Source organism: Macaca nemestrina, chromosome 9, assembly GCF_043159975.1.
Source record: "Macaca nemestrina isolate mMacNem1 chromosome 9, mMacNem.hap1, whole genome shotgun sequence".
NCBI lineage: Eukaryota > Metazoa > Chordata > Mammalia > Primates > Cercopithecidae > Macaca > Macaca nemestrina.
Window position 1 is genome coordinate 138519942 of NC_092133.1, and position 72089 is coordinate 138592030.

Sequence of the window (72089 nt, forward strand, 5' to 3'; positions counted from 1 at the left end):
TTCTTTTCCTCTATTTTTCTTAGGGAGGTGAGTAGAAACTGGGAATGGAAATCGGAACAAGTTTTAATCTGTGTCCCATCATGAGTCATCTGTGCGACCCTGGGCACAGAATTGCTCTTCTCTGGGTTTTTTTTTCCTTTTCTCTAAAATGAAGGAGTGGTCCAGGTGAATCTGAGATGAGTTCTAACATTTGCTCTTCTTCCTTTACACAACAGCTTTCAGCCTTTATTCTCTATTCTTCCATTGCATTTAGCTCTGCTCGTCAATGTCCATGTCAGAGTAAGAGCAGTCCTTTCTCTCCACCTTTCTGACCTTACCTTCGCCTCCCCCCACCCAACCACACACCCCGGACCCTGCTGTCCAGGCGCTGCAGATGTGTGGCCGGGAACCAACATGCCCGGACTCTGTGTTTTCAGCCTGCTCCTCAGCAAAACAAAGAAACAGCCTTTGGTGGCCGCCTTGGTTTAGTTTCCCATCTCCCTTTCACGGAGTCCTGCTTTAAGACACAGAGGGCCTATTAGCCATGCTCACCTGGGCAGGATTAGCGACAACTTGCTGCCCAGGTAACTACCACCTGGGCAATCTTCAACCTTAGCAATGGCCAGCGTGTATTTGCTTTGTTCAGCTGCTGTGTTTGCTTTTCTAACTGCTAATGGCCCACAGTTAGAGGGTTAATGAGGCAATAGGTGCTCTTCTGGCTAATTAAACTCTCAGCAAATGTGAAGCATTAGGTCAGATGATCTGAGTTCTCATTTGTCCGGAGGGATATGTTAATAGGAAAACTCTTTCCCTTTACTCATTTGAATATTCTAAGGGCATGGGGAGAAGGTGTAGCTCGTGGGAGAGGGAGTTTGTCCCCACATCATTTAAGGGGAAAGGATGTGGCCATCAATGTGGCTTGATGAGTTTTGTTATAGTTCTAGAGATTCTCAGGATGGCAGGATGGTTCACAGCTGGGCCCCTCATTGGGCAGGAAACAGCCTCACCCAAGGTCACTATCCACGTCTGACTGGGGTGGTTCACTGCCAATGACTGCTGAAGCAGGCATCTGAAGTGCCAGCCCCTTGCCTCAATTTGAGACAACATAGAAGGATTATCCACAATCTAGAGCTCTCTGCAGGTACAGCCAAGGCCTCCGTTGCAGCTGCTTCCTGGGCTCAATCTTATCTTCTCATTTCCTCATAGGAGAATCTCCTGGGAACACTCCCTCAAGACCTTCTGCATGTAGCAGTCTGTGTCAGTCTTTCTAGGGATCCTAACTTGGGATACACACATATTGCATCATCTCTTCAGCAGGAGCTCCCATCTGCACCTCCCCAATGTAGTGTCTGATGCAGAATGCTCATTTGACATTTATTGAATGAGCGGATGAACGAGTGAAGACAAATCTTGGTTGATGGGGTGGGAGAAGTTGTGAATTGTGCTTTGGCCTTGAGTTGAGCTCTGCATTCTAACAGATGGGGTTTCATTGTGTTAACCAGGATGGTCTTGATCTCCTGACCTCATGATCCACCCGCCTCGGCCTCCCAAAGTGCTGGAACTACAGGTGTGAGCCACTGCACCTGGCCTCTAACATGCTCTTTTGAACTCACTCCCATGTTGCTTTTTCTTTCAAGGACACCAGTAACATTCTCAAGGACACCAGCAACCTTGATTCTTCTCAAGGACACCAGTGACATTCACGTTGTCAAACCAAACAATCCACTTTCCCTTCTTGTGTTACTTGACCTGTCAGCACCACTGACCTGCTGGGCACCTGCACAGATTCCTACATGCAGTGGGTTGGGAACAATGAGCCTGGAGGGTTCATGGCTTTAGAGCAAGTGGAGGGAAGTCTGCCCTTTGCCTAGGGAGAGTTATTACTTCCTCCCTGAAGGCTGCTTGCTATAAGCACAACCCTGAGACACAGCCCAGGCAAGGAGCAATCAGGACCATGCAGTCGGGGCATAGCTGGCAAGAAAATGCAGTGACATGCAGGTTCAGGTGGAAGGCCTCTTCAAAAAGTGTGTGTCCCAAAGGCAATCATTCTCAAATTCCTCAACCCTCGTTCTCCAGCGTCAGTCAAGGTTAGTCTTACTATTAACTAATTATCAGAAAATATCCCCATATTAACACACACCTAATAATGATTATAAGGATAACTCACATGTATTGAGCGTCTACCATGCGGTGACCCTGACTATGGCCTCATTTAATCTCCACAACCTCTCGGTAAGGAAAATATTGTTTGGCTCATATAGATTAAGTAATTCAATAGAGAACAGTAAGCAGTGGAACTGATATTCAAACCCACATATGCTTGGCTGGGCATGGTTGCTCATGCTTGTAATCCCAGAACTTTGGGATGCCAAGGTGGGAGGATCCCTTGACAACAGGAGTTTGAGATTAGCTTGGGCAACACAGTGAGACCCAGTCTCTACAAAAAAATTAAAAAATTAGACAGGCGTGATAGCACACACCCATAGTCTCAGCTACTCGGGAGGCTGAGGTGGATCACTTGAGCCCAGGAAGTTAAGGGGGCAGTGAGCAATGATTGCACCACCGCATTGTAGCCTGGGTGACACAGTGAGACCCTGTCTCTAAAAAAACACACAAACCGAACCAACACACACAGAGAACCTGTTTGCTTGATTCCAAATCTGTCCTCTTTATGCCTCATCACCCTTCCTGATAGGATTAAATGTGCAGCATTGCATGACTTACACATATAAGAGAGTAAAGAAGGAAGGAAGAGGACCAAGAATCACGTTTTAAGAAATACTTGAAGAAGCCAAATGGTGAATTTTTAGAAAGAGGGGTGGTGAACAATAGTGTATGGAAGCTCAGGCAGATGAGGTCTGAGGACAGAGCAGTGCTTGGCCGCTTGTGTAGAAAAAGGGCTTTGGGTGGGAGCATGCTTATCTTCTTCTGTCTGTTGGTCATGAGTTAGAGTTGGGTTTTCAGGTTAGCTGATTGACAGCTTATACATTTTGTAAGATACAAGAACTCAAGACAATGTAAATCCAAGGGTGGAGTGGAGGTAAGGGCCGATGGAGCAACTCACAGCACCAGCCAGCTGCAGATGCAGATGTGAGAGGCAGCAGGCAGGATGACTGATGGTGGAGCCCATGGGCTTTGGTGTAAGACTTGGCTTCAAACCCCTGGACATCATTTTTAGCTCTTTGGAGAGTTAGGTCTTAGGAGAATCTTTTTATATCAGATTCTGAATTAATTGAATGTAATCAATAGCTATTGAGAAAGGAAGATGAAAAATACACAGTCTTCATTGTGACATAGATAAATCCCATGCATAGGAAAAGCTTTTAATTTGAAATTTTACATAGAGTTTTTGTTTAGCTTTTTTTTTTTTTTTTTAAACTTGTAAACGGCACACATCATCATTTTCCTCAGCTGAGTAATATCCAACCCTGGTGAATAGTAGAGAAGTAATTATTTCATTTACTTTATCTCTGTCATTTTTTCCAAGGGGGAGTGGGTCTGTGAAATTTTCAGAAGCTCAATGTATCTGACTTGCAAATTAGCAGAGCTGAAAGGTGGACAGGCTACCTTACTGTGTCATCTTGGAGAGACACCTGATTGCAGAAGAAAATAAAGGTATTTAAATGGCACTTAGAGAATGTTTTCTACCCTGGACTTTGTTTCCTCGTTCATTCATCCCACAAATGTTTGTCAAACACTCTCTATGCCAACCATTGTTTTGAGGGTTTAATCAGAATTAAAGCTAGAAGAAAACACATGAGCCCTTTGTTGATCAAAACTATCCAATAGCTTTCTTCTTCCATTCTATCAATCTTATATTCATCTGATTACTCTTAAATCCCAATATTCCAATACACAAAGTCTCCTTTCTCTCCAGCCAACTGGTCAACTCTTTGCACCTAACTCACCACCCCATCTTGTTCGTGTTGTCGCCATTCTACATGCCGGGAACGTTCACTCCTCTTCAGTGTATAATTTTTTTTCCCGTCGGATCGTAATTCAAGTCCCACTACTTTCATGAAGCCCTCCTCACCTGCTTTAGCCTGTGAGACTCCTGGAATCCTTCTAACAGCTCTCATGCCCGGATGAGTTTTTCTGATTATAAAAATGTTGCTGGATGAGTAAGGAAAACTTGAAAGAGAAGGAAATATATCATCTTAGTTCTTCTTTGCAGAGAATATTATACTTAGCATCTTGTGAATTTTTTATATGGACTTAAAAAAGAACTGATGTAATAATGCATATAAAATTTTATATCATTTCTTCTACTTAATGTTATATAATTACTATTTCTCCAAGTTATTAAAAACTTTCAGTTATTATTTGTAACATTTGCCTGATTTTCCATTTGAGGTGTGTACCATAATTTACTCAATAATTCCCCTGTCATGAAAAATGTAGTTTGAATTTAGTTTTTTCCTATTATAAATAACCCTGAGATAAACATAAAGCTTTCTCCATGTTATAAATTATTTACTTAATTAAAAATCTTAGAATCGGAATTACTATATCAAATGATGTAAACATGTTGATATATATTGCAAAATTGTTGTACAAAAGGTTAATATTAATTTTCATTCTTGAGTAGAGAGTTATTTCACCATATCCTCATTAGCACTAAGTCTTCTTTAATAAAAACAAAACAAAAAACTTTGCTAACTTGTGTCATCTGTTTGTTATTTGGCATATGCAGCACTGATCTTCTTCCCCAAATACATTAGTCACCGCACTCCCAAATCAGAGTCAGGTTATAATTTAGATTGTACTATTGATTTGAATACCCACTTAGAGCTCTCGAACCTCCCACCTCACGTGTTGAAAAGTGACTGTGCCCTCTACAAAGTAGGCTGCGGTGACAATGAGAATCGACAGCTCCTTCTCCTCTAGAATGGTCCTCTTCTGTTGGGATGCAGTCTCAGGGGTCCCTGTGTTCCTCTCCCTTTCTTCGTACTGGCCCCTTCTTTGGGCAATGTGTAATGTTCCAGGAGCCTTGGTGGCTTTAACCAACAGCTTCTTGCTGTTTCCTCAGTTGGCAGTGTGGAGTTACACGTTTTCCCCCCAGCATTTGTCAGTGTTGAACATATTTTTCTCATAACTGCTCCCCTCTACTGCGATGTGAGATCCTATCAATATCGTTCTAATGGATCTGTCTTTCCTTCATTTCCTGTGTGGATTCTGCCGACGCCAACATGTGGGTTCTCCAATTGTCTTCCTGGCCTCTCATTCTACGGTCTTCCTGGGCAACTCCCCCTGCCTCCAAGGCAGACTTATCTCGGTGTAACAACTAGGATTTTAAAATTGTATTTTATATTACATTACATAATTATATTGGATACTTTTATTACATATTTTTATTTAATTAATTTATTCAGTTATTTAACTTATTTAATTTTATTACATAATTCATTACATAATGACTATGACAATTTTCAAAATTACATTAAATGTATCTTGGTGCAAAATCTGTAACTGAAATCTTCCCCCTGCTCCTGAGCTTCAGCCTAATATTCCAACACCTACTAAGTATTTCCATCCGGCTGTCTTCTGAGGTTGTAAGGAAAAGTTCTCTGGGAAGGAAACTGGAGGAAAGAGACTTTATTCCAGCAAACAGCTGACAAACGAGGGAGATGCAGCCTCTGGTGTAAACAAAGATGCGTTCCAGAGAACAAAGGGAGGGTTTGGTGTTTTTTAAAATTTTATTTTATTTTTATTTTTTATTTGAGGGAGGGAGTCTTGCTGTCACCCAAGCTAGAGTGCAGTGGCATGATCTCGTCTCACCACAACCTCCACCTCCTGGGTTCAAGTGATTCTCCTGCCTCAGTTTCCCAAGTAGCTGAGGCTAGGTTTTATAGCAAACGTTTCTGCCCAATCAGGTTTAATTATGCAAATGAAAATTCAAACTGATTGGTCAACACACCTGAGCCCTGATTGGTTGATACAGCTGAACTCTGATTGGTTGGTTCAGATGAAAGCTCGCCCCTGTTGGTTTAGGTGAGCTCTAATTGGTTGATTCAGGTAAGCTCTGATTGGTTGGTTCAAGCGAGCTCTGAAAGTTCCAAAGTTAAATAGAGGTGTGTGTTTTGGGTAACTCAGGTGCTTGTGTGACCTCCAGTCAACAAATGCCTACTTGGCTGTATTTAAAATTTGTGCCTGGTTAGCTGCATGGGGTCCATCTTGAAGGATTGGCTTTCAGGTTCACATCTGTGTATACGACCTTCAAGGTCAGCATGTCCATACAGTGATTGTTCCTCTGGCCTCACAACCCTTTCTCCTTCTCCTGTGTCCTCTAGACAGCCGGATAATACCATCTTCCCATTAGTTCTGTGATATGGTTTGGCTGTGTCCCCACCCAAATCTCATCTTGAATTCCCACGTCTGTGGGAGGGACCTGCTGGGAGGTAATTGAATCATGGGGGTGGGTCTTTCCTGTGCTGTTCTCCTGATAGTGAATAAGTCTCATGAGATCTGATGGTTTTATAAGTGGGAGTTTCCCTGCACAAGCTCTTTCTCTTTGCTTGCCTCCATTCACAGATGTGACGTGCTCCTCTTTGCCTTCCACCATGATTGTGAGGCCTCCCCAGCCAGGTGAAACTGTAAGTCCAATTAAACCTCCTTCTTTTGTAAATTGCCCAGTCTCCAGTATGTTTGTTTTATCAGCAGCATGAAAACGGACTAATACACTCTGTAAACTAGAAAAGTAGGGGTCCTGCAGTCCTCATTGTTGGTACCCTGGACTGCCAAGGTAAAGCTTTGCTGGTCTTCCTGTCTCCAGACCCGCCCTATACCCTTGAGTCGGAGTGACCTTCTTCAATTTGCTTAGAGGCCTTTAATAGCTGGTCATCATCAGGATTAAGTTAGAAATCCTGAGTTTAGTACACAAAACCGCACAGCACCTGGTCTCTGCTACCTCTCCAGCTTTTCTGGTATAATATTCTAATTGTCTCTTACAAGGACCCGGGCTGCATGAATTCCGGTTGCTTCTTAATTGAGCGATGTCAGAATCCTTTCTCGTTTTCTGTAACAGATTCCTATGGGCAGTGTCATGCTTTGCAGTTTGTGAATTTTCAGAAAGCCTAACGGGTGAGGCACCAACCCTAGAGCCCTGTGGTCACACCTCACATGCCCTGTCTGGGGAAAGACAGCAATTTTGTGTTCTAACTCCTTCTGACGGTCATTCGCTGTGTGATCTTGCGAGAAACACCTGAGTTTTTGGGCTTCAGTTTGCTCATCTGTGGAATGAGCTAGTCAAAGGGAACCTGGAAATGATTGCTAACGTCTCCTTAGGTGACCTCATTTGTGTCTGTTTTTGGTTAAAACCCTGAGCTGATGTAATATCAGAGCCAGGCATTAGAGGGCAGCATTAACTAAAATTTGCTGGGAAGTCCATCTATGCTGGACCTTATCTTGGAAGTTGGTTTTGTTTTGTTGCAGCAAATATTGATGATAAAATACAAAGCGAGCATACAGAGATATATACATTATGCGATCTTATGTGGATCATGTTAAGCATTTGGTTCTTTTCCTAAAAGTAATGGGAATACTTCAGATTTTGATGAAGATTCACAAAATAAGAGGTACTGAAGATTCACATGAAGATTCGCAAAGTGAGAGATACTGCTAAGACAAATCTAATCACTTCTGTTCACCTTTCCAATTATTATAGGAGAATTTTTTTAAATACTGAGGCAGAATATTCATAGAATCAGTGAGTCACTCTATATACGAAAGTAAGAGAAACTGATTAGTCTTAGGCAATTGGCATGAACATAGTAAAAAAAAATAATAGTTTCTCCTGAAATTGATCAAATAATTGTGAGTCTTTGAAAAATTACAGTGAATTAATATTAATCTTTATAAATTGGTATATTTTTGTAATCTGAATATTTCTGTGCATGTGAGTGTGAGATGCTAATATTTAATGCTGCACAGTTCTCTTTTACAATATGCCAGGCTATATAGTTTAAACGTTTGAGTTGAAAAAAGACATTAATAACCAGTGGGGCCCTTTGTGGCCATCACTGAAGTGGGAGTGGCCAAAATGAAGTTCAATCTCTTTGTGACTTCTGACTGAAGCAGTAACTGCAAAAGGCATTTTGATGCGCCTTCCTACGTTCACAGAACTGTTATGTCCTCCCCTCTTTCCAAAGAGCTGAGACAGAAAGAAGTACAGCGTTTGATCCATGCCCATCTGAAAGGATGATGAAGTTCTGGTTGTGTGAGGGCACCATAAAGGTCAGCAAATTGGCAAAGTAGTCCAGATTTACAGAGAGAAATATGTCATCTACATTGAATGCAGCAGGAAAAGGCTAACGACACAACTGTCTGTGTAGACTTTCCCCCCAGCAAGGGGGTTGTCAGTAGACTAAAACTGGACAAAGACCGCAAAAAGATCCTTGCACGGAAAGCCAAATCTCACCAAGTAGGAAAGGAAAAGGGCAAATACAAGGAGAAAACAATTGAGAAGATGCAGGGATAAAGTAATCTTATATACAAGCTTTCATTAAAAGTTGAAAAAAAAAACTGGCGGGGATAATGTAACACAGATGTAGTATAGGAAGAGGTTAAAAGTGTCTGCATGCATACGTGTGTGTGTGTGTGCTTGTACGTGTTCATGTGTGTATGCATGGGTGCATGAATGTGTTCTTGTGGTATGTGTGCTTGCCTGTGTGTGCATGTATGTAGGCTTGTACTGGTTCTTCTTTACTTTTTTGTTTTAATCAGAGGAAAGTGAGCAATAGGTGAAAAGAGAGAGGGTCTATTTTGATTTAAAAGTAATGTGGTGGCTGGCAGGGGGTGGGGGTGGGGGGGGTTAGAATTGCCCCTGGGGAAGGTAATGTTCTTGATTGCAAATCCTACAGCAGGTAAATAAGCCCTTCCATAATCAGAAAAAGCAGCTCGCCGTTCTCTAAGGAAGGGAAGGGTCTCCCAGGCAGCACCTGCTCTTGAATTGTGCAAATGTGAAGGAAAAGATTAAAAAAAAATTAGAGTGATCATGGCTGTCTCAGTCTGTTTATGCTTCTTTAACAAAAATGCCATGCACTGGGTGACTTATAAACAGCAGAAATTTATTTCTCAATATTCTGGAGGCTGGGAAGTCCAAGATCAAGGCTAAGGCAGGTTTGGTGTCAGGTTAGGGTCTGTTTCCTGGTTCTCGCTCTGTCCTCACATGGCAGAAGGGGCAAACAAGCTCCTTTGGGCCTCTTTTCTAAGGGCACTAATCCCATTCATGAGGGCCCCATCCTCATGACCTCATCAACTCCAAAGCCCCACTTCTTAATACCATCACCTTGAGGGTAGGATTCAACATATGAATTTTGGAGGGACACAAACATTCAAAACATAGCAATGGCCAAACACACATTGCTAGGGAAGCTAAACAAGCTCATGCTTTCATACTTGAAGCTAAAAATGGCTTTAACATATTTTATAAAAACCAGCACAGTTGAGAGAAAATGGAGATTTAAAATTTCACATAAAGTAAATGGTGATATATCAAAGCCTAATCTGCCATCCGTTTTCCTTTCATCTTCAATATTTTCATCAATATTTGGTTTTAAGACAATATTCATCAATATTATTTTATTTGATTCAATAATATAATTTATTTGGTTCAAAACCAATATTATTTTACAATATTGTCACAATATGACCACAAATTCAATTCTATACAGGAGGCCCTGAATATATGTCAAAGAAAATAATTGGTTTTAAAACAGTAATTTGGTTTTAAAAAGGGAAGGGGAAAGGAAATTAGAAGATAAACTAGATGACATGATTGTAAAGCAGACTTCGAGTTCAAAAAATGTGCTTATCCTTTGGTTCAGGTTAGAAATCCAGTCAGTGTTGACTGAAATGAATAGAAGTTGTTCCAGGTCCTAAGCTGGGGAGAAGTTGCTGAACCATGGTCACTGATCCTTAAAGAATCATGAGTAGAATAAGACTGGTGGACAAATGTACATTCATTGTTTGTTGAAATATCAATTTAATAAAGTGAATTCTGCACACTACAGTTCTAGAAAATTGGCTTCAACTTTGGACAATACTTTTAATTTGTGTGTGTGTGTTTGTGTGTGTGTGTGAGACAGGGTCTTGCTCTGTTTTTCAGGCTGGAGTGCAGTAGCACGATCTCAGCTCACTGCAGTCTCGACCTCAAGGGCTCAGGGCTCCTAGCTGCTCAGAAGGCTGAGGCAGGAGAATTGCTTGAACCTAGGAGGCAGAGGTTTCAGTAAGCCGAGATTGCACCACTGCATTCCAGCCTAGGCAACAGAGTGAGACTCCATCTCAAAGAAAAAAAAAAAAGAAAATACGGCAGCTAGGCATGGTGGTATACCCCTATAGTCCCAGCCATGTGGGAGGCTGAGGTGGAAGGACGATTTAAGCCCAAGAGTTTGAGTCTAGCGTGGGTAACACAGTGAGACCCCATCTCTAAAAACTAAATGAATAAATAAAAACTGGGCAGCTCCTTGATTAATATGTGACATATTTATTACAGGAACAGTTTGGCTTTTAAACTCACAGACAATATTGCTTTGTCTCTGAAGGGACGGCAGACATTTCCAGACCAACTCCTGAAAATGACTAATGGGAGCAAGAGTACCCAAAAGACTACAAATGCTTTCACCAAATCAGGGGTCAGTAAACTGTCCTACGTGATTCTGCAAGGAAACTGAAAGATCTATGAAACGTTTGAACAGAGACATTTTAGAGGATTTCCTTTAAATGATGAGAGGATTGAAGGAAATGAGGGTAAATTCTATTAGAGTTAGCCAATATCTGGAATTGGCAAGGAAGTAAAGATATCCCAATTTTGTTTGTATGGTAGAGATGGTTTAGAGAAGGTGGTCATTGCTAGGTTACTAAATTTGTTACTTTCCAGAAAAATCAAAGGAGAGATAAAGACATCAAATACTACACAAATATAATATGACAGTTGCCCATGAGCTTTTGAAACACTAACAACAAATTTAGTTGAGTTTCTGGATTTTGGTTTTGAAGTTTCAGTTGGTCCAACATGTTCTCAAAAGGATGTAGCCTTTACTGGATCTGATTAGGCATTATATGCATAAAATGTAATATCTTGAATTTCTACTGGAATTATTACCACCTGAGGAATTTCATAGTCCTAGTGATAAGAACAATCTGAATTATGGATTAAATTTTTTCTATGACATATATTCAGGGTCTTCTGTATAGAAATGAATTTGTGGTCATATTGTGACAATATTGTAAAATAATATTGATTTCTGCAAGGTCAAATGCAGCAGACAACAAGGCTTGCTAGCTGTCTTGCTCTACAACTTTCCATAAGAAAAGCAATCTCATGTAGAGACAACACCAGGGATTTGGAAAGAAGAGAGCTATGATTTGGATTCTAGAGAGCATGCTTTCAATGAATGAGTTCATGTTTTTGAGAATGGTTTGTACACTTTAAAATGTTCTATAAATGTGCATTCAACTTAAGTGAAATTGTCTGTGATACTCAGGACCCATTACAATTCAGATGAATGGATTTGGTAGCACCGGAAAGAGTGTAATTGAACTTTATAGGTTTCTTTGGTAAGAAAGCATCCTGTTCTCAATGACTCAGGGGTAGGTACACAATGTTCTGAACCAATAGGGTTTGTTAGGACACTTTCCAGTGATGAGTAGGATTTCTCTGAGGAGTACACGACTGTTACTCAGAGCAATTGATAAGGTAAGCAGGAGTTATGGCTTTGATATTTGCCGAATTTGCTTCCATCACTGCCTGCTTTTGTGCAGTTGCCCTGAATGTGGGATGGATGCAAAGAAGACTGTATTTAACTTACTGGCAAAAGGACGAGGAGGTGGGTGTCTATCAAGATAATGGTAAAGAGAAAACGTCAACAAAATGCAGGAAGAAGACACACACAGACTAACAGGAGCAAAAGATGAATGAGACTTTCACCCATTGGCACAGCAATAGAATGAGGAATAAAATAAAATATCTTCCAGGGTGATCGAAAGCTAGCATATTTTATAGATCATGATAGGTTAACGTTGTCAGATTTTCTGTAATCTACAAAACCTCATGATTGTTTCAGATAATTTACAATCCTGCATACTGCTATGCCTGTCAGGACTTGTTAAATTTCCACAAAATACAAAAGTTAATGACACTGTGAATCCTGAAGAGATACAACTATTATTCGTGGCCAGGCATAGTGGCTCATGCCTCTAATCCCAGCATTTTGGGAGGCCGAGGCAGAAGGATCACTTGAGCTCAGGAGTTTTAGGCCAGCCTGGGCAACACTGTGAGACCTCATCTCTACTAAAAATTTTAAAAAATCAGCCAGGCATGGTGGTGCATGACTATATTCCTAGCTAGTCAGGAGCCTGAGGTGGGAGGATTGCTTGAGCCCAGGAGATTGGGGCTGCAGTGAGCTATAATCATGCCAATGTACTTCAGCCTGGGCAACAGAATGAGACCCTGTCTCAGAAAAACTCCAACAACATTAACAAAAAAACAAATGAACAATTGTTAGTCATGTGGAGTGATACTGCAAACTTAAACACGTTCCAAGCTATTCTTGCCTTGATCACTCTGTGTTAGCAGAGAAAGGGGACCTTGTTTAAAATATTAAATGGCCAGAACAATAGAGGGACAGTCTACTTGGATTTCCTGAGGAAATTGTTTTCCAAAAACAGCCCAAGAACAGCCCAAGAGAGCTGGTTTGTTATAGTTCTAGTTGAGGAAGAGAGAAATTATCTATCTTGAGAACTTGGGTGAGAGGCTTGCTTTCTTCTCAGGGAGATTGTGGTGAAGAGACAGAAGACAGATCTGTACATAAACATGAGACAGTGACACAGATGTTTAAGAATTCTCTAACAATAGTTGAAACTCTGGCCCATCACACAATGCATGTTCATGGTGAACCTAAATCATTTGTAGACAACCTACTTCAGGGTCAGGGCTTTATACGTAGCAGAGCAGCTCCCTTGCTGTGATCTACTGAAAGTCAGCTCTTGATTTGTAAAAAGTATAAATAAAACAGAAAAAAAAAAAACTAAAAAAAAACTCCGAAGGAAATAACAACAAAAGCTAGTCTCTAAATACTCTTTGGCAAGGAGAACTGAAATACTTACAGACAAGTAATAAACCCACTGTTTTGCTTTAATCTCTTTGAAGGAATAAATTGTTGGCTTATCGAGGGTGCAGCGAAAGGACTGATCACCATCTGATTGATGAGTTTGTGAAGGAGTTCCCATAACTGAGCAGACGTGTTTTGTGCCTGGGCACTGGTGCTGCCTGTGGTCTCTGAGCAGTGGCCTACGAACGCTGGAGAACTGCAGGGAACAGAAGAGAGTAGGCATTTGCAGGCAGGTGAATGCCACTCTAGGGCACGTGTTAGTCAGGGTTCGCCAGAGAAACAGAACCAACAGGAGATCTAGTTACAAGTGTAGGAAGAGAGTTACTATGAGAGATTGGCTCACAGGATTAGGGGTGCCGAGAAGTCCTGTGAATTGCCATCTGTGGGTGGGAGATGCAGGAAAGCTGGTGGTGCAATGTGGTCCAAACCCAGGCCTGTGGGCCAGGAGAGTTGCCAGTGTGAGTCCTGGTCCATATGAAGGTCGGAGAACCAGGAATGCAAGTAGCCAAAGGCTGGAGAAGGTGGGTATCCTGCTCCCAGAAGAGAGCGAGTCAGCCCCTCTGCTGCCTTTTTTTTCTATGTGGGTCCTTGAAGGATTGGATGATGCCCTTCCAAATCGGTGAGGGTGATTTTTTTCTACTCAGTTTATGGATTCAAAATTTGGTTCAGTCAATTAAACTAAAATACTAATGTCTCTGGAAACACCCTCACAGACATACCCAGAAATAATGTTTTACCAGCTATCTGGGCATCCTTTAGCCTGGTCAAGTTGACATTTAAAATTAACTATTGGCCGGGCACGGTGGCTCATGCCTGTAATCCCAGCACTTTGGGAGGCTGAGGTGGGCTGATCACCTGAAGTCGGGAGTTTGAGACCAGCCTGACCAACGTGGAGAAACCCTGTGTCTACTAAAAATACAAAATTAGCTGAGCGTGGTGGCGCATGCCTGTAATCCCGGCTACTCCGGAGGCTGAGGCAGGATAATTGCTTGAATCTGTGAGGCAAAGGTTGTTGTGAGCCGAGATGGCATCATTGCACTCCAGCCTGGGCAACAAGAGTGAAACTCTGTCTCAAAAAAAAAAAAAAAAAAAAATTAACTATCACAGTGTGTATAAGTGTATGTGTGTGTATATGCATGCATGTGTATATGTGTATATGTGTGTGCATGTATGTATATGTGTGTTTGAGTGTATGTATGTGCATATATGTATGTGTATGTGTATATGGGTGTATATGTATGCATGCATGTGCATATGTGTACGTGTGCATGTGTGTATGTTAAAGATCTCTCCTATAAACCTCAAGAAAGAAGCTGACAAGTTTCTAGAGCAGATTATTAACCCAGCTGGTCATGCCTTCACTGTGCAGCTCCTGGGACCCACAGTCTAAGAATATCTTTTGCCTTTGCATGCCTGGGATGCCTCCTTCCCCTAACCTCTTTCCTGGTCCTCTTTTTTGTGGCTGCAGGACTGACCTGGCAGAACCATAGTCCAGTATACATGTTGAGGTTGTGAAAGACGGCTTCATCCACAAATATTAAATCTGCAGACTAAAATGCCTGTGATATTCATGTGTCTTTGGGGTGAGGTATGTCTCCCACAAATATTGAAAAGAAAGAAAGATAAGCTTGAGTGAAGAGCCCTGGAATCTCCGGAATCTGCAGCCAGTATGTCTTCAACTGGGCTCCATTGCCCATCATTGATGACTTTCTTCCTGGTTGATTTTCCAGCAACGATGAACCTGTTGTCCTGTGAGTGTCACGTTTGGTAGGAACAGCCTTCTGCTTCTTCCCGATTACTCCCCCCTTCCTTTCTTTGTCAGGCTGATGCCTCCCTGTGGCTTGGCTTTGAACCTGGTGGAACATTTGGGGTTGCCCTCTGAGGCCTCCCTCCCTCCCAGTGAAGGCAGCTGGGGTCAGGCCTGCCTTGCTATCTCTTGAAAAGCACAGGCTGTCCTCATGATGGAGCCCTTGTCCACACCCATTCCACTCTTGGTTGCCTCATGCCGGCCACACTAAATTTGTCTCAGTGTTTCGAAAACACCAGTTATTTCACATCCTGTTGCTTCGTTCACAGTAATCTCTCTCTGGCATAATCTTTCCTGCCTGCCTCATGTACACTTATATCAGTTTCCTAGAACTGCTATAACACATTGACCAAAACTGGGTGGCTTAAAACTATGGAAACTTATTCTCTCACAGTTCTGAAGTCTGAAATTGAGGTGTTGGTAGGGCTACATTCCCTCTTGGGTATGTGGGTTCTTCAAATATAAGATGCTGACAATTATAAGATGCATTATTATTTTATATACTACCTAAGAAAGAAAAAACTCTGCCAACTAACTTCTATCATGCTATCAACTTTAAGATGCATCCTAATTTCATTTTATGTGAAAAAATGTGAAATTAATGAAATACAGCATAACCTATAGAAAGTCAAATGAATTCCATTCTCTGGAATCCCAAGATTAGGATATATCAAACTGAATAAACAAATAAAGGCACATTGGCAAAATTGGCCAAGCACAAAGAGGTTAAGAGAGTGTAGCACTAGCTGTGGATGGAGGTATGTTCTTGAATGCAAGGATTTCCAAGGTAGCCTTCCTGATGGGGCAGGTGCAGACTCTCCTGTGCGGGGTCAGGTACGCACAGTTCTTGGAGCAGTTCCTAGAGATCATGTTAAGCTTCCATTTCCAGGCCTTACCAGTGTTTTCTAAGCAACCAAAATTCTTTGTCTCATTTCTGCTTATAAGGCATAGAGCAGTTTCTGTTTCTGGCACTGAGCTCCAGCTAATACAGTGTTTGAAACCAAACATGGTTGCAGGCAACTGAGTCAAGGTTGGAGTATTTGGATAGATTAAATTACGCTGAAGTAACAACTTCCAAATCTCACCAGCTTAACAAAATGAACTTCTGTTTGTCATTCATAGTGTCCAGGGCTTTGCTCTAGGTGGACATTCTGGGACTCAGGCTGATATGTTATTTTGGTATGCCAACCTGAGGCTCTGCGACAGGAGAAGGGAGCTGGAGAATTAGGTGCTGCATGCCAAATCAACATACAAAACTCAGTTGCATTTCCATATGCCAATAACAAATTGGTTGAAAAAGAAACAATATAATATTCCATGGTGTATATATAACATGTTTTCTTTATGCATTTATCTGTTCATCAACACTTAGGTTGGTTCCATATCTTGGCTACTGTGGAGTGCAGATATCTCTCTGACATACTAATTTCATTTCTTTGGATACATACCCAGTAGTGGGATTGCTGGATCAAGTGGTAGTTTTATTTTTAGCTCTTTGAGGAACCTCCAACAATTCTTCCTAATGGCCGTTACTCCCGACGGCTCTCTTGGATGCTGGGTGTATCCTCTTTTCCTGCAGTTCACGCATGTAGAGCATCCAAGGTTGGGAGAAAACTCGGGGTGCTGAAGGCAGTAAGCTTTTCAGTATTAAAGGGCAACTGTGTTCTCTGAAGTTGGAGTGTCTTCAGCTGTGGCTTATCCCCCGTCAGCAAGCACAGGTCCCTTGGCATGGATTCTGAGGAAGACCTTAGTGAAGAATGCACACTCCTAGCTCAGGCCAAACTCTGCAACCTTAGCAAAGCTGGATATTCAATCTGTTGCACTCTTCTCATCATGTGTTACAACCTACAAATGGCAGAGCCGTTGGCACTCAAACACCTGATGTTTATCCCTGGTGTAATCCATGCTCCAGAGAGATAGGAAATCTTTCCTTTGTCTTCTAGGCCAGTTTGGGAAGGTGTTTACCCCTGGGACCAGGGGCTTCAAAATTCAGCAATAATTACTGGTATGTTTTGGATATTTGTGCATTCCAAATCCCATGCAGAAATGCAATACCCAGTGCTGGAGGCAGGGCCTGGTGGGAGGTGATTGGATCATGGATGGGATCCCTCATTAATGGTTCAGCGCCATCCCCTTGTGATGAGTTAGCTCTTGCTGTGAGTTTCTGGGAGATCTGGTTGTGTAAAGTGTGTGGCATTGTCCCCGCTTGCTCTCTCTTGCTCCCACTCTTGTGATGTGAGACAGGGGCTCCCAACTTACCTTCTGCTATCACTGTAAGCTACCTGTGGTCCTCCCCAGAAGCAGATGCCAGCACCATACTTCATGTCCAGCCTGCAGACCATGGGCCAATTGAACCCTTTTTCTTTATCAATTACCCAGTCTCAGGTATTCTTTCATCATGATGCAAGTGCCCTAATACCATCACTCCCATGTCCTAGTTTCAAGGAAAGCTGTTGTTTTAACCCCAGCCCAGGGAAACATGTGAAGATATAGCCTCACAAAATTGAATGTGGAACTCTTGGACTTATTCTTTACATGCCTGACTTAAAAAACAAACAAACAAACAAACAAACACTAGGAACAGTTGCACGTAAAAGACACTCAGTAAATATTTCTGGAACTGAATTTCAGGTAGGCCGTCTAGTCCCACTTGTTAATCCTAACCTCTGGGAAAGGTGGCTTCAGTTTTGTGAATGCTTAAGAAGCCTTAATGAGATTTAAGAATTTTTCCCAGGAACAAATAAGTTTTCATGTTATCCACCTCAGTGAACACTGTGACACTTTACATAACTCAGCATTCCTGCCCCATCAGCCTCAACTACCGGAGAAGGCGGCATTTCATTGATATCCCATTGAGGAGGCAGGGCCAGGGTCCGCCTGATTGACTGACACTCCTGTCTGCTCAGTGCCCCTCCTCCTCCCTCTCCTGCTCTGCTGTAGAGCCCAGGAGGGCAGCCTCTTCAGTCCTGGGTACTGCCTTCTCTGCCTGCTGCCTTCCAGCTGGGCTTGGCCACTGTGAGGCGCTGCTGAGAGCAGAAAGGGAAGCCGGAGTCCCAGTGCCACACCTCCCTTCTGTGGGGAACACAGCAGTGTCCATCCCCCTAGTCATCCTGGCTGCCTCCCTCAGGCCCTCCGTGGTTGCTGCTGCTTCCAGGGTGCCCGGGCTCTGCCCCCAGCACTGCCTCTGCTTCTCTAGCCCAGGAGGGTAGCGGCTTCCTGGGTTTAAAAGCCTCTGGGTTGCTTGTTTCCTGACTGGCTTCTTTGTAGATACTCCCATCGTCTGATGACACATCTTCTGTTCAAATAAGCAGCATGGATTTTTCTATCCTGGTTCATGACTGATGCTGTTCCCTCCAGATGTCCCTGGTCACCTCTGAACCTCCTCAGGGCTGCCACCCTGCACCTGTCCACAAGCCGCCAAGCGTGAACTCTCCCTGTGGCCACGATGCCGGCCTGCTGTGCTGCTGTGTTCTGTGACTAGAGCGTTTGTCACTCAGCTGGGCACAGCTGTACTCTGCTGAGGAAGGCTCTGCTGTTAGTCCCAGCCCCAAGGGGAGGGATGACGATTGCTTTGCTGCTCTGTTTGAGTGCAACGTGGGCCTCTCAGTTTCCCACTGCAAAAAACAGTGTTGGATGCAACCTTTAATAAGGATATAGAAACAGTTTGGAGATCGCAGAAAATAAGAACAGAGCACAAAAAAACCTAAAAACCCCACTGTTCCTATGCTTAGAGCTCAATTTCATTCATTCCACAAATATTTATTGAGCACTGACCACGTACTAGGGAGCTCTTCTAGGTGTGGTGATTAGTGTTGGAGAAGTCGGTCAATAAATATGAAAACACACAACAAAATGAGTGAATAATTCAGGCAATTGCTCTGGTCACAATTGTTCTGAAGAAACTAAAACAGAGGAGTGGGATGGAGACACAGTGGGGACTGGGGAGCTACTTTGATTAGAGGGGCACAGGGACAAAGGCATCACCAAGAAGGTGAGATTGAAGCCAAAAACCAACGATGAGAGAGGGGGTGACAGGAGGCTCTGGACAACCTCTACACAGGTAGGTACAAGTCTCTATGTGACTCCCACATTTTCCTAGAGAAGAACTTGACAAGGACATGGCCATCTTGTTACAGGGGCAGGGAGTGAGCCTCAGGAGATCTCAGTTGAGTCTGCACCTTTGCTTGGGATGCAGGACCTGGGAGACGTGGCTCAGAGCAGCATGAAGGCCTTGGCCTCGGGGGAGGGGGCAGGCCTGGGAGTGAGGGGCGGTGAGCAGCCCCAGAACACTGACTATTATGAGAATGACCCGCTGCTATGGCCTCCCTTTGCCCCATGCAATGGATGGAATCTTTCCATGTCCATCAAAGCCATATATGAAGCCTTAACCCCAAGGTAATGCTATTTGGTGGTGGGTCTTGTGGGTCTTGTGACTGGGTCGTGAGGGTGGAACCCTCATGAATGGGATTAGAGCCCCTCTCAGTCCATTTATTGTTGCTATAAAGGAGAACTTGAAGCTGGGTAATTTCTAGAGAAAAGTGTATTCAGCTCAGTTCTGCTGGCTGGAAGTTTCAGGTTTGGGCTTCTGGTGAGAGCCTCAGGCTGCTTCCGAGCATGGAAGAAGGTGAAGGGGAGCTGGTGTGTGCAGAGATGGCCTGGTGAGAGGGAAGCAGGAAGGAGGGGAGGGGCCAGGTTCTGTTTAACAACCAGCTCTCTTGGGAACTAATAGAGTAAGACTTCACCCCTCCCCAGAGAGGGCATTCATGTACTCATGAGGGGCCAACCCCATGACCCCAAACCTCCCATTAGACTCCACCTCCAACAATGCAGGTCATACCTCAACATGGGATTTGGAAGGGACAAACGTCCAAACTACACCAGTGCTTTTGATAAAATAGCCCCCAGAGAGATCTCATGCCCATTTCGCCATATGAGGACAGTGAAAGGACAGCTGTCCGTGACGCAGGACGCAGGCCCCTGCCAGACCCTGAGTCTGCCAGCACCTTGATCTTGGACTTTTAGCTTTCAGATCCGTGAGATATCTATGTCTTTTGTTTATAACCGACCCAGTGTACAGTACTTTGTCACAGCAGCCTTAACGAACCAGACTCCCAGTCAGAAGGCATGGTCTGAACCAGACTTTTCGGAGGGCATTTTGAGAACTCTGAAAGGTGATCTTTTTGGCTCCCTGCTTGTGTGGGGTGGTAAAGGAGGGGTGAGGTGTGTTTTTCCAGTGAGTCGGGCTGCATTTCTCTTTGTTGCTTGACAATGGACTCCCTTTTATTCAGAGAGGATTATATGGGTGTGTCTTAGTCTGTTTCCTGTTGTTGTAACAGAATAGCTGAGACTGAGTGACTCATAAAAAATAGAAAGTTATTTGGCTCAGTCTTGGAGGCCTGAAAGTCCCAGATCACAGGACCCACATCTGGTGAGGACATCTGTGCTGTGTCATCCCATGGCAGAAGGCAGGGAGCGCAAAAGCAGGGGTAAGAGGATGACAGAACAAGAGAGGGCCGAAATGACTTTTACAGTAACCCACTCTCATGATAATGGACCCATTTTCGCAATCATGAGGTCAGTGCTTCGTGAGAGCAGGGCCGTTATGACCTAGTGACCTCTTAGAGGGCACATCTCTTTACACTCTGCATTGGGGATTATACTTTCAATACATGGACACATTCAAACCACAGCGAGGTGTTTGGCGTTTTATCGCCATGCCATGTTCACGTTTCTCTCGTAACCCTGGGTTACCCTTTCCTCGTGAATTGCCGTGTGCTTGCTGAACTCTTGTTCTGTATGGTTAAATCTCCTATCAGAGTTTTGGGACTCTATCCAACTCTTTGTCGTTTTGCTGTAAATAATGACTTTTCTTGCCGTCCAGCAAAATGTTTTAAAACAAGATGATACTTGATATGGAAGGGTTCAAACATCCTTTATTGCTCTGATAAATAACTCACTTGGTGTGGGAAAGAAGAAATTTTTATCCCCTCATCATCCTATCTGGTGGTCCCCACTAAAGAAAACCCGCCAGGATTTCCTTCAGTGCAGCTAAAAGGGTGGAGCTGATAGCTGAGACTTGCTCTGAGGGGAGAACAAACTTGCTCAGTTCTTGAAGGCCTCAGTTTTTAGCTGGCTTGTGGGCTGAGGCCAGCCTCAGTTCCTCTCCATGTGTGCCTCTCCAACAAACCCACTCATTTTATCAAAGCCTGCAAGCTGAGAAGACTGCTGAGTTGGTTAGCGTGATTGAAGTGGCAATCCTGTCTTTCCTAACGATGGAAAGAGTACTTTTTTTGGAGTTACAGTATTCTATTGGTTAGAATAAAGACACAAGTACCAGCCATACTCAAGAAGAGAGGTTTACCCAAGGGCATGAGTACCAGGAGGCAGGGATCTAGTGGAACGTCTTGCCATCTGCCCACTTCCTGTCTCATGAACAATGAGCTCCCTCGGTTCATGAGACAAGGAGCTCCATCCTGTCTCGTTAGTAGTCTTCTAGAAGTCTTAGAAAATAAAAAAATGCTGGGAAACCAGAGACAATCATCTTTCCAATTACAAAGGGACGATGGATTCTGAAAACGATATACCGTAAGGCATGACATCAAATCTAGAAATGTTTTAGGATAATGTTTAATGCAAGTGTAATGAGAATAGGGCCAGGGAGCACGAAGTCCTGCTATGGCTTCACTAAGAATGAAACTGGCCCATTTTCTTTCACTACTAAGTTCATAGATTCCTGAATCAGAAGTAGGGGAGAAACAGTGTTTTTTTACATTAGCCAAGCATTTAGTGCAAAATACAGTTAAATATTGGAGGAATGTTAGACAAATTTTTTAGCCTGTTGAATTGTGGACTCCAGGCAGTTCACATCAATGAAGACAGAATTTTCTTGTGACTTGATACAGAACATCTCTGTTTAGTGCAAAAGCTTTAGCAATGGAATATAAAAGGATATTCTCATCAAATTTATAGCAAACACAATGTTGAGATAAATGCAACCAATTGGACTCATGGAATCAGACAGAGTTCTGACCTTGACCAGCCGGAGGATGAGTTGAAAGTAAGATAAATTATAATTGTATGTTTCACAATTGGCTGTAAAATACCAATGGCACAAATACAGGTTGCAAGAAGCACAACATAATAGAAGCATTAAAGAAAACATGAGTTAGGTGTTTTATCTAGCAGAAGTTCCTTATTAGTTGAGAATGTAATTTGAATGATGTGGTTTCTTGGTCTGGATGGTAGAAGCTATAATAATAAAGGGTATGCAGGGAAGGGTATCAACTTCATCTAGGGAGGTCATAGAAGGAGTCATAAAGGATGTGTGGTTGGAGGACGTGCATTTTGGATAAGTAAGAAGTCATTAAACTGCTGAAAACTAGGTGGGATAGAGAAAGTTGTTCCAGAAAGAGGCAATGGCTGAAGGAAAGGCAAGAATACAGACGTTTATCTATGACTTCAGACAAGTTTTTCACACCAAAAGGATTCAAGAAAACAAGACAATGAGAATCAAAACATGAAATGGGCCTTGGTACAGAAGACAAAGATAATGAAAGTAGGAGTAAGTCTTCCTAAGAAATGTTGTTACATGTGTGCTTGGGACCAGGTGTCAGGCTTTGTTCAAGAAATTTTCAGCGAAGTATTGTTATGGGATTTATGATGAAAGGAATGGTGAGGAAGTTAACTTAGGTCCTCTGGGAAAATCAGTGTTTAGAATCACTAGCCTGACGATAGTTTTATACCTTGTAAAATAAGTCTGGTGCAATTATCAAAGACATATTTGCATGCTTTTTAAAAAACTTTTATTTTAAGTTCAGGGGTACATGTTCAGGATGTCCAGGTTTGTTACATATGTAAACCTGTGTCATGGGGGTTTGTTGTACTAATTAGTTCATCACTCAGGTATTAAGCCCAGTACCCATTAATTATTTTTCCTGATCTTCTCCCTCCTCCCACCCTCCACCTTCTAATAGGCCCCAGTGTGTGTTGTTCCCCTGTATGTGTTCTCATCATTTAGCTCCCACTTATAAGTGAGAACATACAGTATTTGGTTTTCTGTTCCTGCATTAGTTTGCTAAGGATAACAGCTACTATCTCCATCCATATTCCTGCAAAGTGTGTGTTCTAATTCTTTTTTATGGCTGCATAGTATTCCATGGTGTACATGCACCACATCCTGTTTATCCAGCCCATCATCGATGGGCATTTGGGTTGATTTCATGTCCTTGCTATTGTGAATAGTGCTGCAATGAACATACACACGCATGCATCTTTATAATATAAAAATTTTTATTCCTTTGGGTATATGCCCACTAATGGGATTGCTAGGTTGAATGGTACTTCTGACTTTAGGTCTTTGAGGAATCACCACACTGTCTTTCACAATGGTTGATCTAATCCATACTCCCACCAACTGTATATAAGTGTTCACTCCTCTCCACAACTTTGCCAGCATCTGTCATTTTTTTGACTTTTTAATAATAGCCATTCTGACTGGTGTGAGTTGGTGTCTCATTGTGGTTTTGATTCGCATTTCTCTAATGATCTGTGATGTTGAGCATTTTTCATGTTTGTTAGCTGCATGTTTGCCTCCTCTTGAGAAGTGTCCATTCATGTCCTTTGCCCACTTTTTATTGGGGTTGTTTGTTTCATTCATGTAAATTTGTTTAAGTTCCTTATAGATGCTGGATATTAGACCTTTGTCAGATGCATAGTTTGCAAAAATCTCCCATTTCATAGGTTGTCTATTTACTCTGTTGATAGTTTCTTTCAGCATGTTTAATTTTTTAACTTAGAAATCAAGTGTGTACAATGCTGAAGAGAAAATTCAAACTCTTCTAGCACGCAAATATTTCTGTATGATTTTCCTGTAAGACAGGCCTGTAGAGACACGGAAGAATCAGAACAAAGTCAATGGATTGATTTCAACTTCATTTTGAAATTATAGGCAGCTGTAATCTCCGCCCCGCCCATCTTGTATTTGATGGAAATAAAGAACGCGGCAGCCTTGTCTCCTACTAGGCTCTCAGTGAGGAGACGGAAGGAAAGGCAGAGTCAGATTAGCTGGGCTGTGGGTGGTGATGGAGCTGAAGCAAAGCCATTCTGTGAGGCTGAATGATGGACACCTCATGCCGATGCTGGGATTTGGCACTTATGCTCCTGATCATGTAAGTGGACCTCTGGAGGCTGAGGGGTCTTATATTTTTTTGCACTAAGAGGATGATAAGCTGTTGACTCTGAGAGTTCGGAGGTTGAACTCCACTCTTGCTTAGAAATGTGAAGGGCCACACTCTTGGCTCCACTCTTGCTTAGAAATGTGAAGGGCCACACTCTTGGCTCCACTCTTGCTTAGAAATGTGAAGGGCCAAGGGCCTGGGGGAAGCGGAAGCCAGCATGAATGCTTGCTGGCAGCTTTGCTGTGAGGTTGTTGGGGCTGGAAGTATTTGCCAGGGAGTTTCGACCATCCAAACCTTTTGTCATGTAAGAAGACACTGTGATTTGAAACATTAGGTAATTCGATGGGAAGACTTAGGGGGTACAACATCACAGTAAGGACTGAATTGTGTTTCTCACCAAACACACCATACAGTCATCCACTCAGTTCACACCATACAGTCATCCACTCAGTTCACATCATACAGTCATCCACTCAGTTCACACCATACAGCCACACACTCAGTTCATGGCAGAGAACTTGAAGTGTCACACTCTGGTCACAGTAATGTAAGGACAGCTTTAGGGTTGCTTTGGAGGGATTACCCCCAAAATGAGAGACCAGTGGATGGGCTCAATCTTGGTAGAACTCTGTCATGAGATATCACTAGATAACAGCTGCCAGAAAGGGTCAGTAGGTTTCCAATGGCATAATTATCCATTTCATCCATTAGGCATAATGTGTGTCTTATATATGTTTTATGTAATGTTTATTACTCTTAGAAAAGACAGAAAAGTGCCGTAGAGAATAGAACAAAATTCCCCATAACCCCCTCGTTTACCGTAATAAATTGTACTACATGCATATGCTTAATATTCAGACGTTTTAAATGCACTAAGTGAAAAAGAAGCTTCCTTAATTCTCTAATTGGTGTTTTTACCTTAAGTCGCTGCAGGAATGAGAAGTTTTTTTCCTGCATGTGTGTTCTCTGTGTTTTGTCCTGCTGTTCTAGGAAGCTTGCTAGGGCAGAATCTCAGATTTAGTCATTAAACTATCCCCTGTTTGAAATTTGAGGCAGAGCATGTACATATTATTGTCCAAACGTTGCAATACCAGCTTGGTGAGGTGACATCTGTGTCCTGGGTGAAACCAGGCCAACTATTGACTGGAACCCTTACTAATAACACAAACATATTTTGCACGTTATATGTATGATATATTGTATTCTTCTAATACAGTAAGCTAGAGAAAAGTAAGTTAGAGAAAAGAAACTCTTATTAAGAAACTCATAAGGAAGAGATGATATATTTGCTATTCATTAAGTGGAAGTAGATTGTTACAAAGGTCCTAATCCTTGTCATCTTCACACTGTGTAGGCTGAGGAGGAGGAGGAAGAGGAAGGGTTGGGGTTGCTATCTCTGGGGTGGCAGAGGCAGAAGAGGTGAAGGAGCGGGAAGGGAGGCAGGAGAAGCAGGCACACTTTGTAATTTTGATTGAAAAAAATCATGTATAAGTGGGACTGTGCAGTTTAAACCTGTGTTGTTCAAGGGTCAGCTGTATATATGTGTATGTGTGTGTGTGTGTGTGTGTGTGTGTGTGTGTGCATCAATTGACCTGTCCTTCCTATTGAGTGACTTAGTAAATTTCTCCCACTATCAGAAGTTTTCCTGTTGGTTATTCTTGTACAATTGATTCCTATGGAATGAGATGTGATTTTTCCATGCTCCAGGGTGAAGCCCACTCCACTAATTTATTTGGGAGCAGAAACTTACAGGAGGTTAGTTGCTGTCCTCAGAGTGTGCAGGTCTATCATGGAAACCCACGTGATCCAAAGGGGAGAAGGAGGCCAGCAGATAGTGAAGATGCTATTGGGTAGCAAAGACATGGGCTCAACCTAAATGCCTGTCCTTGGTAGACCAGATAAAGAAAATGTGGTACATAAACACCATGGAATACTATGAAGCCACAAAAAAGAACTAGATCATGTCCTTTGCAGCAACATGGATGAAGTTTGAGGCCCTTATCCTAACCAAACTAACACAGAAACAGAAAAACAAATACCGCACGTTCTCACTTACAGGTAGGAGCTGAACAACACCCAGGGATACTGGGAGGGGAATGACAGACACCGGAGCCTGTTTGAAGTTGGAGGGTGGGTAGAAGGAGGGAATCAGAAAAAATATTTGTCAGGTACTATGCTTATTACCCAGCTGACAAAATAATCTGTATACCAAACCCCTGTGACGCACAGTTTATCCATATGACAAAGCTGCACATGTGCCCTGAACCCAAAGTAAAAGATCAAACAAAAAAAAAAAAAGAAAAAAAAGAAAAAAGAAAAAGAAAATGCCACTATGGAAATCTATGGATTTTCTCTGAGTCAGGCAGATCATTGACTCCTCTTACTCCTGTTTATAGACCCCCAAGAGCAAGGCTGGTGAAGCCACCAAAGTGGCTATTGATGTAGGCTTCCATCACATTGATGCAGCGTTCTTCTACCAAAACGAGGAGGAGCTCGGAAGGGCCATTCGAGAGAAGATTGCTGATGGCACTGTGAAGAGAGAGGACATTTTCTACACTACCAAGGTGAAAGTTCTGTGTGTGCAGTGGCCAGAGACCTCCGTCAGTTCAGATGTATTATTTAGAAAAACAATGTGGTCTCAGTTTGAACAATGTATTTCCCTAATATTGTGAAGGCACATTATCAAAACATTGGAACAATGTATTTATTACCTAATATTGTGAAGGCACATCATCAAAATATAGAAGAGGCTGTAGTTTTGCTCTGAAATGTGTGAAACGTGGGACACAGTTCTTCAATGTCTCTGAGCAGTAGATATTATTCCTATATAAAATGATATTGATAATACTTAAGTCATTGTTATACGTTTACCCGAGGCACTCTGGAGCCACTCCATTAATTCTTCAGTAATTATTCTCAGGACGTATCAAGTGAGGTTGGGATATTGTTCAGAAAAAAGAGCCAGACTAGGAAATATTTTTTTCTTTTTCAACTCGGCATTGAGTTTCCTGAATGTTATAACATTTTCCTAGCGTGGAAAACCTTTCTTCCAATGTAAACAAAGCTTTGGTTTCTGGAGATATATCCTATGCATGCTTACACTGATGACAACCTGTTGTTAGGATGCATCTCTCAGCAGAATTGTTTTGAGGAATTCATTATACAGGACAGTAGATTCCATTCCCTCTGTCCTGACATTTCTTGACTGCTCTCAGAGGATGATGCCATTAACCCTTGATGCATTAAAGTTGATTTTCCTACTCCATCTAAGTTTTATTCACAGTTTTCTTACATTGCAGTCTTTCAAGTAAATCTCAGCGTCTCATCAAGGATGTAATTTACCCTGAATAACACAAACGTAGCCCCAGCTCTTTTAGTTTTAGACCACAGTGTTTTGTTACTCACATGTCAATTTCTAACTGTTATGTTTAATTTTGGTCCCCACATATGTGAAATCATATGCTACTTTTTCTTTTGTTCACTGCAGCTTTGGACAACTTTCTTTAGGCCAGAATTAGTTCGCCCAGCCCTGGAGAGGTCACTGAAGAAACTTCAACTGGACTATGTCGACCTCTTCATTATCCACAATCCATTGGCTATGAAGGTCAGCTTTTGTTTTTCCCTTCTTATGCCCCAGACAGTTTTATCACCGTTATTAGCACCTCCATTGTCCCATTCCAGCTTGATTTCCTGGGTTCTTTCTGAGAGAGGTAGGTTTGAGTGAATTGCATAGAATTGCTAAATCATTCACGAGTCTCCTTCACAGCCGAGTGACATTGAAATTTTCTGTCTGTGCTCATCCTCCAGCGTTAAGCGAGATGCAGGTTCGATGATCTCACTTCCTCTGTGCTAGAAAGATGAGGGCACTGCCCTGCATTTCTTAATGATTATGTTCCTGAGTGTAGGTTCTGAGCTATTAGGTTACTACAGACTATAGAGATACAACGTGAAATCTCCACCTCTTTATGGTGAGGGTTTCTCCCATATGTACCCCTCAGCCCCCAGCAGAGAGATGTACCCGGGGTGGCACATGTGGCACAACTGGACTCCTTTGGGCTTCACTGATCCAACCTCTTATCATAGTGGACATTGACTAAGCACATCTGATGTCCTCATTATCTGAGTTGGGTGAGCATAAACTGAGGCTAAACACACTGATCAATAGTTATGGTAAGCTCTGTCCTCCACACCAGCCTGTCCTTCGGAAATGAAATAAATTTCAACTGTAGGGACAGCATTCTTAGTGAAGTGTGGGGGTGTACGGAGGAAGGAGCCTGCAGATAACTGTGGAGAAAAAGTGTTTTGCTACCGTCTCTCAGATTGTTCTCATCTTTCTTTTTTCCCATGTCTTCTCTTACCGACCCGCTCCACACACGCACATGCACATCCACACCTATCCTTATCTACACACATGCACTCACGCATACACACATATGCACACAGGCACACGCACATGCACGCATGCATACACACATCTGCGTGTGCAGACACACAAGCACACACATCCACACACATGCACACATGCATGCTCAGATTAATAACCACAGCCTCCTGAAAGTGGTGTGGTTAAGCTCCTTAAGCACCAGAAAAGGAATTCTCATACAAAACCTTCTTCTTTATCCTCTGTTTTCTCTGTTTTCCAGTCTGGGGAGGAATTGCTGCCTAAGGATGCCAGTGGAAACATTATTTTTGACACTGTGGACCTTCGTGACACATGGGAGGTATGTTCTGCTGCAGACACCAGGCAGCACTGTGTGGGGAGGTTGGAATCACAGAAGGAGGGGTCAAAAGAGATGCGATTTTCGCTCCAGCAGTTCTCTGGCCTCAGACGTGAAACTTCTCTGCGCCTCCGAGTTCTCATCGGTGAAGTGAGGGAGTGGAATGAGATGACCCCTATGGTCCATGTTTAATTTTAACTTCTATGGCTCCTCATAGACATGGAAGCAGCCTTACCCCTGAGATCAGGTTGAGGACATGAGCCCTAAAGAGGAGTCAGTATAGAGAAGCACAAAAGGAGTCAGCACTTTATCCCAGGACAGAAACGCATCACAGAGGAGGAACAGCTGCGGCCTGACTCAGCAGGAGGGTGGAAGGAGCAGGACAGTGAACCTGCCCTTGCAACACCTATACCATTCATTTGTTTTTATCATTGTAGAAAGAGGCAGCAACAGACCCTTTACTAGAGGAAAGGCTGAGAGTTTCTTTTGCCCTTGACTGTGGTGTAGTTTGTTAACTATTGCATCCTAACAGCAAAATAGGTACCATAGAAGTAAGTGGGACAGGTAAGAGGAAATGGAAAAGCAGCTTTATGTTTATTTGGTGTCCCGAGTGTGCATGTAATAGAATTAAGGAGACAAATATGTATACGGAACAAGAAAGGGCATTCAAAATTAATTTATTCAAGGGATAAAACTTTGATTCATTATAATTGTAATATATCATAAGTCAGATTTTCAGTTTATAAAAAATCAGTGACAAATGAAATGGACAAACTACAGCAAAGGTCTACCATCCATTTCCTTCCTTCCCAGGCCCTGGAGAAGTGCAAAGACGCAGGTCTAACCAAGTCCATTGGGGTGTCTAATTTCAATCGCAAGCTGCTGGAACTCATCCTCAACAAGCCAGGGCTCAAGTATAAGCCCACCTGCAACCAGGTGAGCCCTTAGCCTACCGGGGCCTTCTCTGACTTTCTGCTCTTCACACACTTGCCACTTAATCATGCTTCCAAGTTTCTGGCTTTATATCACCTGTGTAGATGGCAGTTCCTTTCACAGAAAGAGAAAATACTAGAGAAAAAGCAGTTTGAGTGGAGCAGAAGAGCCTGACTTCAGTTCTTTGGGGATGGGTGTGAAGTTCCTATGAGACAGCCAAGTGGAGGCAGAGTTGGGAGGTGGTCGCTTTGGTCTGGAGCTCAGGGGGTGGTCTAGGTGGAGATACAGATGTTTGGAATCATTGCTTTATAGATGTAACAACTCACAGACAAGGATTAGCTCTCCTAGGGAAAGTTCATGGAATGAAAAGGAATAGGCAGGAAAGTTCACAGCAGAGGGTGAGGCAGGGAGGCACTGGCAAGGAGATTGAACAGGAGCTGCCAGACAGGTGGAGACAACCAGGAGACTGTGGTATCAGGAGCCAAAGAAAGAGCATTGAAGTGGCTTGAGTCAGACATAGGTGGATCCTACTGTGAGCAAATACTCCAATAGGGAAGGATAAAGGGGGCTGGATTTAGTGGCATAGAGGTTATGGGAAGCCATGCAGGGCCTGCTTCAGAGTGGTGAGCACTGAAGCCAGATCAGAGGAAAGGAATGAGAAAGAGGAGGTATATAAATTATAATTAAAACATGATTTTTTTTTTTTTTGAGACGGAGTCTTGCTCTGTCGCCCAGCTGGAGTGCAGTGGCTGGATCTCAGCTCACTGCAAGCTCCGCCTCCCGGGTTCCCACCATTCTCCTGCCTCAGCCTCCCGAGTAGCTGGGACTACAGGCGCCCGCCACTAGTTTTTTGTATTTTTTAGTAGAGACGGGGTTTCACCGTGTTAGCCAGGATGGTCTCGATCTCCTGACCTCGTGATCCACCCGTCTCGGCCTCCCAAAGTGCTGGGATTACAGGCTTGAGCCACCACGCCCGGCCTAAAACATGATTTTTAAAGAAACATCCTATACAGCCAAATATCAAACATGATTTATGACATTGTTAAGTAAAGCTTTGTGTAGACCATTTTGATAATTATACGAAAAGCAGTTCAAAAATGTATACTCTGTCTTAGTTTTATATTCCTAGGGATATTTGTAGACAATCAAAATGTGTTAAAAACTCCCATCTATATTATATAGTAATATAATATATATTAACATATATATATATATATAATTTCTAAAAACCAAAGCTTAGAATTTTGAATTTCCACAAATGAGGAAATAAAGTTCTGATGGCTTCATAGAGACCTTTGAGAGGATATTATGGAGACTAATAGCAAAGAGGGAAAGCTTGTAATACTATATCAAAAGCATATCAGAGAATTATATGCTATTCTGTTTTTCAGGACGCTTTTAAGCCAAAAGAAACAGAAAACTCAACTCAAACAGGCTTAAAGTTGATTCACTTATAGAAAGTTTGGGTCTTGGTTGTTGTAGAAGCTGTAAGATGCTTTCTTGAAATGAACATATTTTGTCTGTGCTCCATGTTTTTTAGCTTCGGAATGGCTCCTCATGGCAGTTGGGGGATAGGTCTCCTCATTCATGTTCAGCACAGCAGAGAGGGTTTTCTGGGGCTGTTTCCAAAGACAGAAGAATAATTTTCACAGAAGTTTTCTACCAATTTTTTTCTCATGTGTCATTGGCTTGAACACCATAATGTACCTTTCATAAACCAATTAATGTAAGAGAAAGTAAGTTCATGACACAAACATGTAACTGGCTTCTTCTGGGGCACAGAAGCTGAATATGGAGGAAGGGAGAATAAATGAATAAAATCAGGATTCTTATAAAATATGTTAATCTATACTATTCAATATATATGTTAATTTTAAATTATTTAACATCTTAAGAACAATAAAAATGACTAAAATTAAGCATACAAAATGATTAGAGGTTGCTACATGGTTCTGGTAAAATTCTAGGTGATCTGGTATTTTTTCCTATATCTAACATGAAAATATTTCTTTTATTACTTTTAAAAGTTTTTATTTTTGTAAAATTTTAAAAAAGATATAGAGAATATGAGTTCAAAAAGTTCATGGAAAAATGGAATTAAAAGACGTTAATAAAGGTATCAACTATTTTTCAACACAAGCTTTACCAAATTCAGTATAGTTTTTAAAGCATAACTATATGCTTATGAGTATATGAACTAAGTATGTGAACTAATAGCAAATAGTAGCCATTTAGTTCATCTCTAAATAACTGAGAGTCCCGGTAATTTAATCATGTCAATGTATTCTTTATTTTTTACATTATTAACTGTAAAAAAAAGTCTCTGTTAAAGATTCTTAAAGATTCAGACATAAAAAGAACTCAGAAAGAGCCAAATCAGGACTGTAATGTGGATGACTAATGATTTTTCTGTCAGAATTCTTGCAAAATTGCCCTTGCTTGATGAAAAAAATGAGTAGGAGCATTGGTATGGTGAAAAATAATCTTTGGTGAAGCTTTTTTGTTTTGTTTTGTTTTGTTTTGAGATGGAGTCTCGCTCTGTCACCCAGGCTGGAGTGCAGTGGTGCGATCTCGGCTCACTGCAACCTCTAACTTCTGGGTTCAAGCCATTCTCCTGCCTCAGCCTCCCAAGTAGCTGGGATTACAGGCGACCACCACCACGTCCTGCTAATTTTGTGTATTTTTAGTAGAGACAGGGTTTCACCGTGTTAGCCACGATGGTCTTGATCTCCTGACTTGTGATCAGCCCACCTTGGCTTCCCAAAGTTCTGGGATTACAGGCGTGAGCCAACGCGCCTGGCCCTGGTGAAGATTTTTGTGGGTATTTTCATACTAAAACTGGCTAATTTTCTCAAAACAGTTGTTATTCTTCTTTAGCCCTCTGGAGAGTCAATAAGCAAAATGCCCCAAGCATCCCAAAAAACTTGCTATAACCTTTTTTCTTGACCAATCTCCTTTTGCTTTGGCTGGACCATTTCCACATCTTGGTAGCAATTGCTTTGATTTTGCTTTCTCTTCAGGATTGTACTGGCAAAGCCATGTTTCACCTCATGTTACAATTCTTTGAAGATGCTTCAGGATCTTGATCTCACTTACCTAAAATTTCCTTGGAAAGCTTTGCTCCTGTCTGTAGCTGATCTGACCACAACAGTTTCATCACCTATGAATTGGAAAGTTCACTCAACTTAAATATTTCAATCACTATAGTGTAAACTGAACCAGTTGAGATATCTGTGGTGTTGGTTATCATTTCTGCTGTTAATCATTGGTCGTCTTTAATTAGGGCACTAGTAAGATACATTTTTTTTCCTGAAAATTGTTATGAATGGTATGCCATTGTGGGCTTCATCTTCAACATCATCTTGTTCCTTCTTAAAATCAATTATTCATTTGTGAACTTCTGATTTCTTTAGGGGATTTTGCCCATAAATTTTGTGTAAAGAGTCAATAATTTCACCATTCTTCCACCCATGTTTCACAATAAATTTGATTTTTGTTCTTCAATTTAGCAGAATTCATGTTTCTCTGATAGGGGAGTTGTCTTATCTTTCTCAATACCTCAATCCTGTTTAGACATGTCATAACAAGTTAGTACAAGTTTATTTTGGTGCATTTTTTTTGAAATCCATGTATAGTTTCTACATAATGCACATTTTCAATCAATTTTTTGAATATCCCCTCACGTTATAATCATTTTCTTTTTATGTACCCATCCTCACACTTAAGCAATAATTATCTCACAACCAAACATATTACATAGATAATTCTACCTCCGTATTATTTTGAAGCAGACATTATATCATTTTATCTGAAAATGTTTAAAAAAATCTCTAAATCTTTAAACATTGCCAGAATCTTCTTATACCACTTGAAATGGTAGCAATAATTTCTTGTTATTACTAAATATCATGAGTGCTGAAATATAATTTTATCATATTTTTACAGTTGATTCATTTAAATTGGTGTGGAAATAAGGCCCATACATTGCAATTGGATGATATGTCTCATAAATCACTCTTTTTTTTTTTTTTTTTTGAGACCTAGTCTCACTCTGTCTTCAGGCTGGAGTGCAGTGGCATGATCTCAGCTCACTGCAACCTCCACCTCCCAGGTTCAAGCGATTCTCCTGCCTCAGCCTCCTGAGTAGCTGGGATTACAGGCATGCACCGCTATGCCTGGCTAATTTTTGTATTTTTAATAGAGATGGGGTTTCATCACGTTGGTCAGGCTGGTCTCAAACTCCTGACCTCATAGTCTGCCCGCTTTGGCCTCCTAATGTGCTGGGATTACAGGTCTGAGCCACTGAGGCCGACCAAATCACTCTATTAATAAGTTTGCTCTTTTTTTTTTTTTTTTTACTTCCCTCCTCCTCTTCCTCTTCTCCCTCCTCTGTCTTCTTCTGTTTATTCTCTTCCTCCTTCTTCTCCTCCTGCTCTTCTACCTTCTCTTCCTCCTCTTCTTCCGTGGCTCTCATTCTCACTCTGCCTCTTTCTTTCCTTCAATTTACTAATGAAAACTTAAGGCTTTTATTCCTGTAAAATTTTCCTCAGTATAGGATATACTGGTTGATCCAGTGATGTGATACAATTTAACATGTTCCTTTTGTACTTTCTGTAAATTGAAAGTTAGAGCTAAAGATTTGATCACATTTGGTTAACGTCATTTGAACTCGTGAATTTTAACAAATATGTCATTTTCCCAACCATTGTAGTTACTATTCTTTTTGATGCTCAACTTGCCATCATTTTGACCAGCAGGAGACTTTTCAAATGAGCTTCTTGGTCCTTTGACTTGCCTCATTTTTTTTTATGTTCTTTGCCATTTAGAATGTAAGCTGTTCTAGGCTGAACTTGTAGCTTCCCCAGTCAGAAATGGAATTAGCCATTTTTCTAAGAAATCTTGGTTTCTCTGAGTAGAAATGTCATGTAGAGACTATAATTTGGGGACAAGAGATTTTAATCATTTAAAAACACTAATTAAAAAAGAATACGTAAGTTATCGTATTAGTACGACCGCTGATGGAATTTGAAGGCATTTCAGAAGGTGCATGGGGAAAATCACCAATCTGAAATACATAGTACATATATTAATATAGTTCTAGATATTCCTTCAAAGCATTTTAAAATTTACATGTGGCTATTGGCTCATGTATTCTGACACCTTTTGGTCTTGAAAAATTACAGGTGGAATGTCACCCTTACCTCAACCAGAGCAAACTCCTGGAGTTCTGCAAGTCCAAGGACATTGTTCTAGTCGCCTACAGTGCCCTGGCATCTCACAGAGACCCAAACTGGTAATAAGAGTATCAAAGAGTTAATTTATATCAGCAACTCTATCGATTAAGAAACTTTTAGCATTTCATTATAGATAAAGTCAAACATATAACAGTGAACACAACAGTGTAGTGAATTCCCATGCAGCACCACTGAGCTTCAATGTCACCAACATTCCTTCCCTGCTGTTTCATTTGTATATCTGCCTTCTCCCAACCCCACTCCAATTTCAAAGTGATTTGAAGGTGAAATTTACATAGACTGTAATGCATATATGTTAGCTGTACAATTTTGATAAATGAATGTAGTTTGTAATCCACATTATTGTCATGATATAGAAACTTTCTCCCAAAAATGTTAATTTGTGTTCCTTCTGAGACAATTCCTCCCCACCTCTAGGCAACTATGTTCGTAATGTTTTCAGTCTTAGATTACTTTTGTCTGCTGTAGTACTTTATGTAAAGAAGTCATATATATTCTTTTGTGTAGCTTCTTTTGCTCGACCTGTGAGATTCATTCCTGTAGTTGCATGTGTCTGTTCTTTCCATTTTACTGCTGTAAAATATTCCATTGTATGGACATGCACACCACAAGTTGTTTATCCATTCACCTATTGATGGGTAGTTTAGTTGTTTCCAGTTTGCCACAATTGCAAATGAATCTCTATGAATATTTATGAGACACTTCGAAACATACTATATTGTATCTTCTCTTCTTGTTGTCTGGGGCTTTGGGCAAAAGGGGTAGCACACTCTAGATTTTTCATCTATACTCTTCATATCTGTTGCTTTTCTCCAGGATGGACCCAGATAGCCCATATCTCTTGGAGGAGCCAACCTTGAAATCCATTGCCAAGAAACACAATAGAAGCCCAGGCCAGGTTGTCCTGCGCTACCAGCTGCAGTGGGGGGTGGTGGTCCTGGCCAAGAGCTTCTCTGAGAAGAGAATCAGAGAGAACTTCCAGGTACAGGTCAAGTGGTTTTGCTCCAAAGTGAGCCATGGTCGCTGGTCTGGGCCATCTCTCTTTCACGGGGGAATGTGCCACATGTCATTCATGCCCGTGCTTCTCTCCTCTGTGTGCTAAGGGAGGGGGTCAGGATGGAAGAGTATGAAGAGAGATCACTGGATTCACAGTTCTAAAGTTTATCACCTCTAGGACTGACTTTGCCACTCGCTAGTTGTGTGACACTAAGCAAATTTCAACTCCACCATTTTCATGAGTTTCAGGAGTTCTACATGGTAAATAACTTTAAGGACCCTCATTTCTCTCCTTCACCATCTCTATCTGACAAATCTCCATTTGTATTTTATGATCAAACTCAAATAGGATTACCTGCTTTGTTACATATCATACATACATAACCATTGGGACAACGTAGCACATTTTTCACCACAATAGTGCCTGGCATGGTTCTGTTAGTGAGTCTTTTCCCTTTTAACTTAACATTGTTTTTCTCTAAGATGTCAGTGTGCTCTCTGGACTGTGAGACCCTAAATGCAGTGACTCCTTCTAGGTCATCTTTTATCACCTTTCCCCTGGCAGTGCCCCAGGCAGGTGGGAAGCTAGGTATAATTTCATAGACTGATCAAATTATTAATAGTAAATCAATGAGTAAAGATTTTGCCTGAAGACTTCCTCATATACACTCCAATCCATTAGATCAATCAGTGGTCTTTACTTTACTTTGTTTTGAATTCTAAAAGAATTTTTAAAGACTATGTATGCTGTTGTCCATGTAAAGATGGCAGCTGGAAAAATCAACATGAGTTTAGTTATTACAAAGGGTGATATTTGAAGCATATTTTCTAATGTATTTGTTTCACAACTTTGTAGCTCTAAATTTTTAAAGTTATACTAAAATCAAATAGGCAAATCTAAACCTTGCTACAATATAGAAAAAAAATCTTACTGTATTTTATTTTTCAATTTAACGTAACATGTTAATACATATCCCTGTGACAACCATGTCACTTCTGGAGTATATTTTAAGATGAATCACTGATGGGTAAATGTATGGGTGGATAGGTAGATAATGGGCAGATACAGGTAGGTAGAGAGAGAGAGAGAGAAAGAGAGAGAGAGAGAGAGACATTAGATAGATATGTAGATCATAGACGGATGGATAGATAGGGCTCTGAGTTTTCTGTCTTCTGCATGAAATAATGAACTTAATTTTTTTAAACCAAATATCTCTTTTCTTTGCTATTAAGGGATTCTTCATCAGGGGTTATGTGTCTATATGTTTTCAAATAAAAACAACTCTTGGCTTAAGTAAGATAAATATATTCAAAAAAGTTTTTTTTTTTTTTTTATTAGGAAGTAGTATTTGGTACTATTTAGTAGTAGCTGGAAATAGTATTTGGGGGCCTGCAATGAGCCAGTGATATGGTGAAACAATTGATCAGGAAATGCTTTTCTAAGGCCAACAGATTCTTGGAGCAAGGTTGTCCTGTGTTCCAAGGCTTGCACAGTCAAAGACTGGGTCAAGTTCCAGGGGAAGTGAGTAAGGGAAATCCTCACCAAGTGTGGTCAAGTCAAGGAAGCAGGTATTTTGTCCAGATTTGCCTTTGTTTAGGATAAAGAATTTATTTTTTCTGTCTCAAGCAATTCTCTAGAAATGTCTAAGATTGATAAGTTGTCTTTCTTTTAGAAGTGGAGCAGAGCAGGAGGGAGGTGGGATGGAAAAGTAGCAGAACTCAGGGGGAAGAGGTCTCGGGGGGAAGAGGTCTCACCTAGAGGCCAATGAGGACAGAAATACTTCCCATATTGCCATCCTTGCCTCTGCCCTCTGAAAGCCTTGTATTCCCAGGAAGAAGCTGCTGTCCTGGGGACAGGTTAATGTGTTTTCTTCCTTTCAGGTTTTTGACTTTGAGTTGACTCCAGAGGACATGCAAGCCATTGATGGCCTCAACAGAAATTTTCGATATGCTAAGTTACAATTGTAAGTCATGCTTGCAGATTCTTTCACAGGCTATTTTCTGTAATATGCAGGCAAACAGAGGAACACATCTTCCCTAAATCGGGAAGGCAGGCCAGATTGCAGGAATAGGCATGAAACAGGAGCTTCCCTATAGTCCTCATTTGGCTCAATCTCTGACCCAACAGGAATGTGAGTCTGTAAGTGAAACTGCTGATGTCTGCACCATTGTGAATGTACTTCTTCTACTTTTTTTGTTTTTTTTCAGAGACAAAGTCTTACTCTATTGCTTAGGCTGGAGTGCAGTGACACAATCTCAGCTCACTGCAACCTCCGCCTCCCAGGTTCAAGCAGTTCTCCTGCCTCAGCCTCCTGAGCAGCTGGGATGATAGGTGTGTGCCACCACGCCCAGCTAATTTTCATATTTTTAGTGGAGACGGGGTTTCACCATGTTGGTCAGTCTGGTCTTGAACTTCTGACCTCACGATCTGCCATTGCGCTCCAGCCTGGGCAACAGAGTGAGACTCTGTTCAAAAAAAAAAAAAAAAAAAAAGACCTTGTTGAAGGGTGCACATGGAGAGGAACTGAGCAGGGCCTCAGACCACCAGCCAGCGAGAAACTGAGGCTTTCATTCCAACAGCTCAGAAGCAGCTGGATTCTGCCAGGGATCCCATGACCTTGGAAGGAGCTCATTCCCCACTGAGACTTCAGGGACACCCTGCCTATGTGTTGTGCCTTCATTGCAGGGCATTGAGGATCCAAGCAGAGACATTAGCTCAGTTCTGTCTGGCTGCACACAAATCACTATAACCTTAGCAGCTTACAACCAACACAAGGGGAGAGAGTGCAAGTGGCAATTATAATACAGGATGACAGTCAAGGAGACAGAAGGACACGTGCAATCCTGGAAGATGGGGTGGAAGGAGTGTCAGAAAAGATGTTACAATGGCCTCTGAGGAACATGCTACAGAATTATATGAAATATATTTCATTCAACAATAAATATGTGTTGAGCAGCTATAATGTGCAAAATATTATTGAAGGCACTAAAACCAAACAGATAAAAATCTAAGCCCTCATATAACTTACATTCCAGGAGACAGAAACAGACAATACACTAATGAGTATGTAGAATGAGGACCATGTTGCATGACAAGAAGCGCTGTGAAGGGGAAAAAAAGCAGGGAAAGGGGTAGAGGATGGAAGGAGTGCAGGCACAAATGAAATTACAAACAGTAGAAGCAGAGAATCCTCAGTGAGACAGAGACATTGAGAAAAGACCTGAAGGAGCAGAGGAAGTGAGCTTTGCTGACAGCTGAGGGGAGAGGGCATCAGGCAGAGGGATCCTGAAGGGCAGTCCCTGCAGCAAGGGCAGGCCAGGAGTGAATTGTGTGTGTGTGTGTGTGTGTGTGTGTGTGTGTATATATATATATATACACATATATATATATACACACACACACACACACACACACACACACACATACACATGTGTGTATATATATACACACACATACATATACATACACACATACACACACACACACACACGAGTAAATATACTTGCTCAGGGAAAGATTTTTCTCAACTCAATTCGTAACATATTCACACAAACTCACATACTGTTTCCCAGCTACCCTCCCTAACCAGATGCTCTTACCAAACCCTGGCCTGTGTCCACCTGTGTGCAGCTGGGGGTACACGGAAGGGAGGAAGGAAAGATAAGAGACTTGACTCTGATGGCCCTCGGTCCTGAGTAGAGATGGGTTTCTCCATGTTGGCCAGGCTGGTCTCGAACTCCTGACCTCAGGTGATCCACCCGTCTCAGCCTCTTTACCTTTCAAATAGTCATTTGCTTTTCATCCTTTCCCTTTGGCCCTTTGAAGTTTCACTGGAAACTCAACTCAAAAAAAAAAAACCAGATTATTTGGAAAAATATATTTAACATGTACAAACAGAAACCTTCAGAATGAAGACCCAAAGATACAGGGGAAATTACACACGTTTATTCTTAGGTTCAACAAAGTATGGACAGCTGTGTAGAAATAGGATGGGATAAGAAGGGCCTGACCTAATGCTAACGGACAGAGCGGGGCCCCCAGCAAGGCCTGACTGTCTAGATTCTCCGCAGCCTCCCTGAGCAGCGCACCCTCCTTGCTGCTGTGGGGCAGGGCCCTCTGTGGAATGGGGCTCTTATGACCTACAGTCAAAGAAGGTGGGCAAATAATTATTTAATAGACAGCATTTACACAGAAAAGCAGAGGGAAAGTTAGAGTAATATTTTTTTTGAGATGGAGTCTCGCTCTTGTTGCCCAGGCTGGAGCGCCACGGTGCAATCTTGACTCACTGCAACCTCCGCCTCCTGGGTTTAAGCAATTCTCCTGCCTCAGCCTCCGAAGTAGCTGGAATTACAGGCATGCACCACCATGCCCGGTTAATTTTGTATTTGTAGTAGAGAGAGTGTTTCACCTTGTTGGTCAAAGTGGGTCTCAAATTCTTGACCTCAGGTGATCTACCTGCCTTGGCCTCCCAAAGTTAGAGTAATATTTTTATGTTTCATGGCTGGCTTTGGGAAAGGGGCTCTGCCTTCTACGACCCACTTCAAGGAAGAGGGAGTCTAGTTTCGGTGGCACCTCAGGGGAACGGGAGACAGAACAGCAGGAGGAGGTCAGAGAAAAACCTCTGCGACCTTCACATTGAGGCATTGTCCTTGCCTATACCTCAGAGGAGCCACTGCCATTTCTCTAGGTCAAGTTCATGAAGTTTACCCTCCCTCAGCTCTCCAGAAATGACTGAAATGCAGTGGGAAAAACCTGCTGCTCGGGAGGCCAGGAAAGTCCTTGTCACACAATATTCCCCGAACGGCAGTGCTGTTGGCATACTTGCTTCCTGGTGTTTTCCTTGGAGAACTTCAGAACCCTGGGGAGAACTTCAGTACATGGAATGACTGGAAAATTAATAGCCCCATTTTAGGAGCCTCCTTTCAACCAGCTGGTACTAAAACCTGTGCAACTCAGAGCACGTTCCCTGATCCAGGTTGGTGATTGACAGTTCTAGCATGTCGTCAAAGCCCCTTGGTCACTGTGAATCAGCGGTATTGTCCAGAGAGGGCGGTTGGATTTAACGCTATTGAATCACTTTTGGATTATCCACTGTGGTGGGCATGAGTTTGTAAATGAGGGTGGGACAAGGGAGAAATGTCTGCTCCTGACAGCAGATGGGCCTGTCCTGTCGTTTACCAAAAGCTAGCCTCTGGAAGCTCCTCTTCACCTGTTTAACCTTGAGGCAAATTGTCACTAGCACAGGTGGGAAATATTTTCAACTTCCAACACTAACTACAAAGCAAAGGTAACAGCAGTTAAACCACTTATGGTCTTAACCTTTCTGGGCTGCTTGATATGTATCTCATATATATATATATATGATATATATATATTTTTTATATATGTTTATATATATGTTTATATAACTTGTATATCTGAAACTGCAATCCTTAAGCTAATTAGAAAATATATTGAAGAAAATTACTGGACTAGAGGAAAAATCGACTCACAAACAAGCAGTATACTTTACTGTTGACCTACTTGGTATTTAAAACTGTGGTGAGTTGTGATGCCAGTTAAAGACATCTGTGATTTTATCCTGGGGCATGTTCAAAAAAATCAAATTGATAGCCCAGATAGACATACAAAAAATGAAACTTTAATGTTCTCCCTTTGTCTTCAGAAATCCATCCAGAAAATAAACACTGCATTTTCAAAACAGGACAAAGTGATTAGATGCCAGTCTCTTAAGAATGAAGGGTTATGTAGACAGTCAAGGAGAATTGGGAAATTCAGAACTCAGATATTACGTTTCCCACTAGAACAACGTTGTAACAAGCAACACAAGAAAATCAAGCCCAGTTTTGGTTTGACCCATTCTTTTCTTGGCAGACACATTTTTCTTCCTTCTCTGCTTCTTGGTCTTCTCCACTGACAGCCAAGATAAAATTCTGTGACCAGGAATCTACCAACCCTCTCCTCTCCATGAGAAACAGCTACTCAAGACTCGCTGGGGGACTCGGGGACCCACTGGGCAAGTGAACAGCCCTTTGCTCTGCATAGCTCAGTCCAACAAAATTCTTCTTGGGGAAAAAAATGATGCAAATTAATCTTATGGCCAAACATTTCCGTAAGTGTTTCTCTTCACATGCCTCATGTTCAGAGTAAGAAAAATCACAGATTTTCTTCAGTGAAAAAAAAAATTATCATGTTGCAGCAGGGAAATGGCTAGAGGCTTTTATGAACATTTGAAGTTCAGGTAAAGAGTTTACTTGATTTGAATAATCTCAGGTGCTGAAACAGGGACCACTGCAATGTGATTCTCACAAATATGTAGAGATGACTCTTATGAACAGCAAGCCATACGACTTCACAAACTAGATTTGTGTTTGTTTGCACCATGTAGCCAGCCACATAATTCTGGGCATGACTGTTTAAAACAGGAGTGTGCAGCTAAAGGAAAGCCAAGAAGCAGGGTTGGGGCGGGGGATGGAGGATCACTAGGAGGAAGTGCCCAGGGTAAGGGGCATTCTGACTCAACCAACCTAAAAGGATTCCTGCTGAAGGCAGCTCAGGGTGGCCAGAAATTCCTTGGGGATGGTGAGGGACAAGGAACCTGGCCAGATATTGAGGCTGAGGGTGACAGACATCAAGGGTGGGGCATTCTGGCTAAACTGAGGTAACAGGATTCTTGCTAAAACTGGGGTCTTGGGACACACCCCAAAATGGGGCCTCACTGAAAAAGGAGCTCAGGGGAGCCTGACTAGGGTTGGGGCAAGAAGAGAGTCCTTGTCACCAGAGAATGCTCTCTAAACACCCTCCCGTGAAGAAAAGGACAGCGGCCCAGCATTCTCTGTGCTTCCTGGCCCAAGTCCTCATCTTGCATTGACCTGATGATCTCCACGCTGTCCACATCTGGAGCAGAGGTGACAAGACTGCGTGGCCTTGTTTCTCCTTCAGCACAGCTGAGATGAACTAAAATCCACCGAAGGAACTTGAAGTTAGCACAAGTACAGGGTCTAGGAATCCTAGAAAAGAAAAAATGGGTTCACCAAAACTCTAATGCAAGGTTGAAACCCTGACAACAGGTCAAAATGGCACACGTTTTTGTGTTTGTTGGTTTTGTAGGGACCAAGGGAAACCATCCTCTTTGCCTCTGAAAAAGGCTTACTGGAAAATTAACTGGCAAAAGGCAGATTAATAAGAGAACAGGCGTACAAAGGTATTAGTGTGCAAAGGACAGAATCAGGGTGATTACCCCAACCCCTCCCTCAATTGGGTTCAGAAGTGTATGTAGTATCTTAAGGTTACCAAAAGAATGGGAGTTGGGAGCATGGGACAAAACAGGCTCTGGTGGGGAAATAAGTTATGAGAGGAAGAGAAAAGGAAGTCTGGCTAGCAAAGGTGGTCTTGTTGTGTAGCTGAAACCTCACAGGGAGCAGCGCTCAGAGAGAAGAGGTGAAGGTTTCAGGTCTATAAAAGTATCAGACTCTCAGTTAATCATCCCTAGGTCTAAGGGAGGGGCTCCGAGGAAGCCAGGCTGCATCGAGGCAGATTCTATCCAGATGCAACTCTCCCCTGCCCAAGCCAGCTTTGCAGAGCTGTTTCTGTTGGCAGTCCCTTTGAAAGGCCACCTCAAAATATGTCAAAGAAAGACCCATATTAGATTGAAATACTTTGGTTTCCTTCAGTTTTTATTGATTTTGTTTAAAAATAAAGACCCTACCTCTGGCTTCCTGATTCAGCATCTCCCAGGGTTAGGCCCAGGCATTTGCATTCTTGGAAGCTCCTCAGGGGAGCTGCCCCGGTAAGAACCCCTCCTTGGGTTCTTGGGAATGGACATTCATTCCTCTGGGCAACAATCTTCATGCACTACCCGCTGTACATCCTAATCCAAATGCCTGTGATACACCAGGGACACCTGGGGGCAGCTCCCTCACGGAGCTTGTGTTGTTCCTCTGTCCCCTTTTCTCCCTCTCTCTGCACTGTATGGTTTCAGGGAACCTTTTCTGATATGGATGCCACCTCCAGATTTCTCCTTTGTGCTGGCTGTGATGCGAGAGCTAGGACTATTTTTCAGTTCTTAATGTTTCCTGTGGTCCTTTTACCTGCCTGGGCCAAATTCCTTTCAAACCCCGCTTGGTCATCTGGTTCTGTTTCTGACTGTCAGATTTACGAACCCAAGCATTGGCCATTCTCATCACCACCATGACACCCACACACCAGTGTCAGTTTCCTAAAGTCATCGATTGTTGGCCAGGGGAATGTTTGCAAAGCAGAAGATTATGAAGACCCCTGTCCTGAATCCTCATGCAGCTCATACTTGAGGAACCTCTCCTGTCTTCTGAATTTGCTGCCAGAGTTGCTGTCTTGGCGTCTTCTCTTTGCATTGCTCTTCATGAATTGGAGGCCTGATCCATTTCTCTCCCTGGATTTGTTCCATTGTCTTTGGTGCTGTGTGGACGGCATACCTTGTAGGGTAGACACACCTGTCAGCAATAACGTAGGCATCCCCTGTAAGGCAGACTCACCTGACAACAATAACGTAGGCATGCCACGTATAGTAGACACACCTGTTAGAAATAACTTAGGCATACGCTGTAAGGCAGATGCACCTGTCAGCAATAAAGTAGGCATCCCCGGTAAGGCAGACTCACCTGACAACAATAACTGAGGCATACCCTGTAAGGTAGACTCACCTGGCAGCAATAACGTAGGCATAACCTGCAGGGTAGAGTCACCTGACAACAATAACGTAGGCATTCCATGTAAGGCAGGCGCACATGGCAGCAATAACTTATCCTAAGAAATGAGGGTTGCCACGTGGAGGTCGCTGGTGGGAGGAGTTCAGTGATGGTGTTATATAAACTGCATGCTTTTGTTTTTTCTTTTTTGGCAAGTGATTACAGTGTTCCCGTCCAGCCTGCTGACGCCGGATCACCCTGTAAGTAACCCCCAACTAAGCCCTATAGGTTAATAGGGGCCCAGCACAATGGGTTCCTTACTTATAACTTGGTACCATCTTCAATAGCTACAAAAGTAGATATATGACACTGTTCCTTTATGCTTATTTCAATTCACCTTTTTTTACCTGAGTATTCTCTGGAGAGTGAGACTTTTGTAGTTTATTTTTCTTTTTTTTTTTTTTTTTTTTTTTTTTTGAGACAGAGTCTCGCTCTGTCGCCTGGGCTGGAGTGCAGTGGCTGAATCTCAGCTCACTGCAAGGTCCGCCTCCCAGGTTCACGCCATTCTCCTGCCTCAGCCTCCCGAGTAGCTGGGACTACAGGCGCCCGCCACCTCGCCCGGCTAGTTTTTTTTTCTTTTTTTGGATTTTTTTAAGTAGAGACGGGGTTGCACCGTGTTAACCAGGATGGTCTCGATCTCCTGACCTCGTGATCCACCCGTCTTGGCCTCCCAAAGTGCTGGGATTACAGGCTTGAGCCACCGCGCCCGGCCAGTTGTTTATTTTTCCTATCCTATTCTATCCTAAAGGAAATGTAAGATTCAGATGTTCTGTGTTTGTAGTTTTGTTTAGTTGAGGGGAACCAGTTAGATAAAGCAACCAGGAGCTGGGAAGTGACGAGACACATGAAATCTCTCTAGACCTAGAGAAGTCGATATCCCAGATCTTCCCTGGGGTATGAGCTAGTTCTTGGTGATATTCTTGATCTGTATGATAACACTCCTAATTTCTTTGAGCACCTTTGCTGCCCGTTTTCCACGTTTCTGGATATTGCTGGACTGTTTCTCCACCTCACTCACTCCCTCTTTTACATCTCATGAAAGCCAAACTTAAACAGTAACAGCTGCTAATCTATGCGGCTAAATATGGGTAACTGCGACCTTAAAGAACTGAGCAAGAATTGCCATTGCCCTCTCAGCAAATCTCAACTCTCGAGTCACCTTTCTTCCTGCACTGAGGGAAATCCTGGCAGCTTTTCTCTCGTAGCAACCACCAGATGGGACGAGAGGATAATGAATTTCTTCTTTACTTCCCAGAAAAAAAGGATGTTTGAGCCCTTCCATGTAAAAGCATAAACTGAGAAAAGGCAGTGTTTGTTTTAAAACATTTTGCTGAAATGGAAGAAAGTTATTCACAGAAAAACCATGAGGAGTGGGATAGAGTTTAAACTCTGATAGGGAATTTAACCAAACAGAACAAAGTTCAGTAAGGACTCTGCAATTCATGAGGAAAAGGCACTCAGGTTTATCAGAAAGGGTTTTTTTTTTTTAAAAAAACTTTCATACCACATCGTTTGTCATGCATTTGTAGGATTATTGTAGACCTTACAAATTTTCATTTTACAATAATTTGCATTTATTCATTCATTCCTTTCCCAACCTGTTGACTACAGTTCGGGACCAAGGGTGGCCAGAACCCATCCCAGCAGCTCCAGGCACAAGGTAGGAACCACACCTGGACAGGACACCATCCCATGGCAGGGTGTACTCACAATCTATGCCCACAGTCACTCAGAATTGGACCAATTAACTATGTGCACATCCTTGGAATGTAGGAGCAAAGTGCAGTATCCAGAGAAAACCCACGCTGGCTGGGGGACAAAGTGTGAACTCCACTGACAGTGGCCCCAGCCAGGAATTGATTTTTTGTCTCATCAACATTGTAACAAAAAGACATTGAACAAAACAACATTATTCAACGACCTACTATATTGTCTTCTACAACCTAGTTATTAAAGCAGTTTTAACAATTGAATTTAGATCACTAAAAGCTTTAAAATGACTTTCCTGATAGCCAATTCATTCACATGGTATAAAAACCTAAATCTCCTAAAGCCAGGATAATTACACAATGTAACATTTTTAGAAGGGGGAACTGAACAATGACTTTAACTGAAACCCTGGTGGGGGATCTGAGATAAGTACAATGGAACTGCCTAAATTGGATGCCGCCCATCCTTAGCACCCTCATCTGTAGGAAAGTGCCAAGAAATTGTCTTGGCAATAGGCATTCTCTAGAGGCAATGGGGGAATGAAGTATTTCTTTCCCCCATTGAGGGAATGCAAAGATGAGGGTTTGCAAAGTAGCCAAAAGTTTAAAATTCCAGGGGCTGAAAAGTAAGCTTTCACAAACCCACATATTTATAACTTAAGCACATTTCTGTATGTATATTTCAAAATATTCACTGAAAAACCCCAAAAACATAAAGCAGACAGGGAAGCAAATGTAGGATGCTTCACAGTCAGCAAGACAACTGTGCTAGATCCTTCAAAAAGGTCAATGACATGAAACATACACACCCAAAAAGGAGGAATTGTTCTAGATTTAAAAGGACCAAAGAGACACAACCAATTCTTGAACCTTGGTTGGATTCTGAGTTGACTCTTCTTTAAAAGCTAAAAGGACATTTTGGGGACAACTGTGGAAATCTGAACATGGGTTGTTTATTAGAAAATATTAGGCAATTGTTAGTTTTCAAAAGTGTGATAATAGTATTGTGCTTATGTAGGACAGTGTCCTTATCCATAGGAGATGCAGGCTTAGGAAAATCACGATGTCTGCACTTATTTTTATTGTTTCAATAAAAACAAGGAAAAGTATTAAATGTGATAATAGGCTAACAATAAGTATTCGTTGGTCTACTCTTTCAACTTTTCTATAAATCTGAATTTTTTTAAATTCAAGTTCTAGGGTATATGTGCACAATGTGCAGGTTTGTTACATATGTATACACGTGCCCTGCTGGTGTGCTGCCCCCAATAACTCATCATTTACATTAGCTATATCTCCTGATGCTCTCCCTCCCCCATCCCCCCCACCCCACGACAGGCCCCAGTGTTTGATGTTCCCAACCCAGTGTCCAAGTGTTCTCATTGTTCAATTCCCACCTGTGAGTGAGAACATGTGGAGTTTGGTTTTTCTGTCCTTGTGATAGTTTGCTCAGAATGATGGTTTCCAGCTTCATCCATGTCCCTACAAAGCACAAGAACTCATCCTTTTTTTATGGCTGCGTAGTATTCCATGGTGTATATGTGCCACATTTTCTTAATCCAGTCTCTCATTGTTGGACATTTGGGTTGATTCCAAGTCTTTGCTATTGTGAATAGTGCCACAAGAAACATACGTGTGCATGTGTCTTTATAGCAGCATGATATATAATCCTTTGGGTATATACCCAATAATGGGATGGCTGGGTCAAATGGTATTTCTAGTTCTAGATCCTTGAGGAATTACCACACTGTCTTCCACAATGATTGAACTAGTTTACAGTCCCACCAACAGCGTAAAAGTGTTCCTATTTCTCCACATCATCTCCAGCACCTGTTTCCTGACTTAATGATCGCCATCTAACTGGTGTGAGAGACGGTTTCTCATTGTGGTTTTGATTTGCATTTCTCTGACCAGTGATGATGAGCACTTTTTCATGTGTCTGTTGGCTGCATAAATGTCGTCTTTTGAGGAAATGTCTGTTCATATCCTTCACCCACTTTTTGATGGGGTTGATTTTTTTCTTGTAAATTTAAGTCCTTTGTAGATTCTGGATATTAGCCCTCTGTCGGATGGGTAGATTATAAAATTTTTTTCCCATTCTGTAGGTTACCTGTTCACTCTGATCATAGTTTCTTTGGCTGTGCAGAAGCTCTTTAGTTTAATTAGATCCCGTTTGTCAATTTTGGCTTTTGTTGCCATTGCTTTTGGTGTGTTAGTCATGAAGTCCTTGCCCATGCCTATGTCCTGAATGGTATTGCCTAGGTTTTCTTCTAGGGTTTTTGTGGTTTTAGGTCTAACATTTAAGTCTTTAATCCATCTTGAATTTTTGTATAATGTGTAAGGAAGGGATCCAGTTTCAGCTATCTACATATGGCCAGCCAGTTTTCCCAGCACCATTTATTAAATAGGGAATCCTCTCCCTGTTTCTTACTTTTGTCAGATTTGTCAAAGATCATATGGTTGTAGATGTGTGTGGTATTTGAGGGCTCTGTTCTGTTCTATTGGTCTATATCTCTGTTTTTGTATCAGTACCATGCTGTTTTGGTTACTGTAGTCTTGTAGTATAGTTCAAAGTCAGGTAGTGTGATGCCTCTAGCTTTGTTCTTTTTGCTTAGGATTGTCTTGGCTATGTGGACTCTTTTTTGGTTCCATATGAAGTTTAAAGTATTTTTTTCCAAATGAACTTTAAAGCATTTTTTTCCAATTCTGTGAAAAAAGTCATTGGTAGCTTGATGGGGATGGCATTAAGTCTATAAATTACCTTGGGCAGTATGGCCATTTTCACAATAATGATTCTTCCTATCCATGAGCATGGAATGTTCTTCCATTTGTGTCCTTTTTATTTCATTGAGCAGTGGTTTGTAGTTCTTGAAGAGGTCCTTCACATCCCTTATAAGATGGATTCCTGGGTATCTTACTGTCTTTGAAGCAGTTGTGGATAGGAGTTCATGATTTGGCTCTGTCTGTTATTGGTGTATAAAAATGCTTGTGATTTTTGCACATTGATTTTGTATCCTGAGATTTTGCTGAAGTTGCTTATCAGCTTAAGGAGATTTGGGGCTGAGATGATGGGGTTTTCTAAATATACAATCATGTCATCTGCAAACAGGGACAATTTGACGTCCTCTTCTCATAATTGAATACCCTTTCTTTCTCTTGTCTGATTGCCCTAGCCAGAACTTCCAACACTATGTTGAATAGGAGTGGTGAGAGAAGGCATTCCTGTCTTGTGCCAGTTTTCAAAGGGAATGCTTCCAGTTTTTGCCCATTCAGTATGATATTGGCTGTGGGTTTGTCATAAATAGCTCTTATTATTTTGAGATACATCCCATCAATACCTAGTTTGAGAGATTTTAGCATGAAGGGCTGTTGAATTTTGTCGAAGGCCTTTTCTGCATCTATTGAGATAATCATGTGGTTTTTGTCTTTGATTCTGTTTATATGATGGATTATGTTTGTTGATTTACATATGTTGAACCAGCTTGCATCCCAGGGATGAATCCCACTTGATCATGGTGGATAAACTTTGATGTGCTGCTGGATTCGGTTTGCCAGTATTTTATTGAGGATTTTTGCCTCAATGTTCATCAGGGATATTGATCTAAAATTCCCTTTTTTTGTTGTGTCTCTGCCAGGCTTTGGTATCAGGATGATGCTGGCCTCATAAAATGAGTTAGGGAGGATTCCCTCTATTTCTATTGATTGGAATAATTTCAGAAGGAATGGTACCAGTTCCTCTTTGTACCTCTGGTAGAATTTGACTGTGAATCTGTCTGGTCCTGGACTTTTTTTGATTGGTAGGCTATTAATTATTGCCTCAATTTCAGAGCCTGTTGTTGGTCTATTCACAGATTCAACTTCCTCCTAGTTTAGTCTTGGGAGGGTGTATGTGTCCAGGAATTTATCCATTTCTTCTAAATTTTCTAGTTTATTTGTGTAGAGGTATTTATAGTACTCTCTGATGGTAGTTTGTATTTCTGTGAAATCAGTGGTGATATCCCCTTTATCATTTTTTATTGTGTTTGTTTGATTTTTCTCTTTATTAGTCTTGCTAGTGGTCTATCAATTTTGTTGATCTTTTCAAAAAACCAGCTCCTGGATTCATTTCTTTTTTTTTTTTTTTTTTAAGGGTTTTTTGTGTCTCTATCTCCTTCATTTCTGCTCTTAGTTATTTCTTGCCTTCTGCTAGCTTTTGAAGGTGTTTGCTCTTGCTTCTCTAGTTCTTTTAATTGTGATGTTAGGGTGTCAATTTTAGATCTTTCCTGCTTTCTCTTGTGGGCATTTAGTGTTATAAATTTCCCTCTACACACTGCTTTAAATGTGTCCCAGAGATCTGGTATGTTGTCTTCATTCTCATTGGTTTCAAAGGACATATTTATTTCTGCCTTCATTTCATTATGTACCCAGTAGTCATTCAGGAGCAGGTTGTTCAGTTTCCATGTAGTTGAGTAGTTTTGATTTTCTTAATCCTAAATTCTAGTTCAATTGCACTGTGGTCTTGAGAGACAGTTTGTTATAATTTCTGTTCTTTTTACATTTGCTGAGGAGTGCTTTACTTCCAACTATGTGGTCAATTTTGGAATAAGTGTGATGTGGTGCTGAGAAGAATGTATATTCTGTTGATTTGGGGTGGAGAGTTCTGTAGATGTCTATTAGGTCTGCTTGCTGCAGAGCTAGTTCAATTCCTGGATATCCTTGTTAACTTTGTCTCATTGATCTGTCTAATGTTGACAGTGGGGTGTTAAAGTCTCCCATTATTATTGGGTGGGAGTCTGTCTCTCTGTAGGTCTCTAAGGACTTGCTTTATGAATCTGGGTGCTCCTGTATTGGATACATATATATTTAGGATAGTTATCTCTTCTTGTTGAATTGATCCCTTTACCATTATGTAATGGCCTTCTTTGTCTCTTTTGATCTTTGTTGGTTTAAAGTCTGTTTTATCAGACTAGGATTGCAACCCCTGCTTTTTGTTTTCCATTTGCTTGGTAGATCTTCCTGCATCCCTTTATTTTGAGCCTATGTGTGTCTCTGCACGTGAGATGGGTCTCCTGAATACAGCACACTGATGGGGCTTGACTCTTTTTATCCAATTTGCCAGTGTATGTCTTTTAATTGGAGCATTTAGCCCATTTACATTTAAGGTTAATATTGGTATGTGTGAATTTGATCCTGTCATTATGATGTTAGCTGGTTATTTTGCTCATTCGTTGATGCAGTTTCTTCCTAGCATCAACTGTCTTTACAATTTGGCACGTTTTTACAGTGGCTGGTACTGGTTGTTCCTTTCCATGTTTAGTGCTTCCTTCAGGAGACCTTGTAAGGTGGCAGGCCTGGTGGTGACAAAATCTCTAAGCACTTGCTTGTCTGTAAAGGATTTTATTTCTCCTTCACTTTTGATGCTTAGTTTGGATGGATATGAAATTCTGGGTTAAATTCTTTAAGAATGTTGAATATTGGCCCCCACTCTCTTCTGGCTTGTAGAGTTTCTGCAGAGATCCACTGTTAGTCTGATGGGCTTCCCTTTGTGGGTAACCCAACCTTTCTCTCTGGCTGCTTTAATTTTTCCTTCATTTCAACTTTGGTAAATCTACAATTATGTGTCTTGGAGTTGCTCTTCTCAAGGAATATCTTTGTCACGTTCTCTGTATTTTCTGAATTTGAATGTTGACCTGCCTTGCTAGGTTGGGGAAGTTCTCCTGGATAATATCCTGCAGAGTGTTTCCCAACTTGTTTCCATTCTCCCCGTCACTTTCAGGTATACCAATCAGATGTAGATTTGGTCTTTTCACATAGTCTCATATTTCTTGGAGGCTTTGTTCACTTCTTTTCACTTTTTTTTCTCTAAACTTCTCTTTTTGCTTCATTTAATTCATTTGATCTTCAATCACTGATACCCTTTCTTCCACTTGATCGAATCAGCTACTGAAGCTTGTGCATGCCTCAAACCCTGTTTGAGCCTCCCAGCTGCTTTGTTTACCTACTCAAGCCTAAGCAATGGTGGACACGCCTTCCCCAGCCTTGCTGCCACCTTGCCGATCAATCGCAGACTGCTGTGCTAGCAGGGAGTGAAGCTCTGTGGCCGTGGGACTCCAAGCCAGGCGTGGGATGTAGTCTTCTGGTGTGCTGTTTGCTAAGACCATTGGAAAAACACAGTATTTGGTGGGAGTGTCCCGATTTTCCAGGTACCATCTGTCACGGCTTCCCTTGGCTAGGAAAGGGGATTCCCCAACCCCTTGCACTTTCCGGGTGAGGAGATGCCCAGCCCTGCTTCAGCTCACACTCCACGGGCTGTGCCCACTGTCCAACAAGCGCCCAGTGAGATGAACCCGGTACTTCAGTTGGAAATGCAGAAATCACCCGTCTTCTGCACCGCACGTGCTGGGAGCTGTAGACTGCAGCTGTTCCTATTAGACCATCTTGGAACCAGACCGCTATCGGCAATGTTAACATTGCATGAGAATACAATGCCAAACACCTTGCTGTGGTTTGAATGTATCCCCCAAAGTCCATGTGTTGAAAGTATAATCTCCAAGGCAACAGTGGAAAGAGATGTGCCCTCTAAGAGGTCACTAGATCATAAAGTCCCTGTTCTCATCACTGACATTGTGAAAATGGGTCCATTATCATGAGGGGGTTTATTGTAAAAGTCATTTCAGTCCTCTTGTTCACTTATCCTCTTACCCCTGCTTCCCACCCCCTGCCTTCTGCCATGGGATGACACAGCACAAATGTCCTCACCAGGTGTGGGCCCCATGCACCTGGACTTTCAAGCCTCCAGGACTGCACTAAATAACCTATTTTCTTTGAGTCATTCAGCCTCAGGTAATTCTGTAACAGAAAACAGACTAAGACACCCATACAATCCTCCCTGAATACGTGAAAGTCCATTGTCAAGCAACAAAGAGAAATGCTGCTGGATTCGCTAGGGAAACACACCTCATCCCTCCTTTACCACTTCGCACAAGTGGGGAGCCAAAAAGATCACCTTTCAGGGTTCTCAAAATGCCCCCAAAGGCTGGTTAATACCACGCCTTCTGACTGGGAATCTAGTTCATTAATGCTGCTGTGACAAAGGACTGCAGACTGGGTGTCTTAACAAAAAACATCTCACAGATCTGGAGGATAAAAGTCCAAGATCAAGGTGCTGGCAGATTCAGGGTCTGGCAGGGGCCTGCCTCCTGTGTCATAGACAGCTGTCCTCTCACTGTCCTCATGTGGTGAAACAAGCATGAGATCTCCTGGGGGCTATTTTATCAGAAGCACTAGTATAGTTTGGACGTTTGTCCCTTCCAAATTCCATGTTGAGGTATGACCTGCATTGTTGGAGGTGGAGTCTAATGGGAGGTTTGTGGTCATGGGGTTGGCCCCTCATGAATACATGAATGCCCTCTCTGGGGAGGGGTAAGGTCTTACTCTATTAGTTCCCAAGAGAGCTGGTTGTTAAACAGAACCTGGCCCCTCCCCTCCTTCCTGCTTCCCTCTCACCAGGCCATCTCTGCACACACCAGCTCCCCTTCACCTTCTTCCATGCTCGGAAGCAGCCTGAGGCTCTCACCAGAAGCCCAAACCTGAAACTTCCAGCCAGCAGAACTGTGAGCGGAATACACTTTTCTCTAGAAATTACCCAGCTTCAAGTTCTCTTTTATAGCAACAATAAATGGACTAAGAGTGGCTCTAATCCCATTCATGAGGGTTCCACCCTCACGACCCAAACACATCCACAGGACCCACCACCAAACAGCATTACCTTGGGGGTCAAGGCTTCATATATGGCTTTGATGGGGATGGAAAGATTCCATCCATTGCACGGGGCAAAGGGAGGCCATAGCAGCGGGTCATTCTCATAATAGTTAGTGTTCTGGGGCTGCTCACCGCCCCTCACTCCCAGGCCTCCCCTGTGCCTCCCGGCCAAGGCCTTCATGCTGCTCTGAGCCACCTCTCCCAGGTCCTGCATCCCAAGCAAAGGTGCAGACTCAACTGAGATCTCCTGAGGCTCACTCCCTGCCCCTGTAACAAGATGGCCATGTCCTTGTCAAGTTCTTCTCTAGGAAAATGTGGGAGTCACATAGAGACTTGTACCTACCTGTGTAGAGGTTGTCCAGAGCCTCCTGTCACCCCCTCTCTCATCATTGGTTTTTGGCTTCAATCTCACCTTCTTGGTGATGCCTTTGTCCCTGTGCCCCTCTAATCAAAGTAGCTCCCCAGTCCCCACTGTGTCTCCATCCCACTCCTCTGTTTTAGTTTCTTCAGAACAATTGTGACCAGAGCTATTGCCTGAATTATTCACTCATTTTGTGGTGTATTTTCATATTTATTGACTGGCTTCTCCAAAACTAATCACCACACCTAGAAAAGCTCCCTAGTACGTGGTCAGTGCTCAATAAATACTTGTGGAAGGAATGAAATTGAGCTCTAAGCATCAGCACAGTGGGGTTTTTAAGTTATTCTATGCTGTTATTTTCTGTGATTTCCAAACTTTCTAAATCCTTATTAAAGGTTGCATCCAACACTGTTTTTTGCAGTGGGAAACTGAGAGGCCCACCTTGCACTCAAACAGAGCAGCAAAGCATTTGTCATCCTTCCCCTCAGGGCTGGGACTAACAGCAGGCCCTTCCTCAGCAGAGTACAGCTATGCCCAGCTGAGTGACAAACGCTCTAGTCACAGAACACAGCAGCACAGCAGGCCGGCAGGGTGGCCACAGGGAGAGTTCACGCTTGGCGGCTTGTGGACAGGTGCAGGGTGGCAGCCCTGAGGAGGTTCAGAGGTGACCAGGGACATCTGGAGGGAACAGCATCAGTCATGAACCAGGATAGAAAAATCCATGCTGCTTATTTAAACAGGATGTGTCATCAGATGGTGGGAATACCTCGAAGCCAGTAGGGAACAATGAAGCAACCCAGAGGCTTTTAAACCCAGGAAGCCGCTACCCTCCTGGGCTGGAGAAGCAGAGGCAATGCTGGGGGCAGAGCCCGGGCACCCTGGAGGAAGCAGCAACTATAGAGGGCCTGAGAGAGGCAGCCAGGATGACTAGGGGGATGGAAGCTGCTGTGTCCCCCAGAGAAGGGAAGAAAGGCACGCGGACTCCAGCTTCCCTTTCTGCTCTCAGCAGTGCCTCAAAGTGGCCAAACCCAGCTGGAAGGCAGCAGGTAGAGAAGACAGTACCCAGGGCTGAAGAAGGCTGCCCTCCTGGGCTCTACAGCAGAGCAGGAGAGGGAGGAGGGAGGGGCACTGAGCAGACAAGAGTTTGTCAGGCTGATCGTGGCCCCCGTCCTCGGTGGGGTATGAATGAAATCCACCGCCTTCTGTAGTTCAGGCTGATGGGGCGGGAACGCTGGGTTATGTAATTGTCATGGTGTTCACTGAGGCAGATAACTAGAACGCATGAAAAACAGTATTTGTTCCTGGGAAAAATTCTTAAATCTCATTAAGGCTTAAGCATTCACAAGATTGAAGCCACCTTTGCCAGAGGTTAGGATTAATACCCTACCTGAAATTCAGTTCCAGAAATATTTACTGAGTATCCTTTATGTGGAAATCAGTGTTCCTAGTGTTAGAAATGCAAAATGTTTTGTTCTTTCTGCCGCAAGGAAAAATCAGTATTCAGACCAAAAGTGCTCTCAGCAGGGCAATTTTTACTTTCTGCAGAAAGTGTACCCCTTGCGGATGGAACAATGGTGACGGCGGCACACGTAGAATAAAGAGACATCAGAATATTTATTCCTCATGCATGAGGTCCCTATTGCTGTATCCTTTCTCCACTGGCTGGAGCCAGACCTCACAATCTGAATTAAAACCTGATTGGCTAATTTCAAACTTTTAAAAATAGATAGAAAAGTAATAATATTCCCAAATAAGGAAGGGGCATAGGCTGTGAGCTTGGACATGCCTATGAGCATGTCCAATACACATATCTTGGTTAAGGTACAAGGACATAGGATGTATTACATGCCTGTGAGCATGTCTAACAGCTGTATAGCATAGGGCTTAAAGTTATTAGCATAAAGCAAGGAGGCTTGAAGGAAGTTAGTCTTTAAAAGAAACTATCATTTCTAACATTTATGATTTATTTCAGAAACTTTACTTTTTACACTTTTTTAAAGTCAGGCATGCAAGAATAAGTAAGAGTTCACATTGACTTTGTGAGGCTATATCTTCACATGTTTCCCTGGGCTGGGACTAAAGAGCTGTTTTTGAAACTAGGACATGGGAGTGATACAGTTAGGGCAATTGCATCATGATGAAAGAATACCCGAGACTTGGGTAATTGATTAAAAAAAAAAAAAGGGGGGGTTCAATTGGCCCATGGTCTTCAGGCTGGACATGAAGCATGGTGCTGGCATCTGCTTCTGGGGAGGGCCACAGGGAGCTTACAGTGGTAGCAGAAGGTAAGGGGGGAGCCTGTGTCTCACACCACAAGAGTGGGAGCAAGACAGAGTGAGGGGGCATGTGCTACACTTGACATAGCCAGATGGCCCATGAACTCACAGCGAGAACTAATAACAAGGGGATGGTGCTGAGCCATTAATGAGGGATCCCAGCCATGATCCAATCACCTTCCACCAGGCCCTGCCTCCAGCACTAGGGATTACATTTCTGCCTGGGATTTGGAATGCACAAATATCGAAATTATATCAGTAATTGTTGCTGAATTTTGAAGCCCCTGGTCCCAGGGGTAAACACCTTCTCAAACTAGCCTAGAAGACCAAGGGAGAATTTCCTGTCTGTCTGGGGCATGGATTACACCAGGGAAAAACATCAGGTGTTTGAGTGCCAACGGCTCTGCCATTTGTAGGTTGTAACACATGATGAGAAGAGTGCAACAGATTGAATATCCAGCTTTGCTAAGGTTGCAGAGTTTGGCCTGAGCTAGGAGTGTGCATTCTTCACCAAGGTCTTCCTCAGAATCCATGCCATGGGACCTGTGCTTGCTGAAGAGGGGGATAAGCCACAGCTGAAGACACTCCAACTTCAGAAAACACAGCTGCCCTTTAATACTGAAAAGCTCACTGCTGTCAGCACCCCTAGTTTTCTCCTCTCCTAGCCTTGGGTATTCTAAGTGTGTGAACTGTAGGAAAAGAGGAGATACCCAGCATCCAAGAGAGCAGTTGGGACTAATTGGGACCCACTCAAGACATGAGCAGATCCTTCTCTCAGCCCCAGGGCACCCCCCACCCCCCACCCCCGAGACCGAATGAAATCTGCCATGCAGCTCCTCATGCCTAGAATTATCTGCATTCCTGGTTTTCATGCCTCAGGAAGTTAGACAAATGCTGAGGCTATTGGAACAGTAACAACAAGAATACTTACTGCTGTTTGCCAGCACCTTTACTGAAGTAATTTACATATCATGAAACTCACCAAGTTTTAACATGCAGTTCAATGAGTTTTAGCAAATGTCTAGAGTTCTACAATCATCCCTATGTTAAGGCTCAGAAAATCATACAAAGTGGAAAATGATACCCCAAGGTAGGGTGCTTTGACAGGCTGAACTCAGACAGCAGCCTCAGGGTCTCCCCTACCATACCCCTCTCCTCCTCCCACCTCTCCTTCGTCTCCTCCTCCCACCTCTCCTTTGTCTCCAGAGAAGGTGCAGGATTAGGCTCTTTTCTGAAGTTTCCTAATCTACCTAGAAACTAGACTCACAAAGAGGAACCCAATTGCTTTCAATCTCTCCCCTGAAATTTCATTAACAAAGGAGATTCGAACTTATGTAACAGACAGAGGAAGAGACTGAAACTTAAACACCAACATCTACAGCCTTAAACCAACTTAGTCCCAAATTGTTATTTGTTCTGTGCTCCCAACATCCAAAGTAAAGAGACTACAGGATGGTCTCTGCCTCCCAGGTCCATTCATCTCTCCTGAAAACCATTGAGTCCCATACCGCCTATTTCCCCAGCTCCCTTTCTCTCGTGAAGTGAGGTGTATAAGCACCTGGACCTCACCTGGGTTATTGGGTCATGATTCTTCTGCAATTCTTCCATGCTATACACATAAAAATAAATTTATATCCCTTTTTTCTCCTCATAGTGTGTTTTTGTTGTTGTTCATTTTTAGCGAAACTTCAAAGGATAAAGAGGTAAGGTTTCCCTTTTTGGCCCTATAACCACAATCTCGTTTTGAAACACTTTCATCACCCGAAAAAAATTCTCTGCCCGTCTGCAGGCAATCCCTGCTCCCAACACCAGCTCTAAGTAACCTCTAACCTACTTTGTCTATAAAGCTTCACCTTTTCCAGAAATCTTATAAAAATCCAGTCAAACAATTTTTTAAATATTTGACTTTCACTTGATAAAATATTTGTGGTTAAGTTTTGTTCCTGCCTGTACCAATAGTTTGCTCCTTATTGAGAAGTATTTATTCCATTGTATGGATGTACCACATTCTGTTTCTCTATCCACCAGTGAATGGAATTTAGATTGTTTCTAGTTTTTGGCTATTACGAGTAGCAATGGTACAATGAACACTTGTGTAGGAGTCTCTGTGAACCTACAGTTTTCTTTTGGGTGGTTGTCTAGGAATGGAACTTCTGGGACCTAGGATAAGTGTATGTTTAACTTGTTAAACTGCCTCGTTGTTTTTCAATGTGGCTGCACCATCTTACATTTTTCATTAGCTATGTTTGATGACTCTCCTGCCCAGAGAGAGCCACCTCATCCTGTTTTTCCACCTTTGTTTGCTTTGTTTTGCTGACTGTGCCCACCAGTGTTTCTAGGTCATGAGCCTCCTCAGTTCCCAGTCCAGGATACACAGGAGGCAAAAAGATCCAGAGGACTCACTGCCTAGTCATCTCCTGAGTCCTGGGGTCGAGGTCCCTAGACAACTTACTTTTTCTCAACATTTCTGTTTTTTAGGTGTAATGTGTAGGGGGGGACTTTTACTGTTTTTAGGTGTAATGTGTAGGGGGCGAGCACATTTAAGTGTGACACTACATTTCTGGAACCAGAAGCAGGTGTCATGGTTAAGAGCATGGGCAAATCTAAGTCACACTGCTAAGTCTCATCTCCTGGCTCTGGATTACTTCTCCCAGGTCCTGGGAGAAGTCCAGCAGAGGCACTGGCTCCAAATAGGGTCTCCTGAGACTCACTCCCCCACCCCCCACAACAATATGACCATGTCCTTGCCAAGTTCTCCTTTAGGAAAGTACTTGAGTCACACCAAGGATTGTACCTGTCTGAGCAGAGGTTCCCCAGAGCACCAAGTCACCCCCTCTATCTCATCATTTGGTTCTTAGCTTCAGTCTCATCTCAGTGAGGTCTTCACCCCTGTGTCACTCTATTCAACGTAGCTTCCCAGTCCCCATTATCTGTCTCCTTCTCAACCCTTTGTTTCAGTTTAAGAATTGTCACTATTGGTAATTATTTGATTTATTCACTTATTTCATAGTGTTTTCATAACTAGTTTGATTCTTTGAACTCTACCACACCGAGAAAAACTCCCTAGTATTAAACACCTCTTTGTTAATCAAAAGAGGAACAATTACAACCAACACATTTTTGCCAATGAGAAATACGTTTGTTCCTGTAACATAAAAATCCTTGCTTCAGGATTCTGTGAACTCGTGGAAAGCATTTTCTGTATCAAGCTGGTTGCGGTAGCATTTTTCCTGCAAAAAGTTGTCAAGACGCTTCAAAAAGTGCTAGTTGGTTGGCGAGAAGTCAGGTGAATATGGCGAATGAGTCAAAACTTTGTAGCACAATTCCTTCCATTTTTGAAGCGCTGGTTGTGTGACGTGCGATTGGGCATTGTGGAGAAAAAATGGGCCATTTCTGTTGACCAGTGCTTGCTATAGGCATTGCAGTTTTCAGTGCATCTGATAGGTCTGCTGAGCATACTTCTCAGATGTGACGGTTTTGCTGGGATTCAGAAAGCTGTAGTGGATCAGACCAGCAGCAGACTACCAAACAGTGACCACGACCTTTTTTGGTGCAAATTTGGCTTTGGGAAGTGCTTTGGAGCTTCTCGGTCCAACCATTGAGCTGGTCCTCATCAGTTGTCATATAAAACTCAATTTTTAAACATACATGTGCATGTGTCTTTATAGCAGCATGATTTATAATCCTTTGGGTATATACCCAGTAATGGGATGGCTGGGTCATATGGTACTTCTAGTTCTAGATCCTTGAGGAATCGCCATACTGTTTTCCATAATGGTTGAACTAGTTTACAATCCCACCAACAGTGTAAAAGTGTTCCTATTTCTCCATATCCTCTCCAGCACCTGTTGTTTCCTGACTTTTTAATGATCGCCATTCTAACTGGTGTGAGATGGTATCTCATTGTGGTTTTGATTTGCATTTCTCTGATGGCCAGTGATGATGAGCATTTTTCATGTGACTGTTGGCTGTATGAATGTCCTCTTTTGAGAAATGTCTGTTCATATCCTTTGCCTACTTTTTGATGGGGTTGTTTGTTTTTTTCTTGTAAATCTGTTTGAGTTCTTTGTAGATTCTGGATATTAGCCCTTTGTCAGATGAGTAGATTGCAAAAATTTTCTCCCATTCTGTAGGTTGCCTGTTCACTCTGATGGTAGTTTCTTTTGCTGTGGAGAAGCTCTTTAGTTTAATTAGATCCCATTGGTCAATTTTGGCTTTGTTGCCGTTGCTTTTGGTGTTTTAGACATGAAGTCCTTGCCCATGCCTATGTCCTGAATGGTATTACCTAGGTTTTCATCTAGGGTTTCTATGGTAGTAGGTCTAACATTTAAGTCTCTAATCCATCTTGAATTAATTTTCGTATAAGGAGTAAGGAAAGGATCCAGTTTCAGCTTTCTACTTATGGCTAGCCAATTTTCCCAGCACCATTTATTAAATAGGGAATCCTTTCCCCATTTCTTGTTTTTCTCAGGTTTATCAAAGATCAGATGGCTGTAGATGTGTGGTATTATTTCTGAGGACTCTGTTCTATTCCATTGGTCTATATCTCTGTTTTAGTACCAGTACCATGCGGCACTATTCACAATAGCAAAGACTTGGAATCAACCCAAATGTCCATCAGTGACAGACTGGATTAAGAAAATGTGGCACATATATACATCATGGAATACTATGCAGCCATAAAAAAGGATGAGTTTGTGTCCTTTGTAGGGACATGGATGCAGCTGGAAACCATCATTCTCAGCAAACTATCGCAAGAACAGAAAACCAACCACCACATGTTCTCACTGATAGGTGGGAACTGAACAATGAGATTATTTGGACTCGGGAAGGGGAACATCACACACAGGGGCCTATCACGGGGAGGGGGGAAGGATTGCATTGGGAGTTATACCTGATGTAAATGACGAGTTGATGGGTGCAGCACACCAACATGGCACAAGTATACATATGTAAAAAACCTGCACGTTATGCACATGTACCCTAGAACTTAAAGTATAATTTAAAAAAAGAAGAAAAGCATACAAAAAAAAGAGAAATATCAAAAAAAAAACCTCATTTTTTGTTGCATGTCACAATCAAATCATGAAATGGTTCATTGTTGTTGCATAGGATAAGAGAAAACGAAACTTCAAAATCATGGTTCTTTTGATTTTTTGCTCAGCTCATGAGGTACCACTTATTTCACCTTTTCAATTTGCTTCAAATGCTAAATGTCTGTAGAATGGTCGATGTTGAGTTCTTTGGCGACTTCTTGTAAGAGGATCAGCTTTGATTGCTCTCAATTGGTATTTGTCAGCTTCCGATGGCCGGCCACTACATCTCCAAGACTCTTGTCTTTGCAAAACTTCTTGAACCACCACTGCACTGTATATTAGTTAGCAGTTCCTGGGCTAAATGAGTTTTTGATGTTGTGTCTTTCTGCTGCTTTACAAACCATTTTATATTTGAATAAGAAAATCACTTGAATTTGCTTTTTGTCTAATATAATTTCTAGTCTAAAACAAACAGCAAGTAGTAAGTCACTAGTAAAATACATAGTGAGAAATGCCCATTAAAATGATATATAATATAATATTTAAGAATGCATTCTCATATCACACAGCAAATTCCAACAATGCGAAAACCACATTTTTTTAAATTTAAGTTCTGGGATATGCATTCGGAACGTGCAGGTTTGATACATAGATATACAAGTGCCATGCTGGTTTTGTTGCACCCATCAATCCATCTACATTATGTATTTCTCCTAATGCTATCCCTTCCCCAGCCCCCCACCCTACAACAGGTCCTGGTGTGTGATGTTCCCCGCCCTGTGTCCATGTGTTCTCATTGTTCAATTCCCACCTATGAGTGAGAACATGTGGTGGTTGGTTTTTGTGTCCTTGCAATGTTTTGCTCAGAATGATGGTTTCCAGCTTCATCCATGTCCCTGCAAAGGATGTGAACTCATCCTTTTTATGGCTGCATAGTATTCCATGATGTATATGTGCCACATTTTCTTTATCCAGTCTATCAGTGATGGACATTTGGGTTGGTTCCAAGTCTTTGCTATTGTGAATAGTGCCACAGTAAAACATACGTGTGCATACGTCTTAGAATGATTTCTAATCTTTCAGGTATATACTCAGTAATGGGATTGCTGGGTCAAATGGTATTTCTGGTTCTGGGTCCTTGATGAATTGTCACACTGTCTTCCACAATGGTTGAACTAATTTACACTCCTACCAACAGTTTAAAAGCATTTCTATTTCTCCACATCCTCTCTATCATCTGTGGTTTCCTGACTTTAATGATTGCCATTCTAACTGGCATGAGATGGTATCTCATTGTGGTTTTGATTTGCATATCTCTAATGAGTAATGTTGAGCTTTTATTCATGTTTGACTGCATAAATGTAGTCTTTTGAGAAATGTCCGTTCATATCCTTTGTCCACTTTTTGACGACTTTTTTTTTCTTGTAAATTTAAGTTCCTTGTAGACTCTGGGTATTAGCCCTTTGTCAGATGGATAGATCACAAAAATTTTCTCCCATTCTGCAGGTCGCTAGTTCACTCTGATAGTTTCTCTGGCTGCGCAGAAGCTCTTTAGTTTAATTGAATCTTGTTCGTCAATTTTGGCTTTTGTTGCCATTGCTTTTGGTGTTTTAGTCATGAAGTGTTTGCCTGTGCCTCTCCTGAATGGTATTGCCTAGGTTTTCTTCTAGAGTTTGTATGGTTTTAGGTCTTATGTTTAAGTCTTTAATCCATCTTGAGTTAATTTTTGTATAAGGTATAAGGAAGGGGTCCAGTTTGTTTTCTGCATATACAGTTTTCCCAACACCATTTATTAAATAGGGATTCCTTTCCCCACTTGTTTTTGTCAGGTTTGTCAAAGATCAGATGGTGGTAGATGTGTGGTGTTATTTCTCAGGCCTCTGTTCTGTTCCTTTGGTCTATATATGTTTTGATACCAGTACCATGCTGTTTTAGTTACTGTAGCCTTGTATAGTTTGAAGTCAGGTTGTGTGATGTCTCCAGCTTTGTTCTTTTTGCTTAGGATTGTCTTGGCTATACAGGCTCTTTTTTGGTTCCATATGAAATTTAAAGTAGTTTTTTCTAATTCTGTGAAGAAAGTCAATGGTAGCTTGATGGGGATAGCACTGAATCTATAAATTACTTTGGGCAGTATGGACATTTTCATGATACTGATTCTTCCTACCATGAGCATGGAATGTTTTTCCATTTGTGTCCTCTGATTTCCTTGAGCAGTGGTTTGTAGTTCTCCTTGAAGAGGTCTCTCACATCCCTTTTAAATGTATTCCTATGTATTTTATTCTTTGTATCAATTGTGAATGGGAGTTCACTCAGGATTTGGCTCTGCCTATTATTGGTGTATAAGAATGCTTGTGATTTTTGCACATTGATTTTGTATCCTGAGACTTTGCTGAAGTTGCTTATCAGCTTAAGGAGATTTTGGGCTGAGACAGACAATGGGCTTTTTTAAAATATAAAATCATGTCAGCAGCAAACAGATAATTTGACTTCCCCTCTTCCTATTTGAATATCCTTGACTGCTTTCTCTTGCCTGATTGCCCTGGCCAGAACTTCCAATACTATGTTGAACAGGAGTGGTGAGAGAAGAGATCCTTGTCTTGTGCCAGTTTTCAAAAGGAATGCTTCCAGCTTTTGCCCATTCAGTGTGATATTGGCTGTGGGTTTGTCATAAATAGCTCTTATTATTTTGAGATGTTCCATCAATACCTAGTTTAGTGAGAGTTTTTAGCATGAAGCACTCTTGAATTTTATCGAAGGCCTTTTCTGCATCTATTTGAGATGAAAATGTGGTTTTTGTCATTGGTTGCTTATGTGATGGATTACGTTTATTGATTTGCATATGTTAAACCAGTCTTGTATTTCAGGGATGAAGCCAACTTGATCGTGGTAGAGAAGCTTTTTGATGTGCTGCTGAATTTGGTTTGCCAGTGGTTTACTGAGGATTTTTGCATCGATGTTCATCAGGGATATTGGCCTGAATTTTTTGTCATGTCTCTGCCAGGTTTTGGTATCAGGATGATGCTGGCCTCCTAAAATGAATTAGGGAGGAGTCCGTCTTTGTCTACTGTTTGGAATAGTTTCAGAAGGAATGGTGCCAGTTCCTCTTTGTTCCTCTGGTAGAACTTGGCTGTGAATCTGTCTTGTCCTGGTCTTTTTTTGGTTGGTAGGCTATTATTGCCTCAATTTCAGAACTTACTGGTCTATTCAGGGGTTCAATTTCTTTCTTGTTTGGTCTTGGGAGGGTGTATATGTCCAGAAATTTATTCATTTCTTCTAGGTTTTCTAGTTTGCATAGAAGTGTTTATAGTATTCTCTGATGGTAGTTTGTATTTCTGTGGGATCAGTGGTGATATCCCCTTTATCATTTTTTATTGTATCTATTCGATTTTTCTTTCTTTATTAGTTTGACTAGTTGTCTATTTGTTGATCTTTTCAAAAAAGCAGCTCCTGGATTCATTTTTTTTTGTTTTCTTCACTTTTTTTTTTTTGGTGGGTGGGGGGTAGTTTTCTTGTCTCTGTCTCTGTCAGTTCTGCTCTAATCTTATTTCTTCTGCTAGCTTTTAAATTTGTTTGCTCTTCTCTAGTTCTTTGAATTGTGATGTTCTGGTGCCAATTTTAGATCTTTCCTGCTTTCTTCTGTGGTCATTTAGTGCTATAAATCTGCCTCTAAAGATTGCTTTTAGCTGTGTCCCAGAGATTCTGGTACATTGTGTCTTCATTCACATAGGTTTCAAAGAACTTAATTTATTTTAGCCTTAATTTCGTTATTTACCCAGTAGTCACTCAGGAACAGGTTGTTTAGTTTCCATGTAGTTGTGCAGTTTTGAGGGAGTTTCTTAGTCCTGAGTTGTAATTTGATTGCACTGTGGTCTGAGAGACTGTTATGATTTCCATTTTTTTGCATTTACTGAGGAGTCTTTTATTTCCAATTATGTGGTCAATTTTAGAATAAACATGATATGGTGCTGAGAAGAATGTATATTCTGTTGATTTGGGGTAGAGAGTTCGGTAGATGTCTATTAGATCTGCTTGGTCCAGAACTGAGTTCAAGTCCTGAATATCCTTGTTAATTTTCTGTCTCGTCGATCTGTCTAATATTGACAGTGGGGTGTTAAAGTCTCCCATTATTATTGTGTGTGAGTCTAAGTCTCTTTGATGGTCTCTAAGAGCTTGTTTTATGGATCTGGGTGCTCCTGTATTGGGTGCCTATATATTTAGGATAGTTAGTTCTTGTTGCATTGATCCCTTGAACACTATGTGATGCCCTTATTTGTCTTTTTTGATTTTTATTGGTTTAAAGTCTCGTTTATTAGAGGCTATGATTGCAATCCCTGCTTTTTTTTTTTTCTTTTCATTTGCTTGGTAAAATTCTTCCATCTCTTTATTTTGAGCCTATGTGTGTCTTTGCACTTGAGATGGGTCTTCTGAATACAGCACACTGATAGATCTTGACTCTTTATCCAATTTGCCACTCTGTGTCTTTCAATTGGGGCATTTAGCCTGTTTACATTTAAGGTTAATATTATTATGTGTGAATTTGATCCTGTCATTATAATGCTAGCTGGTTATTTTGCCCATTAGTTGATGCAGTTTCTTCATAGTATTGGTGGTCTTTACAATCTGGTATGTTTCTGCAGTGACTGGTGTACTGGTTTTTCCTTTCCATATTTAGTGCTTCCTTCAGGAGCTCTTGTAAGGCAGGCCTGGCAGTGACAAAAATCTCAGCATTTGCTTCTCTGTAAACAATTTTATTTCTCCTTAACTTATGAAGCTTAGTTTGGCTGGATATGAAATTCTGGGTTGAAAATTCTTTGCTTTAAGAATGTTGAATATTGGCCCCCACTCTCTTCTGGCTTGTAGGGTTTCTGCAGAGAGATCCACTGTTAGTTTTGATGAGCTTCCCTTTGTGGGTAACCTGGCCTTTCTCTATGAATGCCCTTAACATTTTTTCTTTCGTTTCAACCTTGATGAATCTGATGATTATGTCTCGGGGTTGTTCTTCTCAAGGAGTATCTTTGTGGTGTTCTCTGTATTTCCTGAATTTGAATGTTGGCCTGTCTTGCTAGGCTGGAGACTTTCTCCTGGATAATGTCCTGAAGAATGTTTTCTAACTTGTTTCCATTCTGCCAGTCACTTTCAGGCATACCAATCAAACGTAGGTTTGGTCTTTCACCTGATCCCATATTTCTTGGAGGCTTTGTTTGTTTGTTTTCATTTTATCTCTAATCTTGTCTTCACACTTTATTTCATTAAGTTGATCTTCAATCTCTGATATCCTTTCCTCTGCTTGATCAATTCAGCTATTGATACTTGTATGTGCTTCATGAAGTTCTCATGCTGTTTTTCAGCTCCACGAGGTCATTTATGTTCTTCTCTAAACTGTTCTAGTTAGCAATTCCTCTAACCTTTTTTTCCAAGATTCTTAGCTTCCTTGTGTTGGGTTAGAACATGTTCCTATAGCTTGGAGGAGTTTTCTATTATGCAACTTCTGACGCCTACTTCTGTTAATTCATCAAACTCATTCTCCATCCAGTTTTGTTCACTTGCTGGCATGGAGTTGTGTTCCTCTGGAGGAGACGAGGCATTCTGGTTTATGAAATTTTTAGTCTTTTTGCTCTGTTTTTTTGTTTCTCATCTTTGTGGATTTATCTGTCTTTGGTCTTTGATGCTGGTGACTTTTGGATGGGGTTTTTGTGTGGGCGTCCTTTTTGTTGATGTTGATGCTATTCCTTTCTGTTAGTTTTCCTTCCAACAGTCAGAATGCTCTGCTGCAGGTCTGCTGGAGGGTCTAATCCAGACCCTGTTTGCCGGGTTTCACCAGCAGAGGCTGCAGAACAGCAAAGATTGCTGCCTGTTCCTTCCTCTGGAAGCTTCGTCCCAGAGGGGCACCCACCAGATGCCAGCCAGAGCTCTTCCTGTATGAGGTGTCTCTTGGCCTCTGCTGGGAGGTGTCTCCCAGTCAGGAGGCATCAGGAGTCAGGGACCCACTCGAGGAGGCAGTCTCTGACCCTTAGAGCTCAAGTGCTGTGCTGGGAGATCTGCTCTCTTCATCATTGGCAGGCAGGAACTTTCAAGTCTGCTGAAACTGGGCTCACAACTGCCCCTTTCACCAGGTCCTCTGTCCCCAGGGAGATGGGAGTTTTATCTGAGCCCCTGACTGGGGCTGCTGCCTTTCAGAGATGCCCTACCCAGAGAGGAGCAATCTTAGAGAGGCAGTCTGGCTATAGTGGCTTTGCTGAGCTGTGGTGGGCTCTGTCCAGTTCAAACTCTCCAGTGGCTTTGTTTACACTGTGAGGGGTTAACTGCCTACTCAAGCCTCAGTAATGGTGGATGCTGCTCCTTCCACCAGAGCTTCCCAGGTCGACTTCAGACTGCTGTGCTGGCAGTAAGAATTTCAAGCCAGTGGGTTGCTGGGCTCTTGGCAGGGGGTGGGATCTGCTGAGCTAGACCACTTGGCTCCCTGGCTTCAGCCCCCTTTCCAGAGGAGTGAACCGGTTCTTCAGTGTCGCTGGTGTTGTAGGCACCACTGAGGTATGAAAAAAACTGCAGCTAGTTTGATGTCTGCCCAATTGCCTGCCCAGGGCTGTGCTTGAAACCCAGGGCCCTAGTGTGGTAGGCACCCAAGAGAATCTCTTGGTCTGTGGGTTGCAAAGACCATGGGAAAAGTGTAGTATCTGGGCCAGAATGTACCATTCTTCACAGTACAGTCCCTCCCGGCTTCCCTTGGCTAGGGAAGGGAGTTCCCGGATCCCTTGCACTTCCCGGGTGAGGTGACATCCCACCCTGCTTCGGCTTGCTCTCTGTGGGCTGCACCCACTGTCTAACCCAGATGAGCCACCTGCCTCAGCTGGGAATGCGGAAATCACCCGCCTTGTGCGTTGATCTCACTGGGAGCTCCAGACTGGAGCTGTTACTATTCGGCCATTTTGCCAGCCACCCTGGAAAAAACTAAAACAAAAAACCTGCTTTTCTTATGGCTGATGAAAATGAATTCCTCCCTTTTCTCAAAAACGAAAGTAGTTCTATTGCCTGCAACTCTCACTTGAAGACCACACAGCTCCAGCAAGGCAACCTGCCTTCTCCTAATCCCCACTCGAATGGGATAACACACACTAACCCCAACCGTCTGTTGAAATATGTCCTCAAGCTCTCAGTGCAATGGTGTCAAGACAGGCTGCCCAATTCAATTGCTCACCCACAATTACTTTTGCACTCACCTAATGCATAGTCAGTGCTCAGTAAATATATGTGAAGTGAGTGAAACTGAGCCCTGAGCATGGCCACATTGGGTAGTTTTAAGTTCTTTTTCTGGTTTGTTCTTACTTTGTGATTCTCCAAACTATCTTTAAATTCTTTTTTTTATTTTTTATTTTTATTTACTTATTTATTTATTTTTGAGACAGAGTCTGGCTCTGTCACCCAGGCTGGAGTGCAGTGGCCGGATCTCAGCTCACTGCAAGCTCCGCCTCCCAGGTTTAGGCCATTCTCCGGCCTCAGCCTCCAGAGTAGCTGGGACTAGAGGCGCCCGCCACCTTGCCTGGCTAGTTTTATTTGTATTTTTTAGTAGAGACGGGGTTTCACCGTGTTAGCCAGGATGGTCTCGATCTCCTGACCTCGTGATCCGCCCGTCTCGGCCTCCCAAAGTGCTGGGATTACAGGCTTGACTATCTTTAAATTCTTATTAAAAGCTACATCTGAAACTCGACTCCACTGTGGGAAATCGAAGGGCCAATAACACACTTGGAACAGAATAACGACTACTTAGAAGCGGTGGTTTTACCAGCATCACAAATCGATGTCCCCACCTATAGCCATATTCCCAGGTAAATGTAGGCCTGGGATATTAAACCCTCATCAGGAAAGTGGTGCAATGATTCAGATACTGGTGTTTGCAAAGTGTTTTACATATGGAATCGTTAGATAAACCTGTCTTCTAAAGACAATTCTAACACCTTGCATCTATTATATGTACTAATAAATACCATTTTCTTATGGGGTCTCCTAGTTGACTTAAGTTACTTTTTCCTGCCCCCTGTATGTTGCTTTGTGGAAATGCTCCTTTTCACTGGGAAAGGCAGTGGTTACCTGACCTTAAAGTTCAGCAATACTGGATTGCAGTTTTGACCCAGGGTAGACAACCAGTTTCTTATGCCTTTGGACATGTGATGGTCCAAAGGCAGATAAAAGCATAACAGTGTCTGTCAATGTTCTTTTCAGTCCCTCTACTCAGTGGATATCAGAAGGTCTAGAGAACTTCATGTATTAATGACCTTGAGTCTTGAACTGTCCCATGGTCATATTTTCCACCAATGTAAATGCTGGGACAAAAATAAAGCAAGCTATAAAATGCAGAGATACAAGCAAAGACGTTTTTGAAGACAACTTGGAATTAAGTCTAATGTCTTGGCCTTCCCATGTATGTAATCCAATAAACTATTTTATGGAATTCCGTCGAATTTGGCTTAATCAGAAATAGGACTTGCAAATATTTTCCTCATTCTGTGGGTTGCTCTCTGATTCTCCTTGTAGTTTCTTTTGATGCAAAAATGTTCCAATTTTTATGAAGTCCAACTTATCTTTTTTCTCCTTTCGTGGTGCTTCGTGTCACTTGTGTTTGATTTTCAGCAATTTTAGCCCTGTGGCTGCAGGACATAAGATTCTCCTTCCCAACACACCCATGCATTGCTTGATCCTGGAATTTCACCCATGAGCTCATCCTTTTCTTTCCTTAACACTGTCTGGCAATATTAGGTGCCACCAATCAACTAATTATATTCTTTAGTTTTCCACTAATGTTCAAAAGTATCACATGCAGAGTCACCAATTTCCTCGCTACCTGTGGGTCATTGAGTAGAGTGTGATTGCAGATGTCTTGTACATCTCTATAAATAATTGCCATGGACTATCGTTGTTCTCTGTATTACTGAAAATAGTCCTCAATGTTTTCAAGTCTAATCTTAGGGAGACAATCTAGAAACCTCAAAACCAATCAACCAGCTCAGAAAACTTAGATTCCTGTTCCTCTAGAACTACTCCTGTTACCAAAATCTATTAGGGTTCTGAAAAACAGAACCAGTGTGTGTGTGTGTGTGTGTGTGTGTGTGTGTGTGTGTGTATGTATGTATGTGTATGTGAGAGGATTTATCAGGAGCATTAGCTCGTGTAATTATAGAGGCTGAGAAGTACCACCATATGCCATTTACAAGCTGGAGAACCAGGGAGCCGGTAGCATGGCTCAGTCCATACATGAAGCCCTGAGAGCCAATATATTCTCTCTCAGCCTGAAGCTGAAAGCCTGAAGCCCAGGGAGCCACTGGTGAATGTCCTAGGGTTCAAAGACCACTGAAATTGGGGCTCTGATGTCAAAGGGGAGAAAAAAAGTGGTGTCCCAGCTCCATAAAAGAGAAAGAGACCAAATTCACCTTTCCTCTGCTTTCTTCTATCTGGGCCCTCAGCCAGTAGGATTGTGCCTGCCCATAGTGGTGGCACTTCCTTAATCACTGATTCAAATCCTAGTATCTTCCAGGATTATCCTCAGATACACCACAAATGCTTTACCAGCAGTCGAGGTACTACTTAATGCAATCCAGTTGACACCTAAAATGAACCATTACACATGTTATATTTTTCATGATTTGACCCATTTATCAAGAAAGGATTACCTCATTTTATTCCTCACTTTATTGTACTTTGCAAATATTACATGTTTTACAAATTCAAGGTTGGTGACATCCCTTTTGAGCAAGTTCACGGGTGCATTTTTCCAGCAGCACACGCTCACTTCACGTCCTTGGGTCAAATCTTGGTAATTCTTACAATATTTCATACTTTATTATTTTACCTGTTTTACTGGTCTGTCGTCAGTGATCTTTGATGTTATTATAATTGTTTTCGGGAGCCATGAACTGTGACCAGATAACATGACGAACATTCGATAAGTATTTTCTGAATGTTCCACTGACTGGTGGTTTTCCAGTCTCTTTCTCCTCAGCACCAGCCCTCCCCTGTTCCCTGAGAAACAACAATATTGAAATTAGGCCAATTAGTAATCCTACAACAGCCTCTAGGTGTTCAAGTGAAAGGAAGAATTGCACATCTCTAACTTGAAAACAAAAGCTAGAAATGATTAAGCTTACTGAGGAAGGCATGTTGAAAGCTGAGATAGCGCAACAGGCCGAGCTTCCAGACTTTTTTTTTTTTTTTTTCTTGAGACAGTCTCACTCTGTCACCCAGGCTAGAGTGCAGTGGCGTGATCTCAGCTCACTGC

The 72089-nt window shown here is 42.1% G+C and overlaps 1 protein-coding gene across 1 annotated transcript; it reads left to right on the forward strand.

Annotated features, from left to right (window-relative positions):
• Window positions 1–23975: 23975 nt before the first annotated feature.
• Window positions 23976–41037, forward strand: LOC105494391 (aldo-keto reductase family 1 member C15-like). The gene is made up of 9 exons (XM_071068744.1): window positions 23976–24062; window positions 26468–26635; window positions 27559–27675; window positions 28715–28792; window positions 29603–29725; window positions 34906–35015; window positions 35794–35959; window positions 37855–37937; window positions 40950–41037. Exons 1-9 carry the CDS (start codon window positions 23976–23978, stop codon window positions 41035–41037), a joined length of 1020 nt encoding a protein of 339 aa, XP_070924845.1.
• Window positions 41038–72089: the final 31052 nt, after the last annotated feature.

Excerpts from the sequence above, each read along its gene's own strand:
- LOC105494391 (XM_071068744.1), top strand. The coding sequence starts at position 23,976 with ATGGAGCTGAAGCAAAGCCATTCTGTGAGGCTGAATGATGGACACCTC. Across the intron at positions 26,636-27,558 it reads ACATTTTCTACACTACCAAG|CTTTGGACAACTTTCTTTAG; the intron begins GTGAAAGTTCTG and ends TGTTCACTGCAG. Across the intron at positions 27,676-28,714 it reads ACAATCCATTGGCTATGAAG|TCTGGGGAGGAATTGCTGCC; the intron begins GTCAGCTTTTGT and ends TCTGTTTTCCAG.